Genomic DNA, 72,089 nt, shown 5'->3' on the forward strand with positions numbered 1-72,089 from the left:
GACTTTGTTCATCACTAAGTTTGGTACCTACTATTATAATGTAATGCCGTTCGGATTAAAAAATGCTGGTGCACATATTCGAAGAACAGATAGGGAAATCTATGAAAGTCTATATTGATGACATGCTAGTTAAGTAGCTGCGAGCAGATGACCATTTAAAGCATTTGCATGAGACTTTCGATATATTAAGGAAGTAGAATATGAAGCTCAACCCAGAAAAGTGTGCGGTCGGGGTTGGCTCGGGCAAGTTTCTTGGCTTCATGGTGTCCAATCGAGGGATCGAGATCAACCCCAACAAAATTAAAGCTATCGAGGATATCACGGTCGTAGATAATGAAAAGGCCATGTAGAGGATAACAGGGCGCATAGCCGCCCTAGGGAGATTCATTTTGAGATCCTCGGATAGGAGTCACCGATTCTTCTCACTGCTTAAGAAGAAGAGCAATTTTGCATGGACTCCGGAATGCCAGCATGCCTTGGAGGAAGTAAAGCGGTACTTATCGAGCCCGCCGCTGCTTCATACCCTGAAAGTGGACGGACGGCTTTTCTTGTACTTAACAGTCTCGGAGATACCGGTAAGTGGATTCCTGGTCCGAGAAGAACAATGTACGCAATTCCCTGTCTATTATGTTAGTCAGACCTTAGGTGAGGCCGAAACTAGATATTCGCACTTAGAAAAATTAGCGCTTGCTTTAATAAGCAAACTAAAACCATATTTCCAATGTCATCCAATATGTGTTATGACAACTTATCCTCTTCGAAATACACAAACCCGAGCTTTCGGGTCGATTGGCCAAATGGGCTGCAGAAATCAGTGGGTACGATATTGAGTATCGACCCTGAACCACCATCAAGTCTCAAATCATGGCAGACTTTGTGGCTGACTTCGCGCCGGCCCTCGTACCCGAGATTAAAAAAGAACTGCTGGTAAAATCGGGTACATCTTCGGGAGTCTGGACCCTCTTTACGGACGGTGCTTCAAATGTGAAGGGGTCCGGACTAGGCATCATACTAAAATCACCCACGGGTAATATAGTTAGATAGTCTATCAGAACTGCAAAATTGACTAACAATGAGGTCGAGTATGAGGCCATGATTGCAGGTCCCGAACTAGCTAAAAGTTTGGGAGAGGAGGTCATAGAAGCCAAGTGTGATTCCCTCCTCGTGGTAAACCAAGTTTACTGGACTTTCGAAGTCAGAGAAGACCGAATGCAGAGGTACTTGGATAAACTACAGATGACTCTACATCGATTTAAGGAATGGACCTTGCAACATATACCTCGAGAACAGAACAGCGAGGCCGACGCTCTTGCCGATCTAGGTTAATCGTTTGAAGACGACGAACTCAACTTGGGGACTATTGTACGACTCATGAGATTGGTGATCGAAGAAGGCCACGCCGAAATAAACTGTCACGCCCCAACCTCGGGAGGCGCGACCGGCGCTCAATCGAGTGAACCCAACTGAGCAAGCCTTTTTAACACTTCCTACCCAACTCCATACGATTAAGAAAACCATGCTTTCATTTATTTAGACAATAGCAAAAATCGTACATTCAACATTGTTAATTCATTTTCATATCACAAACCTTAAACCATGGTTATGCTTTCTAGATTTCATACAGTTGCAGTTTAGAATTACTATGCAGTACATTGACCCATCCGACATCCGAACATAACCCACACAAACGTCTACGGAGCCTCTAAGGATACAAAAGACAAACTATGACAACGCCAGCAACAAGGCCCCGGCTATACCTCAAAAGTGGAAGTCTACAACAAAAGATGTATAACATATCCCATTGAAGGAGAAAGGGGCTCATCAAGACTTTGAGAGGAGGATACTCCGCTATGCGCGATCGGCACTGTCCTTATGGAGCCACCTACATTCATTCAAAAAGGTAGCGCCCCCGGCAAAAGGGGCGTTAGTACCATGGAATAGTACTAGTATGTATAACTAAACACCATCCTGTTAGAAAGAACAACCATATAAGAGTAAAAAGAAATCATAAGGACTACAAAGCTTCAAGCAATCACCACGTTAGCAATATAAAAGGTTCACATAGTTTCCACATAGTTTCCGTAATTTTGGGTTGGGGCATTCCATATGGTGGCATCAGCATTCACAATACCACCGCTTTTTTGAGCGGAGTCCGATCACGGCCCGATCGGCTAAGCCGTCTTACCAACACGTTACCCTTATTTCATTCTCACTTTCCAGTTTCAATTATCAATACAATACCACCATGTGTATGTGAGATGGCGTCTGATCACGGCCCGATCGGCTTTGTCATCTCACCAAGACGTTACCCTTTTCCGTTAATCATCTCACTTCAATTTTTGGTTTCACATATATTAGTTCATTGGCACATGGGGCCACAATTACCACATCATACTTGGCACTAGGACACATTCCATAACTCACGTTTCACATTATTCCCATTTTCAACATTTAACCTTGCCATTTAAGATCATAGGCACATACAAAGCAATTCAAGTCATAAGCATAGAGAGGACTTCATCTAGTTTGGCATATTAATCACAATGTAACCTCGATTTGAAATTTAGGCACTTAGCACATAGCTCATGCTCTCTACACATCCTCAATTTTACAAAGAATGGCACATTAAACACATGGAGAAGCATCTTCCACTTACATTTTTCACAACATCAATTCATTTGACATAACAAGTACTACATCAATCAAATTTCGGACTTACAACATTTGTACGGACACCATGGAAGCTCAATTTCTAAGAGGAGGGGCTTGTAGCCATACATACCTCAATAGAGCTTTCCTTAAATCCTTACAAAAAGTTCCGGAATTTCCTAGCAACTTCGATCTATTTTATGAAAATTGCAAGTTGAACCAAGAATTAGAGACATGATTAAGGTTCTAGCTTATTTGAGCATATTAGCAAGCACTAAGTGTGCATTGTGATTTTTGGACCCTTTTGTGAAGGATTTTCATCATCTTGCACCCCAATTGCTATCTTTTTAGTTCACAACCTCCCCATACCCCATTATCTTTTATGCATGTAAGAAAATCCATTTTTTTATACCCATGAACCCACAAGCTAATTCCTCATTCTAGTGTGAATTTCGAAACCAAAGGTTAGGGCTCAAGTTCTTACCTCTTTGGGGTGAAGGCCTAGTGATTTCACTTGACAATCTTCAAGGATTTGGGGCAAGAATTGAGTGGGGACTTGATGAAGATTACTCCCTTTCTCTCTCTAGACTTCCTCTCTCACTCTATATGCAGTAAAATATTAGAAAATGGGTCTAACGGAGTGTTTATAATGGGATGGGGTCGGGTTTTAAAAGTTAGAAAATAGGAGCCCTGATCGCATATGCGATCGCATAATGGCCATGCGGCCCGCAAAAGGGACCGCAGAAATGGCTTCAAAAACCTGAACAAACTGCCCGGGTATGCGACAAGAATGCGGTCCGCATACCTGTTCTGCGGTCGCATATTGCACCACAGAACTGCCCCTCGCAAAACTCCAAGGGGATTATACGATGACTATGGGTCCCACATATTGATTATGCGATCGCATAATGGGTCGCATAGTTGACCTCAAAATTAACCATCAAATTGTCTGACTCTGCAGTGACTATGCGGTCCGCGTAGCTGTTATGCGACCGCATAATAGATCGCATAAACGCACCTTTCTGGAAAACATTATTCCTTAACTTTTTAATGCACAGATCAGTCCAAAGGGTCCGAACCGCGGCTCGCAAGCTTGCCGCGAAGAATTTTACAAATTTCTAACACATATACCTAACTTAGCACTACGAGCTTTCGGGTTTTGAGTAGAAATTTTCACGGGGCCTTACATCCTCCCCCACTTAGGATCATTCGTCCTCGAATGAGGATCAAGGTTCACACATTAGCAGTCTTTATGCAACCTCAGCTTTTCATAACATGAAACATATCAACAGCCCCAAATTTGGCTAACTCCTTAAATTTCCAAAAAAAAATTGCCAGAGTTTCCTTTGTAACTAGGCCTATCCACCTGTCAGAGAGCCCCAGAAACATATTCTAACAGCATATACATAATCCATAGACATAAAATGACCTGTACAATACAAACCATGGCCGTATGGGCAACATATAACCAAAACGAAACAGAACAGTTTTACATAGATCAAATCCAAGGATACAGAGTTCATAGGAACCAAATGCATAAAAGCTATTACATGGCTATACAAACAAATGTGGGTACTTCCTTCTCATTTCTTCCTCGGCTTCCCAAGTGGCTTCCTCAACCTGCTGGTTCCGCCATAACATTTTTACGGAGGCAATTTTCTTATTTCTCAATTTCCGGACTTGCCTGTCAAGAATGGCAACTGGAACTTCTTCATATGACAGTTCTTCATTAACCTCAATAGCTTCAACTAGCACAATAGTGGACGGATCTCCCACTAGCTTCTTCAACATTGACACATGGAAGACTGGGTATACCAATGACATCTTGGGTAGCAGCTCGAGCTTGTATGCCACCTGACCAATCCTCTGAATGATTCTGTACGGTCCGACATACCTTGGACTCAATTTTTCTTTCTTTCCAAACCGCATGATACCCTTCATGGGTGAAACCTTCAAGAATACCCAATCGTCTTCTTTGAACTCCAAATCTCTGCGACGAACGTCCGAATAAGACTTTTGGCGACTCTGAGCAGTTTTCAACCTTTCCTTAATAGTTTTAACTTTCTCCATGGCCTGGTGCACAGGGTCCAGCCCTATCAATTCAGCTTCTCCAACCTCGAACCACCCAATGGGAGACCTATATCTCCTACCATACAATGCTTCAAATGGCGCCATCTGGATACTAGCATGGAAGCTGTTGTTATAAGAAAACTCTATGAGTGGCAAATTATCATCCCAGCTACCCTTGAAATCAAGAACACAAGCACGCAACATGTCCTCAAGTGTCTAAATAGTCCGCTCTGCTTGCCCGTCCGTCTGACGGTGGAAAGCTGTGCTAAGATTTACCTGCGTGCCCAAACCTTGCTGAAATTTCTTCCAAAAGTTGCCGTGAACTGAGCCCCTCGATCTGAAATGATTGAGGCTGGAGTACCATGCAACCTGACTATTTCCTTGATATACAACTGAGCATACTGTTCCGCCGTGTCGGTAGATTTGACTGGCAGGGAGTGCGCTAATTTCGTGAGTTGATCCACGATTACCCAAATTGAGTCGAACTTGCACGGAGTGCGCGGTAACCCTACCACAAAATCCATGTTGATCATCTCCCATTTCCACATTGGAATCTCTATGCTTTGAGCCAATCCACCGGGCCTTTGATGTTCGGCCTTCACTTGTTGACAGTTCGGACATCTTGCCACAAAGTCCGCCACATCCTTTTTCATGTTGTTCCACCAATAACTTCTTTGAGATCATGATACATTTTCGTAGAACCTGGGTGCACAGAATACCTGGAAGTGTGAGCTTCTTCCATGATCCTTTCCCGAAGACCGTCAATATTCGGAACACATAAGCGGCCTTGGTACCGCAGGGTACCATAAAGTTGCGGTCTTGTATTTATGAATCCCCTCCTTCAGCTGTGCTAATAATGGGTCGTTGAATTGCTTCTCTTTCACCTCCGCCACAAGCAACGATTTAGCCCTATTCTGCACAACTATCCCTCCTTTATTAGAGTCCGCAAGGCGAACTCCCAAACTAGCCATTGATGAACCTCCCGGGCCAACGGCCTTTGATACGCCTTCAAATAAGCCAAACTTCCCATAGATTTTCGACTAAGAGCATCTGCCACAACATTAGCCCTTCCCGGGTGATAGGGAATATCAATGTCATAGTCCTTGAGTAACTCTAGCCATCTTCTTTGTCTCAGATTCAACTCCTTCTGTTTGAAAATATATTGAAGGCTCTTGTGGTCCGAAAACACATCCACATGGACCCCATACAAATAATGTCGCCAAATCTTTAGTGCGAACACCACTGCCGCAAGCTCTAAGTCGTGGGTTGGATAGTTCTTTTCATGATTCTTGAGTTGCCTAGAAGCATAGGCTATGACCTTGCCGTGTTGCATTAACACACACCCAAGCCCGATCCTTGAAACATCGCAATATACCACAAATCCCTTTGTACCCTCTGGCAGGGTAAATACAGGTGTTGTAGTCAATCTTGTTTTCAATTATTGGAAGCTCCTTTCACAAGCATTGGACCACTGGAACATAACTGCTTTCTGCGTAAATTTAGTCAAGGGAGAGGCAAGAGTAGAAAATCCCTCCACAAACCTTCTGTAGTACCCAACCAAACCTAAGAAACTGTGAATCTCCGTTGGGGTGGTAGGTCTAGGCCAATTCTTCACTGCTGCAATCTTTTGAGGATCAACCATAATTCCTACCTTGGAGACGACATGACCCAAGAACGCGACAGATTCAAGCCAAAATTCACATTTCGAAAATTTTGCATACAATTGGTGCCGCTGAAGAGTCTGCAAAACTGCCCGAAGATGGTTAGCATGGTCCTCCCGACTTCGGGAATACACAAGAATATCATCAATGAACACTATCACAAAGGAATCTAGAAAAGGCTTGAAGATTCGATTCATAAGATCCATGAAAGCTGCCATGGCATTTGTTAGCCCGAAAGACATCACCAGAAATTCAAAGTGCCCATACCGATTCCTGAAAGCTAATTTTGGAATATCCTCCTCCCTTATCTTCAATTGGTGATACCCGGACAGCAAGTCAATTTTTGAGAAACACGTAGCACCTTGCAATTGATCAAACAAGTCATCTATCCTTGGTAGAGGGTATTTATTTTTGATTGTGACTTTGTTAAGTTGCCGGTAGTCAATACACATCCGTAGCGACCCATCTTTCTTCCTTACGAACAAAACCGGTGCGCCCCACGGCGACACACTTGGCCGGATAAAACCCTTTTCTAGAAAATCCTTCAATTGTTCCTTTAGCTCTTTCAACTCTGCTGGTGCCATTCTGTAAGGTGGAATTGATATAGGGTGCGTGCCTGGCATCACATCGACTACAAAATCAATCTCTCTATCTGGTGGGATCTCAGGGAGTTCATCTGGAAAGACATCCGGAAATTCATTCACAACTGGCACGGACTCAAGGCTAGGTGCCTCGGCATCGGTGTCCGTGACCCGAACTAAATGGTAGATACACCCCTTCTTGATCATCTTTGCGGCCTTAAGGTACGAAATAAACCGACCTTTAGGCACTATGTTATCTCCCTTCCATTCAACAACGGGCTCATTAGGAAACTCAAGCCTCATAGTTCTAGTCCAAAAATCAAGCTTGGCAAAACACGAATAAAGCCAATCCATTCCCATTATTACATCAAAATCGACCATCCCCAATTCAATGAGATCGGCCATGGTATCCCTACCACGTACCGTGACAACACAACCTCAATAAACTCGTGCAGCCATAATAGGCTCACCCACCGGAGTAGATACCGAGAATGGTTCATGAAGCTATTCTGGTTCTATCCCAAATTCCATAGCAACAAAAGGGGTAACATAGGACAAGGTGGAACTGGGGTCCATAAGTGCATACACATCATGAGATTGGACAGTCAGAATACCTGTAACAACATCTGGAGAAGCCTCTGCAGTCTGGCGACCACTCATAGCATAGAACCGGTTGGGTCCTCCCGAACTCTGCGCACCACCCCTACATGCACCACGCCCCGCAGGTGCTGGGGTACCTCGAGCTGGAGAGGGGGCTGAAGATGTAGCAACTGCTAGAGTGGATGATTGTGCTGTGCCCCTACCCGCACCCTGGCGGGATGCATGGCAATGCCTCTGAATGTGGCCCCTCATCCCGCATCCATAGCATACGTGTAACTCCAAGTAGCAAATCCCCGAGTGCATCTTCCCGCACCTGGGGCACGGGGACCTCTGCTGCTGGCATCTCTCTCCTGACCGACCCCGCTAGTAGAATCCCCTGTTGCCCTGACTGGGCCTGAAACGACTCCACTCCTGCTGCTGGCTGGGCCCTGATGGCGGTGCACTGGCTGAAGACTGTGCAACATACTGGGACGGCCCTGATGATCCTCCCCGAAAAGCTGATCTTCCCCCACCTAGTGACTCACCCATGTTGCCCGTAGACCGGGTCTTTCTGTTACCCTCTCTCTCCATCCTGTTCTTCAATTTACGGTTCTCTGTGGCCTAAGCAAATGCCACCATCTTCCCATAATTCATATCAGAATTCAATGCAGCTGTAGAAGCCTCATTAATAGTCAAAGGATTAAGGCCCTGAACAAACTGCCGTACTCTAGCCTCCATCATGGGCAACATGTGAATTGCATACTTGGACAGGCGGGCAAAATCCATATGGTACTCCCACACACTTCTGCTACCTTGCCTCAGGTTCTCAAACTCTGCTGCATGGGTTGCCCTTGTCTCAGCAGGCAGGAAATGATCTATAAATGCATCGGCGAACTCGCTCCAACTCGTAGGAGCGCTCCCCTCCTCACGGGAATCTTCCCACAACTCAAACCACGCGTAGGCCACCCCTTTCAGACGGTAGGCAGCCAACTCTACTCCCTCTGTCTCAGTTGCACGCATAACCCTGAGGGTCTTGTGCATCTCATCAATAAAATCCTGGGGGTCCTCTTCCGGATTTGCACCCGAAAACACTGGAGGGTCTAACTGAAGAAATCTGTTTACCCTTGAACTGGTTGAATCCCCTTGCTGACTGGATGAACTGGGCGCAATATTTGACCTCTGGGCCTGTAAGGCCACTAGTTAAGTCAACATCTGAATAGCTCCCCTAAGATCCCCATCAGAATTACTAGAACCGTAAGCTGGGGCTGGCGATGGAACAGGAGTATCAATAGGATGGATAATAGCACCCTCAGCAGGTGTAGGAACTGGTGTAGCAGTCGGGGGAATGTCGTCACCCCTCAGGTTATCACCCGCATCATCAATTACAAAGTCGACTGCCGCTCCTGGGGTAGCATTGACTCCTTGGCCAGTCCTGGCTTTCTTCTTAGGTGCCATGTACTGAAAATTGAACGAATGAACTAGTTAGAGGAGGAATAGTTTCACTATTTCCGCATGATCCAGAATATCAAAGAAGGGTGTTATTCCTATATGCCCAAGTAGCCTCCAACTTATAGATGTGGTCGACTAATCGATAAGAAGGACTCTACTAGACACGGCTCTGAGACATCCTAGGACACTTTAAAACCTTAGGCACCAAGTTTATCACGCCCCAACCTCTGGAGGCGCGATCGGCGCTTAATCGAGTGAACCCAACTGAGCAAGCCTTTTTTACACTTCCTACCCAACTCCATACGATTAAGAAAACCATGCTTTCATTTATTTGGACAATAGCAAAAATCGTACATTCAACATTGTTAATTCATTTTCATATCACAAACCTTAAACCATGGTTATGCTTTCAAGATTTCATACAGTTGCAGTTTAGACGAACTAGAGTTTAGAATTACTATACAGTACATTGACCCATCCGACATCCGAACATAACCCACACAAACGTCTATAGAGCCTCTAAGGATACAAAAGACAAATTATGACAACGCCGGCAACAAGGCCCCGGCTATACCTCAAAAGTGGAAGTTTACAACAAAAGATGTACAACATAACCCCTTGAAGGAGAAAGGGGCTCACCAAGACTTTGAGAGGAGGATACTCCGCTACGTGCAATCGGCACTGTTCGCTATGGAGCCACCTATTCATTCAAAAAGGTAGCGCCCCCGGCAAAAGGGGCGTTAGTACCATGGAATAGTACTAGTATGTATAACTAAACACCATCCTGTTAGAAAGAACAATCATACAAGAGTAAAAAGAAATCATAAGGACTACAAAGCTTCAAACAATCACCACGTTAGCAATATAAAAGGTTCACATAGTTTCCACATAGTTTCCGTAATTTTGGGTTGAGGCATTCCGTATTGTTGCATCATCATTCACAATACCACCGCTTTCTTGAGCGGAGTCCGATCACGGCCCGATCGGCTAAGCCGTCTTACCAAGATGTTACCCTTATTTCATTCTCACTTTCCAGTTTCAATTATCAATACAATACCACCATGTGTGTGTGACATGGCGTCCGATCACGGCCCGATCGGCTAAGCCGTCTCATCAAGACGTTACCCTTTTTCCGTTAATCATCTCACTTCAATTTTTGGTTTCACATGTATTAGTTCATCGGCACTTGGGGCCACAATTACCACATCATACTTGGAACTAGGCCACATTCCATAACTCACGTTTCACATTATTCCCATTTTCAACATTTAACCTTGCCATTTAAGATCATAGGAACATACAAAGGAATTCAAGTCATAAGCATAGAGAGGACTTCATCAAGTTTGGCATATTAATCACAATGTAACCTCGAATTGAAATTTAGGCATTTAGCACATAGCTCATGTTCTCTACACATCCTCAATTTTTCAATGAATGGCATATTAAACACATGGAGAAGCATCTTCCACATACATTTTTCACAACATCAATTCATTTGACCTAACAAGTACTACATCAATCAAATTTCGGACTTACAACATTTGCACGGACACCATGAAAGATCAATTTCTAAGAGGAGGGGGTTTTAGCCATACATACCTCAATAGAGCTTTCCTTAAATCCTTACAAAATTCGAAATTTCCTAGCAACATCGATCTATTTTATGAAAATTGCAAGTTGAACCAAGAATTAAAGACATGATCAAGGTTCTAGCTTATTTGAGCATATTAGCAAGCACTAAGTGTGCATTGTGATTTTTGGACCCTTTTGTGAAGGATTTTCATCATCTTGCACCCCAATTGCTATCTTTTTAGTTCACAACCTCCCCATACCCCATTATCTTTTATGCATGTAAGAAAATCCATTTTTTTATACCCATGAACCCACAAGCTAATTCCTCATTCTAGTGTGATTTTCATCATCTTGCACTCCCTCTCTCTCTAGACTTCCTCTCTCACTCTATATGCAGTAAAATATCAGAAAATGGGTCTAACGGGGTATTTTTAATGGGATGGGGTCGGGTTTTAAAAGTTAGAAAATAGGAGCCCCGACAGAATCTGCGATCGTATATGTGATCGCATAATGGACATGCAGCCCGCAAAAGGGACCGCAGAAATGGCTTCAAAAACCTGAACAAACTGCACGGGTATGCGATAAGAATGCGGTCCGCATACCTATTCTGCGATTGCATATTGCACCGCAGAACTGCCACTCATAAAACTACAAGGGGATTATGCGATGACTATGCTGCCCGGATATTGATTATGCGATCGCATAATGGCCGCATAGTTGACCTCAAAATTAACCATCAAACTGTCTGACTCTGCGGTGACTATGAGGTCCACATAGCTGTTATGCGACCGCATAAACGCACCTTTTTGGAAAACATTATTCCTTAACTTTTTAATGCATAGATCAGTCCAAAGGGTCCGCACTGCGGCTCGCAAGCTTGACGAAAGAATTTTACAAATTTCTAACACATATACCTAACTTGGCACTACGAGCTTTCGGGTTTTTAGTAGAAATTTTCACGGGGCCTTACATAAACTCCACTAGTTTGACCTAGGATTGGAGAAACAAGTACATAGATTACTTAAAGAACGGGAAGCTTCCATCAGATCCAAAGGATTCGAGAGCTATGCGCATGAAGGCATTACGGTTCACTTTGTCCGAAGGCGGAATGCTGTGTAGAAGGACGTTCGATGGACCGTTGGCAATATGCTTGGGACCGGGAGATACCAACTACGTCCTACGGGAAGTTCACGAAGGCACTTGTGGAAATCATTCCAGTGCTGAATTGCTGGTCCACAAAGTAATCAGAGATGGGTACTACTGGACGGATATTGAGAAGGATGCAAAGGAGTTGGTTCGAAAATATGACAAATGCCTAAGGTATACGCCAATGATTCACCAGCTCGGAGAGCAGCTCCATTCGGTCTTATCCCATGGCCGTTCATGAAATGGGGAATGGACATCGTCGGCCCTCTTCCATCGGCCCCAAGTAAAGCTCAGTTTATTTTGTTTATGACTGATTATTTTTCTAAGTGGTTTGAAGCACAGGCTTTCGAGAAAGTCAGAGAAAAAGAAGTCACAGACTTCTTTTGGGTCCATATTATATGTCGATTCGGGATGCCCTCCGAGATCGTATGTGATAATGGAAAGCCATTCATCGGCAGCAAAGTGACAAAATTTCTCGAGAGAGATACTGCCTGAGGTTCTATGGGCATACCACAAAACATCAAAATCCAGTACTAGAGCAACACCGTTCTCGTTAGTTTATGGCGCAGAAGCTCTAATCCTGGTCGAAGTCGGAGAACCTAACATCAGATTTCGACATGCAATAGAGGAGTCAAATAACGAGGCCATGAATATGAGCCTAGAATTATTAGATAAAAGACGCGAAGCCGCCCTCGTCCGGTTGGCCACCCAAAAATAGCAGATCGAAATGTACTACAATCGAAGAGCCAATCTTCGACATTTTAACATCGGGGACTTGGTGCTAAGAAAAGTCACCCTCAACACCCGAAATCCAAATGAAGGGAATTGGGTCCGAACTGGGAAGGACCGTACCAGGTTCTCGAAATCATCGGAAAAGGATCCTACAAGCTCGGCACGATGAACGGCGAACAACTACCAAGCAATTGGAATGTATCGCACCTAAAATGATACTACTGCTAAGGTACGGCCCCTTCCATTTTCATTTATATTTTAAACTAACTCTTGTAGGTGCTCGATTAGAAACAACAATGGACTCCTCGACATGAAGTCTTTAGGTCTGAAAGCATGCGTTGCACTCTTTTTCCCTTAGACCAGTTTGTCCCAAATGGGTTTTACGGCAAGGTTTTTAATGAGGCAACCATTAATCGTGCTAACTTAGAACAATTCAACAGTATCCGAGGCTTCTTTACAATCAACCTCGAATACTGGGGGGGCACAACCATTGAATGTAAACTTTCTTGCGAGAAAATTACTTCATGGAATCATGGTCTCGATAGGAAAAATTTGTAAGGGCCAAACGGTCAAACGAACCGTGCCCGCGTAGTTTGCTCGAGTCCTGGCACAGAGCATGTACACATGTATAATCAATTATAAAAGAGAATTATTTTGCCTTGCCGATATCTCATGCCTTAGAATTGTTTTTCCTACTTTAAAATTTCTTACTCTCGATCTATTATATGAACAGGATTAAGGGTCGGTCATAACCAGAGTTCGAATAATTACCCCCACGCTCGGGGACTGCCGTCCGAAAAATAAATGAGATCGAATTATTAGAACTTCGAGATCATAAGACCTTTTACGCAACCCTCGATTTTTATAGGCCACGACCACCCCACTCGGGGACTGACACTTCGAGAAAGCTCGAAGTAAAACGGGAAAATAAGCCCATGGGGTAAATCTCGAACTAAAGAGGCTGTAGCCAAATTAACACATTTCGGAGACGTCCGAAATCCGTAACAAAAAAGGCCTTTGAAAAAGAAAAAATTCTTTCACAACCGGTTCTAAAGGCTACCCTCGGCAGAATCTTAAACTTAAGATATTTTCGGGAAAACACTTTGGTAACATCGAATCCCGATTACGCCATAACCTAGAAAGGCAATAAAGGCAAAGTTTTGTTAGAACCTTCAAACACAACCTCATTATCTCATGCTAAGGCATTACAACCTTTGTAAATGCGAATGATAAAACAAAGGAAAATTTTGAAAGCCAAGGGTAGAAAGCATAATATATATGTTTAAACGATCGTTTTACAAAGGCCATATTGGCCAAATACAAAATTTACAAAGGCCTAAGGGCTACTTTCACTTCGAGTTCGAGAAATCATTCTCACTCAACTAAGAAAGCCTAAGGGCTACCTTATTTCAAGTTCAATCAGCTCCTCACTCGACCATTAAGCTTAAGGGCTACATAAACTCAAGTTTGAATAATCATTCAGGGTCCATCGATTAGAAATGGTCGAGGACAATACTTATTATCGATCCTTATTATCTCAATCTTGGACCTTCGGATGCAACATCATTTTATAACAACATTATAAATTTATGCTAAGGCATTCTAACCTTTGAATAGATCAAAAGGACAATAGATTCAAAAGACATGGAAGGGAAAAAGTTTTATATTCATCAAAATCTTTTTACAAGGGCAACACGGCCCGGTGGAAATTCTTTACAAAGGCCGAAGCAGCCTCAACAAAAATTCAAAAAACTATCTAAAAGCCTAAGTGGCCTGGTCATCTCCGGGAGAGGCATCTCCGCCATCGGGGTCTTCTCTACATACGGATTCGCTCAAGCTTCTAGACTCGTCATCATCGTCAGCATAAGCTAATATTTAGGCTTCATCTTCAAGCTCCTTAGCTCTCTCGATCTCGGTTGTGAGATCAAAGTGGATTTCCTCGAGGGTCTCCCTTCGAGATTGACATTTGACGTGCTCGGCGACCTTCTCTGCACGAACTTGAGCGGCCTCGTCAACCTCATTAGCTCAAATTTGAGTGGCTTCAGCACTGGCCCGGTAAATAGCCACCACTGTGTCAACATCAACCTTGGCCGCCCTGACTTCAGATTTAACCACTTTGAGCTCCGCGACCAGATTCTCCCGAGCAAAAACTGCTGAACCCATTTGGGACTGGAGCTCCTCGGCTTTCTTGGCCCGCGCCAAGATTTCCTCTTTCATACCTCGGAGCTAGTTTTCACACGAGGCCAGTTGGACCCGAGCAGCCTCCTTTGAGCCAGACGATCCATTTTCTCCCTCCAGCCTTCTGCCTCAGTTTTTAGTGCGCAGCCTCTTCATAGAGTTGCCTGATCATGTCAAGCTTTTGTTGGACCTGCGGATTCGAACCATTTGATACCACGCTGTCACAACCCAAAAACGGACCCGGTCGTGATGGCGCCTATTATGAAACTAGGCCAGCCGACACAAACCCCAAAACCAATCCAACAATTATAATAAGTCATTTAAAAGTCATTAATAAGCTAAAATCCCAAAATGTAAGGTAGAATAGAACAGTGCGGAAACAAACACAGCCCGACACCGGGGTATTACCAGTCATGAGCAACTACAACTCGTCTAGTAATATGAAAGACAACATAGTCTGAAACAAACTAATAGAAGCGGAATAAAGATAAGAAGGAGAAGCACTAGGCTGCGAACGCCAAGCAGCTACCTAGTCAACACCGAAAGCCTGCTGGAAGACAAATCAGCCTTCGCTAGCATGACCCGAGACTCCTGGATCTGCACACAAGGTGAAGGGAGTAATGTGAGTACGCCAACTCAGTAAGTAATAAAAGTAAAAGCAGCTGAGAAGTAAGAAAACATGTAAACCACAGCATAATGCTACAGCAAAAGAGTATAAGTCCAGAACAATGCAGTAAAGCAGTAAAACTCGTAAAAATATCTCAGTACAGTAAAACCTTTTAAAACACTTTTCAATAGTTTCAAACGAGTGATGAAAGCGGTGAGTAAAAGCATAGAAATGTAAAATAGCCCCTCGGGCAAAACATGTACCATAACCGCCCCTCGGGAAAAATATCAATAGAACCAGCCCCTCGGGCTATCTCACAATCGCTCGTATCAGCCCCTCGGGAAATAACATGAAACAACAACATCCCCTCGGGAAATATCACATCTCACACTGGGTACCCGCGCTCACAGGGGGTGTATAGACTCCGGGAGGGGCTCCTTACAGCCCAAGCACTATAACAAGTCATCTCGTGGCATAATCAAACAGGCCCTCGGCCTCATAACAATCACAAGCCACCTCGTGGCATAATAAACTAGGCCCTCGGCCTCTCATATATCACAAATCAGTACCACATGATGCGGCGTGCAACCCGATCCCATAACATCCTCACAACACAGGCCCTCGGCCTCACTCAGTCAAAACTCACTCAAGCCCCTCGGGCTGACAGTAAAACAAGTACTTGACTCAAAATATCATTTATGAAATCAAAAGGGAATGAATAAAACCGAGTTATGAAAACAGTAAGAACATAGCATGACTGAGTGTAAACATCAAATCGAAAACAGTGAGGATATCAGTAATAAAAGCCCTTAAGGGTCCAAACAATCGGCACAACGCCCAGACACGGCATTTAGCCCAGAACACAATAACACTTTCCAAAATATAACAATATCAAGTAGTTTCCAAGTAAATACGCGACTTAATAGTCGTACGGGACGGACCAAGTCACAATCCCCAACGGTGCACGACCCCATGCTCGTCGCCTAGCGTGTGCGTCACCTCAAAATAGCACAAAGATGTGAAATCCGGGGTTTCATACCCTCAGGACAACATTTACAATAATTACTTACCTCAATCTGATCCAAACTCTAGCCCGCGATGCCTTTGCCTCTCGTATCGGCCTCAACTCGCGTCGAATCTAACCAAAAATCGGAATCATAACATTAGAATATGCTAAGGGGACGAACCCCATGCGAAAATAATCAAATTGCATCAAGAAACCCGAAATTGGCCAAACCCGACCCCCGGGCCCACTTCTCGGAATCTGACAAAATTAACATCAATGAAATCCTTATCCTCCCACGAGTTCATGCATACCAAATTTACCAAAATCCAACCTCAAATGACCCCTCAAATCCCTAATTTTAGGTCTCCAATTACAAGCCCTAGTTCTTCAATTTCAACCACTAATTTTCCATAAATTACAAGCCTAATCCGTGAAATAACACCATAGAAACGAGTTTTATGTTCAAAAATCTTACCTCAATGAAGTTCCCTTGAATTCCCTCCTCAAAATCTCCCAAAAAGCTCCAAAATCGATTTAAAAATTGGTGAAGAAGAGCTGAAAATCGCGAAGGGCCAAATATATATGTTCTGCCCCAGCTAAACCGCTTCTGCGGCACAAAACCTCGCACCTGCGGACCCAGGTGCGCACCTGCGAAAAAATCACTTATCCGCCCATCTCGCACCTGCGCTCAAACATCTGCACCTGCGCGATCGCAGGTGCGCCCAAAGCTCCGCATTTGCGGCTCCAGTACTTTTCCACTTGGTCGCATCTGCGGCCCTTGAAATGCATCTGCGGCGTCGCACCTGCGGTCCCCAATCCGCAGGTGCGGTAACAACAGAAGCAGAAAATTCTGCAGCTGCACCAAAACTCCAAACTCCCCGTCAACTATCTAAATCCATCCCGAGGCCCTGGGACCTCAACCAAACATGTCAACAAGTCACATAACACTATTCAAACATGTACCAATCTTCGAAACACCTAAAACAACATCGGAACATCAAATTAACCACGGATTCAAGCCTAAGAACTCCAAAAACTTCCGAATTCCGCTTTTGATCAAAAAGTCTATCAAACCTCATCCGAATGACCTGAAATTTTGCACACACGTCACAAATGACACCACCTCATCCGAATGACCTGAAATTTTGCACACACGTCACAAATGACACCACGGACCTACTCCAACTTCCAAAATTCCATCCCGACCCCTATATCATAATCTCCGCTACCAACCGCAAAACGCCAAAATTCTAATTTCGCCGATTCAAGCCTAAATCTACTCCGGACCTCCGAAACTCATTCCGATCACGCTCCTAAGTCCCAAATTACCTCCCGAAGCTATCCAAATCATAAAAATCAAATTCCGAGATCGATTGTTCACAAGTCAAATCCCGGTTGACTTTTCCAACTAAAAGACCAACTTAAGAGACTAAGTGTCTCAAACCCTTTCCAAAACCATTCCGGATTCAAACCGACTAACCCGATACCATATAACACAGATGAACAAAGCATAAAGAAGCAGAAATGGGGGAAGCGGAGTAGTAACTCATGAAATGACCGGCCGGGTCGTTACATACTCCCCCTCTTAAACAAACGTTCGTCCTCGAACGAGTCAAGAAACATACCTGAAGCCCCAGATAGGTGAGGATATCTGCTCCGCATCTCCCGCTCGGTCTCCCAGGTAGCCTCCTCCACGGGCCGACCTCTCTGCACTTTCACTGAAGCTATATCCTTTGATCTCAACTTTCGAACCTGATGCTCCAAAATAGCTATTGGCTCCACATTATAGGTCAAATCTCCCTCTAGTTGAACCGTGCAGAAATCCAGAACATGAGATGGATCTCCAATATACTTCCGAAGCATAGAAACATGAAATACCGAATGCACAGTCGACAAAATAGGTGGCAAGGCAATATCATAAGCCACCTCCCAATCCTCCGAACCACCTCAAATGGCCCAATGAACCGAGGACTCAATTTACCTTTCTTCCCAAATCTCATAACACCCTTCATGGGTGAAACCTTCAGTAGAACCTTCTCCCCAACCATATAGGACACATCACGAACCTTCCTATCAGCATAACTCTTTTGTCTCGACTGCGCTGTACGAAGCCTCTCCAGAATCACCTTCACCTTGTCCAAAGCATCCTGCACTAAGTACGTACCCAAAAGCCTGGCCTCACCCGGCTCGAACCATCCAACGAGAGATCTACACCGCCTCCCATATAGAGCCTCATCTGGAGCCATCTGAATACTCCACTGGTAGATGTTGTTATAAGCAAACTCCGCGAGCGGTAGAAACTGATCCCATAAACCACCAAAGTCAATCACACAAGCGCGCAACATGTCCTCCATTATCTGAATAGTGTGCTCGGGCTGCCTGTCCATCTGAAGGTGAAAAGTTGTGCTCAACTCGACCAAAGTACCCAGCTCTCTCTGCACGGCCCTCCAAAATTGCGAAGTAAACTAAGTGACTCTATCATAAATGATGGAAACTGGGACACCATGCAAACGAACAATCTCTCGGATATAGATCTCTACCAGCCGCTCTGAAGAATATGTAGTACAGATAGTAATGAAGTGGGCGGACTTGGTCAGCCGATCCACAATCACCCAAATAGCGTCGAACTTCTTCAAAGTCCGTGGGGGCCCAACTACAAAGTCCATGGTGATCCGCTCCCACTTCCACTCTGGAATATCCATCTGCTGAAGCAAGCCACCCGGTCTCTGATGCTCGTATTTCACTTGCAGACAATTGAGACACCGAGCTACAAATCCCACAATATCTTTCTTCATCCTCTTCCACCAATAATGTTGTCTCAGATCCTGATACATCTTTACGGCACCTGGATGAATGGAATACCACGAACTATGGGCCTGCTCCAGAATCAACTCCCGAAGCCCATCTACATTGGGCACACAAATTCGGCCCTGCATCCTCAACACCCCATCATCACCAATGGTCACATCTCTGGCATCATCGGGCTGAACTCTATCCTTAAGGACAAGCAAGTGAGGATCATCATACTGGCGCTCTCTGATGCGATCAAACAAGGAAGACCGAGAAATCACACAAGCCAATACCCGACTGGGCTCCGAAATATCCAACCTCACGAACCGATTGTCAAGGCCTAAACATCAACTGCAAGAGGTCTCTCCCTAACAGGAATAAATGCAAGACTGCCCATACTCACCGCCTTCCGGCTCAAAGCATCGGCCACTACATTGGCTTTCCCCAGATGGTACAACATAGTAATATCATAGTCCTTTAGCAGCTCCAACCATCTCCGCTGCCTCAAATTGAGATCCTTCTGTTTGAACAAGTGTTGGAGGCTACGATGATCGGTAAACACCTCACAAAAAACACCATACAAGTAATGTCTCCAAATCTTCAATGCGTGAATAATGGCAGCCAACTCAAGATCATGAACAGGGTAGTTCTTCTCATGGGGATTCAACTGACGAGAAGCATAAGCAATAACTCTACCCTCCTGCATCAACACACATCCAATACCCACTCTCGAAGCATCACAATACATTGTATATGAACCTGAAGCTGATGGCAAAACTAACACTAGAGCCTTGGTCAAGGCAGTCTTGAGCTTCTGAAAGCTCGCCTCACACTCATCCGACCACTGGAATGGAGCACCCTTCTGCGTCAACTTGGTCAAGGGTGATGCAATAGATGAAAATCCCTGAACGAACTGACGATAATAACCCGCCAAACCAAAAAAACTGCGAATCTCTGTGGCTGAGGACGGCCTGGGCCAACTCTGAACCGCCTCTATCTTCTTCGGATCAGCCTGAATACCCTTACTGGACACCACGTGCCCCAAGAAAGCCACTGAACTGAGCCAAAACTCACATTTGGAGAACTTTGCATAAAGCTTCTCCTCCCTCAACCGCTGCAATACCACTCTCAAATGCTCCGCGTGCTCCTCCTGACTACGCGAATACACCAGAATATCATCAATAAAAACAATAACGAACGAGTCGAGATAAGGCCGGAACACGCTGTTTATCAAATGCATGAACGCTGCTGGGGCATTGGTCAGCCCAAAAGACATCACAAGGAACTTATAGTGACCATATCGGGTCCTGAAAGCTGTCTTAAGAATATCCGAGTCCCTGATCTTCAGCTAGCGATACCCTGAACGGAGATCAATCTTGGAGAACACCCTCGCTCCTTGAAGTTGGTCGAACAAATCATCAATGCGAGGCACGGGATACTTGTTCTTAAATGTAACCTTGTTCAACTGCCTGTAATCAATGCACATCCTCATAGTGCCATCCTTCTTCTTCACGAATAGAACAGGCGCACACTAGGCCGAATGAACCCCTTATCAAGGAGTTATTGAAGCTACTCCTTCAACTCCGTTGGTGCCATACGATACGGTGGAATAGAAATGGGTTGAGTGCCCAGCACCAGGTCAATACCAAAATCAATATCCCTGTCCGGTGGCATGCCCGGCAGTTCTGCAGGAAACACATCGGGAAAATCCCTCACAACTGGAACAGAATCGATGCTGGGAGTCTCTACACTGACATCCCTCATAAACGCCAAGTATGAAAGACAACCTTTTCCAACCATCCGCTGGGCCTTTTGAAATATATCACCATACTGGGAACAAAATCAGTCGAACCTCGCCACTCAATCCGTGGCACACCCGGCATCGCCAACGTCACTGTCTTAGCATGACAGTCCAGAATAGTACGGCACGGGGATAACCAATCCATGCCCAAAATCACATCGAAACCCACCATACAGAGTAACAAAAGATCCACTCGGGTCTCCAGACCCCAAGTTGTCACCACACACGACCGGTACACACGGTCCACAACAATAGTATCGCCCACCGGAGTAAATACACGGACAAACGAAGCAAGAGACTCACAGGGCATATACAAATAGCGAGCAAAATATGATGACACATAAGAAAAAGTGGAACCAGGATCAAATAACACAGAGGCATCTCTGTGGCAGACTGAGACAATACCTATAATCACCGCATCTGAAACAATAGCATCAGGTCAAACTGGGAGTGCATAGAAACGGGCCTAACCACCACTTGATCGACCTCCCCCTCTTGGGCGACCCCTAGATGACTATCCTTCACCCCTAGCTGGTGGGACGGGTGGTAAAGTTACTGGTGCTGAAGTCGAGGGCTGACTCCTCTGTTGAGATGAACCCCCAAGACGACGAGGACACTGCCTCCACATGTGCCCCAACTCTCCACACTCATAACAACTCCCTGGTGCTGGAGACGGGGACTAAAGGGAAACCCTAGCACCAGAATGACTAGCAGATGCACCTGGCATAGAAGGGCCTTGAACTGATGGAGCACGGGACGAACTCTGGGCTAGAAGGGCATTGAGTGGGGAATGACCCTGCTGAGAACTGTGAGAACCATGGCCCGATGATGCCCCACGATAACCAGGGCGGGCTGACTGAGCATGCCTGAATGGGCGGCCTCTGTCGTGCTGAAACTGACCTCTCGAAGGAGAACCTCCAACACTACCAGATCCCCGAGGCCTCTTGGCCTCTCGCTCCAAGCGACGAACTGACTCAATCTTGCGAGCGATATAAACAACCTCCTCAAAAGTAGCACCTGACACCCTCTCCCTGGTCATGAGAATCCGAAGCTGGTAGGTGAGGCCATCAACGAACCTCCTGATCCTCTCTCTATCCGTAGAAACCAACCAAATAGCATGACGAGCTAACTCTGAGAACCTTATCTCGTACTGCGTCACAGTCGTATCTCCCTGTCACAACTGCTCGAACTGCCTACGTAGCTCCTCCCTACGGGACTGTGGCACATACTTCTCCAAAAAGAGAGCGGAGAACTGCTGCCAGGTAAGGGGCGCCGCACCAACAGGCCTACGCCTCTCATAAGCCTCCCACCAAGTGAAGGCAGCTCTAGTAAATTGAAAAGTAGTGAATGCAACGCCGCTGGTCTCCAGAATACCCGTGGTACGAAGAATCCTCTGACACTTATCCAAGAACCCCTGGGCATCCTCGCCCTCTGCACCACTGAAAGTCGGAGGCTGGAGTCTACCAAACCTCTCCAATCTGCGCTGCTCGTCCTCTGGCATAACCGGAGCTACAAAACCTTGAGCAGCTACCATCGGTTGGGCTGGTGGTGCCTCCGGTGTCTACAATCCCTGAACAACCTGCTCGGGTGTGCGGGCGGCGGGAGTCTGAGTGCCTCCCCCGGCCTGAGAAGTGGCTGCGGTAGTAGAAACTGCGACCGCCTGAGCAAGACAAGTGCACACGGTCGAGATCTGGGCCAGGGTCTCCTCAAGACCCGGAATGACAATAAGCACAGCCGGTGCCTGAGCTGGTGCTGCTGGAGCGTCCACAACTAGGACCTGATCCTTAACTGGGGCTGCTTGTGGATCTGCAGGTACTGCCCTAGCTGCTGTGCGGGCTACACCCTTGTCCCTACCACGGCCTCGACCGCGTCCTCAGCCTCTAGTGGCCCCAGCTGGTGGTACTAGTGGTCGTCCATCCTGACCGGTAGCGCGTGTCCTCACCATCTGTGAGAGAATAGAATGACAGAAGTTTAGTACCAGAATCAACATATTTGCACGACAGGAATTCAAGAATATGAAGTTTTCCTAAAGGTTCTACAGCCTCCCGAGGATAAATACAGACGTCTCCGTACCGATCCGCGAGACTCTACTAAACCTGCTCATGACTCGTGAGACTTATGTAATCTAGGCTCTGATACCAACTTGTCACGACCCTAAAACGGACCCAGTCGTGATGGCGCCTATCGTGAAACTAGGCCAGCCGGCACAAACCCCAAAACCAATCCAACAATTATAATAAGTCATTTAAAAGTCATTAATAAGCTAAAATCTCAAAATGTAAGGTAGAATAGAACAGTGCGGAAACAAACACAGCTCGACATCGGGGTGTCACCAGTCATGAGCAACTACAACTCGTCTAGTAATACGAAAAGACAACATAGTCTGAAAGAAACCAATACAAGCGGAATAAAGATAAGAAGGAGAAGCACTGGGCTATGAACGCCATGCAGCTACCTAGTCAACTCCGAAAGCCTACTGGAAGACAAATTAGCCCTCGCTAGCGTGACCCGAGACTCCGGGATCTGCACACAAGGTGAAGGGAGTAATGTGAGTACGCCAACTCGGTAAGTAATAAAAGTAAAGGCAGCTGAGGAGTAAGAAAACACGTAAACCACAGCATAATGCTACAACAAAAGAGTATAAGTCCAGAACAACGCAGTAAAGCACTAAAACTCGTAAAAACATCTCAGTTTAGTAAAACCTTTTAAAACACTTTTCAATAGTTTCAAACGAGTGATGAAAGCGGTGAATAAAAGTATAGAAATGTAAAGCAGCCCCTCGGGCAAAACATGTACCATAACCGCCCCTCGGGCAAAATATCAATAGAACTAGCCCCTCGGGCTATCTCACAATCACTCGTATCAGCCCCTCGAGCAATAACATGAAACAACAACATCCCCTCGGGCAATATCACATCTCACACTGGGTACCCGCGCTCACTGGGGGTGTACAGACTCCGGGAGGGACTCCTTACAGCCCAAGCGCTATAACAAGACATCTCGTGGCATAATCAAACAGGCCCTCGGCCTCATAACAATCACAAGCCACCTCGTGGCATAATAAACCAGGCCCTCAGCCTCTCATATATCACAAATCGGTACCACATGTTGCGGCGTGCAGCCCGATCCCATTACATCCTCACAACACAGGCCCTTGGCCTCACTCAGTCAAAACTCACTCAAGCCCCTTGGGCTGACAGTAAAATAAGTACTCGACTCAAAATTTTATTTATGAAATCAAAAGGGAATGAATTAAATCGAGTTATGAAAACAGTAAGAACATAGCATGACTGAGTGTAAACATCAAATCGAAAACAGTGAGGAAATTAGTAATAAAAGCCCCTAAGGGTCCAAACAATCGGCACAAGGCCTAGGCACGGCATTTAGCCCCAAACACAATAATACTTTCCAAAATATAACAATATCAAGTAGTTTCCAAGTAAATACGCGACTTAATAATCGTACGGGATGGACCAATCATAATCCCCAATGGTGCACGAACCCATGCTCGTCACCTAGCATGTGCGTCACCTTAAAGTAGCACAACGATGTGAAATTCGGGGTTTCATACCCTCAGGACAACATTTACGATAATTACTTACCTCAATCCGATCCAAACTCTAGCCGGCGATGCCTTCGCCTCTCGTATCGGCCTCAACTCGCGTCGAATCTACCCAAAAATCAGAATCATAACATTAGAATATGCTAAGGGTACGAAGCCCATGCGAAAATAATCAAATTGCATCAAGAAACCCGAAATTGGCCAAATCCGATCCCCGGTGCCTACGTCTCGGAATCCGACAAAATTAACATCAAAGGAATCCTTATCCTCCCGCGAGTTCATGCATTCCAAATTCACCAAAATCCAACTACAAATGACCCCTCAAATCCCTAATTTTAGGTCTCCAATTACAAGCCCTAGTTCTTCAATTTCAACCACTAATTTTCCATAAATTACAAGCCTAATCCGTGAAATAACACCATAGAAACGAGTTTTATGTTTACAAATCTTACCTCAACGAAGTTCCCTTGAATTCCCTCGTCAAAATCTCCAAAAAAACTCTAAAATCGATTTAATAATGGTGAAGAAGAGCTGAAAATCGCGAAGGGCCAAATATATATGTTCTGCCCCAGCTAAACCGCTTTTGCGGCACAAAATCTCGCACCTGCGGACTCGTACTTGCGGTCTCAGGTGCGCACCTACGAAAAAATCACTTATCCGCCCATCTCGCACCTGCGCTCAAACATCCGCACTTGCGCTATCGCAGGTGCGCCCAAGGCTCCGCATCTGCGGCTCCAGTACTTTTCCACTTGGTCGCATCTGCTCCCCTTGAAACGCATCTGCGGCGTTGCACCTATGGTCCCCAATCCGCAGGTGCGGTAACAACAGAAGCAGAAAATTCTGCAGCTGCAATAAAACTCCAAACTCCTCTTCAACCATCCAAATCCATCCCGAGGCCCTCGGGACCTCAACCAAACACGCCAACAAGTCACATAACACTATTCAAACTTGTAACAATCTTCGAAACACCTAAAATAACATTGGAACATCAAATTAACCACGGATTCAAGCCTAAGAACTCCAAAAACTTCCGAATTCCGCTTTTGATCAAAAAGTCTATCAAACCTCGTCCGAATGTCCTGAAATTTTGCACACACGTCACAAATGACACCACGGACCTACTCCAACTTTCGGAATTCCATCCCGGACCTTATATCAAAATCTCCGCTACCAACCGAAAAACGCCAAAATTCTAATTTCGCCAATTCAAGCCTAAATCTACTCCGGACCTCCGAAACTCATTCCGATCACGCTCCTAAGTCCAAAATCACCTCCCGAAGCTATCTGAATCATAAAAATCAAATTCCGAGATCGATTGCTCACAAGTCAACTCCCGGTTGACTTTTCCAACTAAAAGACCAACTTAAGAGACTAAGTGTCTCAAACCCTTTCCAAAACCATTCCGGATTCGAACCGACTAACCCGATACCATATAACACAGATAAACAAAGCATAAAGAAACAGAAATGGGGGAAACAGAGCGGTAACTCATGAAACGACCGGCCGGGTCGTTACACCAAATCTCCGTCACTAACTTCGAATATTCTTCTTACCTGCTCGACCAGTTCGGCGTGGTCTTTCTGAGCCGTTTCCAGCTCAGCGCGGAGGCTTTAGCTTCCCCTTCTCTTTGCTCACTGAGAAGCTTGAAGGCATCTTTTTCCTCAGTAAGCCCTCAGACCTCGGCCTTATACCGGCTCAACTCCCCTCAAAATCGAAGGAAAGCCTCATGATGAAACACCAAAGCCTACAAACATAGGAAAGGAATATATATAGGAAGAAAAGTCTAAGTACTAAATTGACATTAGTAGGGAAATTTAGGATTGCCCGGTTTAGAGCTTGTTGGGCCTCGTTGAAAAGACAAGGTGTTTCCACCTCATCCATCTTGGCTTGTCTTCTTCGGTGACCAACTATCGGAGGTGGCTAGCCACCCCTCCGGGGGCAGAGAGAACCTGAGCGTCCTCCAGGACCGAGATGATGATTGATCGTTTACGCTCAGGATCGACGTTGGGGGCCGAGAATTGGTCAGTCAGTTTAAAACTCGAGGAGGCTTCATTCGAGCCCTTCCTCGGTACTTCTAAGTCTCTCATACCGGTGACTTCTTCCACTCCAACAAAGTAACCACGGAAGGGTCTTAGGCCCCATGGACCCTTTCCCCGTGGCAAGTCTCCATCGCCTGAGCATCCTTGATCGCCGAATCAGAGAATGAAGGCATTGAAGGGGAATCTCCAATCTCTATCACCCCAAGTAAATCTTTTGAGGCGCCGCCTTCAACTTGGGGGGGGGGGGCTCAGACATGGTTTCTACATCAGCATCCGCCGCCTCCTCGATAGCCTTCTCACCTCGAGAGGAAGCGATTTTAGCTCTACTACCACAAAATAGGCTTTTAGCGGCAATTATATAATGGAAATAACATACTTGCCGCTAATATATTATGTAAAGGCCAATGTTACCGGCAATTGATTATTTGTCGAGAATAAATACATTTTTCCGGTAATTGACTTATAGTGGCCACCATACCTTAGGACTTTTACTAAACTCTTAATAAGTCCAAGAGAGGGACTTTTTTTACACTCCCTCCAAATTATTTTTTATTTCCCTCCTTATTATTCATAATTAATTAGTTACTCTTTTATTCCTTTTTTTTATCCAGGAGATAGATGAATGAACAATGAATCTCCAGTGAAACCCTTGCGCCCAAAATTCATCTCTCTATTTCTTGTTCGATCGATTGATCTGATTACTACTCGACAATGTCAATAGTGTTGTTGACAGATGCAAAAATAGGTATTGCGCTTCTTCTTCTTCGTCGACAATCGTCGGAGTATTTTTTCTGAAATTGATGAAGCCAATAGGCCTCTGAACTCAAGGTCTGTTATTATCTGTATTTGTTTTTTAATTGTTTAATCTCTTTATTTTATGTATTCTGAAAACAAATGTTCCCTTTGAAAAAAGTAAGGGGAAATACAATGAAATCTGCCACTACGTAAACTATTGTATGGGTCAGAATTCGACCCCACGATAATTAACGAGGCTAATCCCGTTTTAAGTTAATTCATGATTAATTAATGGCACGACCACTCAGAATTGACGATGTTCAACCCGCATCTGGTTCGATCGACAAGGCCATGGCCTATCCGCCACCATAAAGGCGAGATCCCAACGTGGTCACGGCCACTTATCGCCAGATCACGAAGCCCACAGCTATACATACCCAGAGAGGGAACCCTAGAAAGGGGGGGCTGCTTCTTCACCACTATTGACAAGAGAGAGAAGAGAAAAAATATACCCATCTTATGGGAAGAGAAAACACCGTTGTAAGGCTCTGAACCTCTTAATGGAGAGGCAGACCAAACAAATGTTATCAATAAAGGTTTCTAATGTTTCTCCCCCTAATCTTGAGTACTTATTTTCGTTTCTTTCATTTGGTCCAACGGATTATTACGATTTGCTAATATTTTCCCGTGACTCATTTGTATTGTTTTATACTCATAAGATATGTAATAACTTTTGAGCAAATAATTTGGCGCCGTCTGTGGGGATTTCCTAGAAAAATCGTGTAGTTCTTCCCTGGACCAAAAGGAAAGAAGCGCCAAACTCGAAGGGGAACTAGAACATCTCAAATCAAGATCTAAGTCCTCTCTCTCTCTCCAATCTCAGATAGTGCAAACAAGAAGAAGGGGCCCCCTCCCTTCCTAAGGGAAAGTCTCTGTAAGGTACACGAGCTCCGATCAGAAACCGGCACGGAGATATCCCGAGCCGAGAGTCGCCTCAGGACAGCCTATATACCCTGGTTGGGAAGACAACGGATAAGCCGCTCAAAGTCTCGAATCCAAAACGAGTTTCAGCACTCAATACCCAAAATATGGGACTCAGGTTACGCGCCTTCGCCATCAAAATCAACCAAATTCAACAACAGTTGAACTGGGACTCAGGCTACGCGCCTTCGCCATCAAAATCAACCAAATTCAACAAGAGTTGAACTGGGACTCAGGTTATGTACGTTCGCCATCAAAATCAACCAAATTCAACAACAGTTGAACTGGGACTCAGGTTATGTACCTTCGTCATCAAAATCGACAAAGTTCAACAACAGTTGAACTGGGACTCAGGCTATGCGCCTTCACCCAAAAATTCAACTACGGTTGAACCAAGATAGGCTATGCGCCTTCACCAAAAAGTTCAACTACGGTTGAACCAAGACAGGCTATGCGCCTTCACCAAAAAGTTCAACTACGGTTGAACCAAGACAGGCTATGCGCCTTCACCAAAAAGTTCAACTACGGTTGAACCAAGACAGGCTATGCGCCTTCACCAAAAAGTTCAACTACGGTTGAACCAAGACAGGCTATGCACCTTCACCAAAAAGTTCAACTACGGTTGAACCAAGACAGGCTATGCGCCTTCACCAAAAAGTTCAACTACGGTTGAACCAAGACAGGCTATGCGCCTTCACCAAAAAGTTCAACTACGGTTGAACCAAGACAGGCTATGCGCCTTCACCAAAAAGTTCAACTACGGTTGAACCGGGACTCAAGCAATGTGCCTTCGCCACCAAATTTAACAAAGTCCAACAACAGTCGAACTGGGACTCCGACTACGTGCCTTCGCCAATAAGTCCAACCACGGTTGAACCAAGACTCGGGCTATGTGCCTTCGTCATTAAAGCCAACGAGCTCGACCTACAAGGAGGGACGCCTTCGTCCTCAACTTTAGCAAGTTCAACCGCAGTTGAGCCGAGACTCAGGCCAAACGCCTTCATCTGTGAAAGCAAAGCCCGACCTCCAACAAATCGAAGCGAAGGATAGGCACCCTCGCCATTCAAGTAAGTTCTCCCAACTCGAATTAAGATTCGGGCCACGTAAAGTTCGGCCCCGGTCAAACTACGAGACCGCGTTTTTTACCATCACGACCAGTAGTTCGACCGCGTCCGAACTGGGACTAAGGCTAAGCGCCGCTATCGCCAAATAACGACTAAGACTCGCCCGCACCGAGTTGAAAAAGCAAGGCCATCAACTTTATTATGGCTAAGGCCATCGCCGCTAATGGTCGACCTAGATTCGACTGCGGTGGGTAAACGACCCGACGACAGTCGAAGTTGCCTTTATGGCTAAGGCCGTCGATTCTATCACGACTAAAGTCGTCGATCTAAATTCGACTAGGGCCGCCAACGCTGACGGTCAACAAAAAGCGCAGCAAAAACTCTAAAGAACGAAAGAAAAACAGTGACACAAAACAAGCACAAGGCAGGCAATGGAAAAGAAAATTTATATATTTACAGAGTCAATTGCGGGTTATCCCCGCTTACACCCGGCCAAGGCCGATCAATACAAGAAATAAAATAAAATAAAAAAAAGCAAGAAACACCTAAACACCAAACGGCGAACAAGACAAGAAAAAATGCATAAACATCTTTTACTCGGCGCCGTCTGCGCCACCGTCTGCACCAGCGTTAGCCTTTGGCGTCGCCGCGTCAAAACCACAGTCGGCATGTGCCTCACGAGCCTTCTGACGCGCCCCCTCGAAAGCAGCTTCGGTCACGACGCCAGCCTCCCACAAACTCTTATATACATCACGTTGGGCCTCGGCAAAGACCCAATTCTCGAGCCTGGCTGGAAGAAGCGGCTTGATCCCGTAGCCGCTGATTCTCTTCTTCTAAGGCTGTGATCCGGTCCGCCATGACCTGGGCGTCCTGCTCAAAGACACCAATCCGCTCCTCGAGACTCGCTTCTCTAAAGGCTGCAGCATCCCTTTCCAATGCCCGTTGGGATTCCTGCACGCGGATAGCTTCCTTCAACGCCTCGGCCCTCGACGAGGCATCTCTCACTTGAAGCTTCAATGCCGCGACTTCACCCTCCAACGCGGTCACTTTCCCACTCCATGCCGCAGCGGCCTCCGCCGCCTTGGCCTGGCCCCGGCGCTCGCACTCAGCTGCAGCCCTCTTTACCGCCTCGAGCTCCTCATCCTTTCGGCGAAGCTGCCCCTCGAGAGCACTCGTCCTGCCAAGTGTTTGCTGCATCTGAAGCTCCCGCCTCGCCAGCTCTTCGACCAAGGCCCGGCTACGAGGATCATTCCTCAAGCGCACGCGCAACTCTCGGCACTGATCTCGGTAGCGAAGATACTTCTCCAGAGCCCGCAAAAATATCCCCGAGCGGACCTTGGCTCGACGGATGCTCTCCACCTCCAACAGATAAGACTGCAAAGCAAAGGCAACGATTAGAATAAACTTAAGGCAAAGAAGAAGCGAACCGACGTAATAGTACATACCCTCAAGCCCATCACGGCTACTTCATTCATCAGTCCGACATCAGTAACGCCCCTCAACGATGCATTCTCGGCCTCCGAGCATAGCAGCTCGAACTGCGGCACCAAGCTTTCCCCTTGGAGCAATAAGTTCAATTCCGTGGGAACCTCGATGAAGCGAGATCGCCCCCTTGCACGCACCGCTGAATTGGTGGAGCCTTCCTGGAACATACGGACGTCGTCAGGATCCAAGTCGGATTCAGACTCATCCTCACCCCCTACAGCATCTCTTCCCCCTTCAGCCGCCGGCGAAGTGGAACCTCCCGCCGCAGCCGCCGAAGGAGCGCTTGCCTCACCCACATTAGCAGCCGCTGAGGAACTACCTCCTGTCTCAGCGACTGGAACCCCCGATTGAGTTGCCGAAGCGACGGTATCATTACGACCTGAGCCAACCAGGGCAACACCCAGTGTTTGTCCGCCCTCAAGGGCAGGCGCCGCAACTGCACTCCTCTCCGCGTCCGCCGGGGAGGGGGGGGTCCAAATTAATTACCACAGGAGGAGCCGGCGCGAACGCGACCCTACGCCTTATCAACGGCCTCTCCTCCTCCCCATCTGATGATGATTCCGCTCTAGGGCGCACGACCCCCGACGACCCCTCATCCCGAAGCGCGGCCCGTACCGGAGAAGGAACCGCTGAAGACTCAACTGATGCCGCCCTCGGTATTGAGCGCGACACAGGCGCCGCAGTAAGATGAGCGACTGCACCCGGCCGACGGAAGGCCAACTGAGGGGCCCTGACGCGGCGTGCCCTCCCTGATCACAGGAAAACAAAGTTGATGAATAAAGTTGAAACAAAGCGGAACAGAAGAAGAAATCAATTTCTTACCTGCCACGGGCCTACGACCATGCCTCTCCCAGAAAGACGCCCATGTGCGTATCCCCACCGTATGGGGGAGTACGGCCTCGACCCACTCACGTATCCAAGACAATGGGGCCGGCGGCGACCTGTCGGCTACAAAAAACGACACGAGATAACGCTCGTGATCACAAATCATAAAGAGGGGAAGAAAAGGGAATTCAACCACTAAAGAACTTACGTGCATGGTTCCAAGCCTCTGGGAACCCAGTAGCATCCGCCACCAGATGCTTGGTCCTGATATAAAAGAAGTGCTCGAAAGGGCGAAGGTCGACCTCGTCATCCAATCTCATGACCAGGCCCCTCGACCCACGAGGGCACGCCTGAATCATGGTGCCACGGACTCTCTGGGGAGCATAGAGACTCAGCACATGCTGCAGCGTGACCTCCCTACGGGCCAATTCCGCGTACTTGATGAACATTGCCAACAATTTTTAGAGGGAAGGAGTGAGCTGACCCGGGCACACCCCGTAATAACGGCAGAAATCCACCACCAACATTGGGAGCGGGATCTTGAACCCCAACCTGAAAGGATAGGCGTAAAAAACGCAGTATCCCCTACGGTCGGTGTGGACCCTCTCCTCGCTTCTAGCGAGAACGATGTCTGCATGGGTGGGAATGACCCCCTGTTCCCGTAATCGGGCCATCCCAATCTCCCCCATTAACGGGGCTTCATCCACCGGTTCCACTCCACCGTCGACAGTGAAATCAATCGCCGGACCTCCGGGCCGAGGAACTACCTCGTCAACCGACGGAACTTCTCCGGTCTCTATCTGTTCTGCACCTCCCATTGTCGGAGGTGGCCCTTCGACTACCGGAATGTCTATCGGAAGAGCATCGTGGGAAGAACTGCCTGTCATTGTTGATCTACTAAAGACAAAGGTTATCACAATCAAAGGAAAGAAAGGAGAAGATGAATTTGCGGAACGAAAAAGTTTCCTCAGAATCTCTCTCAGTTGAACAATGAAGATATGAGAAATGAATGCCTCAACCCACCTTTATAGGCAACATAAATGGCTTTCGCGAAACCCAATAGCCATCATTAACTGCACGACCAACCGTAAAACGGTTCAGTTCTGCCGAAGCAAGCTTCATTATGACAAGCTCCGCAAAGCGACTTCTCAGCCCTCCGCCAACGTACCGCCGTCAGAATAATCGCTACGGCCTGCGAACATTGAAAGAATGTGCCGTACGCCTTCAAAATTCTGGACATGACCAAATACGTACCCGGCGCATACTCATTCCCTACGGCCATCTCCAATATATGAAAGGCTACGGCCATCTCCAACGTTTAAACGGCTAAGGCCGCCGCCGAGCACGTATCAAGCGTGCCCTCATACTCCTCGGCCGCACAACATACGACCCGTCCGCCACGGCCAACGGGTATGCTTCCAAAACAAACGTAGGGATCAGAGCACAATGCAGCTCAACCTCACTCGAAGTAAGTTAAAAGGGTGCCTTCGCCCAGAAGGAGAGTTCGACCTCGATCGAACGACGACTTGATAGCCCAATAACAGGATACTAATACTCTACAAGGCTAAGGGCCATCGCCAAAAAGAATTCGGCTTCGACCGAAGCAACAGTCGACATCCCCATCCGTGTTTCTCGAAATACAGCCAATGGAATCCGCTCATCGAGCTCGGCCAAGGCCCGACCTCAATAAGCGGAGGGACTAACTGTATGGGTCAGAATTCGACCCCACGATAATTAACGAGGCTAATCCCGTTTTAAGTTAATTCATGATTAAATAATGGCACGACCACTCAGAATTGACGATGTTCAACCCGCATCTGGTTCGATCGACAAGGCCATGGCCTATCCGCCACCATAAAGGCGAGATCCCAACGTGGTCACGGCCACTTATCGCCAGATCACGAGGCCCACAGCTATAAATACCCAGAGAGGGATTCCTAGAAAGGGGGCTGCTTCTTCACCACTATTGACAAGAGAGAGAAGAGAAAAAATATACCCATCTTATGGAAAGAGAAAACACCGTTGTAAGGCTCTGAACCTCTTCGTGGAGAGGCAGACCAAACAAATGTTATCAATAAAGGTTTCTAATGTTTCTCCCCCTAATCCTGAGTACTTATTTTCGTTTCTTTCATTTGGTCCAACAGATTATTACGATTTGCTATGATTTTCCCGTGACTCATTTGTATTGTTTTATACTCATAATATATGTAATAACTTTTGAACAAACAACTATAAAAAGAAAAAAGAAACTAGATCCAGTTCTATAATTCAATTCAAACTGCTCCACTGAACAAAAGATGCTTCCTCCTCGCTCCATCTTGATCTTCACCATCGTCTTCCTCCTCCTCCTATCTCCATCGTCATTACCATCGATCGAGGCGGCGGAGCAGAAGTAACAGTTCGCCGTCGATGGGAAAGTATTGGAACTTGAAGAATCCAACTTGGACGCTGCAATTTCTACCTTCGATTATATGTTGGTCGATTTCTATGCTCCTTGGTGTGGTCACTATAAACGTCTATCTCCTGAGGTCTATCATTTTCTCTTTTCTATCTATTTGCTTGATTTTCTTTTCTTTCTTTTTTTTGTAAATTAAACAAAGCTAGCTTGAGAATTTTTTTTTACTCAATTGTTGTGTTATTGGAATAAAATAAATGAATAAAGGATAATTTACCACAAATTACGAAAAGTAATGACGGCATAACAGGAACAACTTTTTTGGTAAAAACATTATAAGAAATAAAGTAATATCATCTAAAAGTTTAGTCTTTTCTTGAGGTTTTATTTCAAAAAAAATTCATTATTAATTAATTGTGCATAGAAAATTTGATACTTACTAGTTTAAAAATGAAATTATGGTGCATGAATCAAGTGTGCCTCAGTGGCTAGTTTATGGGCACACTCTTGTGGTAGCTAATAAGGTGTTGATATTAAATTTGAGATCGAAAAATTCCTTAAAGAAATTACACTAGAGAAATAGATGCTTATGATTGGATTTAATTTGAAAGTATAGAGGGATGGAGGGCTTATTTATGGTCGTGTAATTAAACTTATGGGGAAAATGAACCTTTTTAATAGTCGTGGTATCAGGGCCAGCTTGCGCGCACCTCGACTCATTCCAGGGTACCTGCCACCTCCCACCAGCAACACGTACCAGGTAATCTTGCAAAGGAAGTTCAATGGTGTCATACAAGATCATGATATGTCTCATAAGTAAGAAGTGATCATGATGCTTCTGTTCTCTTTTTTTGGACATTTGTGATGATGTCAACTTCAAACTTATACATCTTCTATTTCTTCCAGTTTCCTGACAGATTCAGGATTTATAGCTACGTGACAAGATCTCTATTGTTTTTTTGGTACATAAGATGGATTTGTTGCATTATCTGAATTTTTAAAGCCTAGGTGCTGGTTTAAGTTGTTCCGTAGGATAAATGCCAAGGAGCATGTTGCTGGCTGGTATACCAAAACTTAGGGAAAATAACCTGAACATCCATGGGCTTTTTAATGAGTAAGGACATTACCTTTTTTTACGTTCGGAGATCCTATTTGACTTTTAGTTTTTTGAGAATATTTGATCTTTAGTTTGTCCACATGAGAATCTGCCGTGATCGATTATGCCTGGATGCTTTTTCAAGCTACAAGCATTACTTATCAAATGAATCTATTAGAGGGAACGGGAAGCTACAAAAAGAGAAATTGGGGACAGAACTGCTTACAACACAAATGAGACGTATACCTAAAAAGAAAACAAATTAATAAACTTGCAGGCAAAAAGCCAATGTCACAGGAAATGGTTGAAATGCACAAGTCAAACTAGTTTAGCTCCCTGTTGATCTTGTACCAGTCACTTGATTGAACAACTTTCCTTGTTGACTTCTCAACCCCCTTAAGGCAATGTAAATAGAATCTTCAAGGATATACTAAACTTTCAACTCAAAACTCCTTTTTTTGGGGATAAGATACTTTCAACTCTAAACAATTTTTTTTAAGTCGAGTTTCACGGAATTAAATTGCCTTGATGGTGCCAAACTCAAAACAACTTTATACATGATTATTTTCTAATAAATTGCAATACTAGATTTGTTAGATAACTTAGTATAGATTTTGATAGTAGTATAACATTGGCAAAAGACCTTTCTTGAAATACTTACTAAGTTTGACTTCTAATTGATTTGCTGCAGGTCATGCATCTTGATGCTGAAAAAGAGATGATGTCTCATTGTGTTGCACTGCTTGGGAAATTCATTGTTGTCTGTGAGCCAAATAATCTTTTTCTCGGTTTGGTTTGTTTTAGCCATATACGAATTACTCCCTCCGTCTATTTTTACTTGTCCACGATACTAAAAAAAGATGTCCATTTTTACTGATCCAGTTTGGAAAATTGATAATTCACCATTTCATGCCTATTTTACCTTATTATTAAGTACTACGAATCATTTTCAATTCGTTTCCCAATATTTTGGATTTATAATAGTCAAAGTTAGTTTTCCAGTTGCTGCAGTTGAAAGGAGACTAATGGAGGAGGTGCGAAACAATGACACTGATAATTGTTGGAGAAACTAGAAGTGGAAAGATAATTGTTGGAGAAACTTGTGTACACATGTTTGCGTATCGTTCTTCTTTGTCAGTGTATTTGTGCGTTGGGTTATGTGTGTTTTATCAGTCTTTACTAAGGTGTATAAGGTGTCTTTCTGTATGTTTGTGCAAGTCAAGCATTATAGAACTGGTGAATTCGTGAAGATCGATGACATATTTGATTCATTGATCTAAGAATTCTTTTTCCTAGCAAAGCTGCCAGAATGTTTTCTCGAACACAGGAAAAATGTGCTACCTGCGGCAAGACGGCCTATCCACTTGAGAAGGTACAAATATTGAACCCTCAAAATTTCACCTTATCATGATGTCTTTATTGAAAAATAAATTTTACCCTACACTATACTTGTCATCTGATTGGCTTTGGTCAACGTTGTTTACTTGGGAGGGGGGGTTGCTCATTCCTGTGATAATTTTTTATTTCTGGAGTTAGTCTTGTTTGTCTAAAAGTTTCCTGTGTCCTCTACAAGCAGTGCCTTCAAAATGAATTTTTATCTGTGATATTGTATGATATTGTGTACTGTGGAATACAGTTTTAACTTCAGTCATTTTCTAGTGTCACATGAAAGCAGGATTATCTTTTAAGTGGCTTCGCAATGTGGAAGTTACAAGCTAGATTTCTATATTGGGACTATCTCTCTTTCAATTGAAACATGCTATATTGCTGCAGGAAGATGGATAACAATATAATGAACCTAAAGGAGTGAATGGTAGCTAAAAGATATTTAGAATGGTCGAAGTTTGCATGGTTGCAAATTGTTGCAATGTGTCTGTGTGCTTTATTTAAATTAAATACGGAGTAGAAGAAAGTAAGGAATTCCAGTATCATGTTGTGGTTGTGACAGCAACTGTATATATCTTCTTAAGCATAGATGAACTGAATTCCCTGAAGTTCGGGGTTATTTGCTCACAAAATGATCATTAGTAGTTCTTTAAAGATAGTCCCCGAAACTAATTCTGCACAATTGCTGAGTTTGATCGAATTGTATACCCTACAATCCCCAATCTGGTGTAAAAATAGAAAAGAGAAGTAAAGTCTAGTGCTCGACAATCTGCTTTGGCATTACTCATACCACTAAATACTAACTCAGAAGTTACTGGGCACGTTGCGTGAGTTACCCCATCTGTTAAGAACATCAGTGAACTTCCAGTTTTAAGGTGTGAGTAATAAATAATTTTAACATTATTAAGGTATTGTATGGTATATATGTAGCAATTCACAAGTTAACAGCCCGCTGAACCTTCCATTTACTTATTTTATCCACCAGCAGGAAGCTAGTTTTATCTAAATATGTAGCCATCTATGATGTCGTGTCTTGCTATATATTGTTAGTGGTACTTGTTATGTCTGTATTGTTTTCTAGTGAAAGTTTGTAGTTTGGTCATAACTGACAATGGTAATGAACTTATATGTATTGGCCTTTGAGTTCTGAGATTATTCTTGGATACTCTAGTTTGTGAATTACAATGTAGGACTTTATAGGGTCTAATTATAGTTAAATTTGAGATGGATAGTGTTTGCTTAGTGCTTTTATATGAATAAAAGATATTGATTTTTCTTTAATTTTGGTTGTCCCTTGCAGTATGATGTAGTTGCTCCTGACACGGTCTTGGTCAGTTCACTATTATCACAGTTTCTCTTCCTAACATTGCATGAGCATTGTGTGTTCTCTTTTACTATATGGAAGAACTGACGTATCTAGTAATAATTTCATGCAAGCTCCAAGTAGCCCGGAATTGAGGATTATTGTATTTCATCTATTGATATAGTTATTTTATAATTTCAGGTCATAGAGTTTGGTGTTCGATAATTTAGCGGGTGGAAGATTTCAATATGACGAAGAGTTGTAGAAATTATTTGAAGATTGTTATTTGTTAAATTAGTTACATAATGATATTAGTTATTTAGTTCAAACAATATAAGTTTATTTTTTAAGTTATTGTGATATTAATATTTTGAAAGTGCTTCCTTTTGTTTGTTAAGATTTAACGAGATATATTGTGGTTTGATAAATTAATATTGATATGTTTTGTTATTTGCATTATTTGTTATCGAATGTAGTAGCTATCATTAATGGTGGCTAAACTTACCGTTATAGCTTGTGACTTTTAGTGCCAATTTAACTGGATATACCGGCTATAAAATGGATGATAAAATGGCAAATTAAGACGTTTATACAGGAATATTGTAGCCATTAAATTGCTATTAAAGATGACTTATAGTGGCAATTTAGTTGAATTTACTAGCCATTAAAATGGACGCTAAAAGGGCATAATAATATGTTTTTAGAAGAGATATTGTTGCTTATCTAATTGCCACAAAACAACTAACACTAAAGCTATGGACTTTTAGCGACAATTGTTTTAACTTTAGCAGCTATTAAAATGGACGTTAAAGGAGCATTATTAGCCATTTTTAGAGTGGATTTAGCAACTATAATAATTGCCGCAAATACTTGCCGTTAAAGCAAATGCGTTTTAGCGGCAATAAGTCATACCCTTTACCAGCGTTTGTGAGAAACGCCGCTAAAGGCCTTACCAACCCTGGCTTCAGCGGCTAAATACCAATTGCCGGTAAATGATATAGTGGCTATTGTTATTGCCGCGAATGTTGTTATTTATTGCCACCAAAGGCCTTTTTTGTAGTAGTAATTCTGGCTCGGGGACTTCGGCTGAGGCTTCCCCTTGGGCTCACCAAGTCGAGGCGGAGCAGTCTCAGCTCCCGCCGGCTCGTTTTTAGCATCAGCACCGGCCCGCGATCGGGCCACCAGCTGATTTCTTCTTCATCCTCTTCGGGCTCATCTAGTAGCCGACGGACTGAGTCTATTGTTAGAGGGGTGACATTTCCCTTACGGGTTTGCCTTTTTTTGGGCTTCTCCTCACCCAACTTTGTGGAACTCGGATCCCCTCTCCTCTTCCACTCTCTCTTCTGCTTCGTAGCAGATGGTTGGGGAAGGTTTTCTTTATCGCCAGATGGGGCCTCATCGGCACGTCCTTCCCCAGACCTGCAAAAGAAAGACGCGTAAGATCGAGAGAAAATTCGAACAATGGTCAAAATTGTCGACTCATAAAGGAAAACAAAAATTTACCATGGTTTCGGGCCTCCCGTCGACCCTTCCCCAAATCACGCCATGCGCGCTCAGCATTTGTCAACTTCGATACTAGGCTCCTGACCCAGTTCTCGATTAGGGGAATCGCACCCGGCATCCAGGCAACGACTGCACCAAGTAAAATGCCCATAAGAAAGGATGAAAAAATGAAGACAATAAGCAGAAATTAAAGAACGAAGTTGCACTTACGTCTCATATTCCATTTCTCCGGAAATGGCATACTCTCGGCCGGGATCAAGTCCGAGGTCTTCACTCGGACAAATCGGCCCATCTAGCCCCAGTTCTTGTCCTCATCTATGCTCGAGAAAGGTGCCTTGGAGGCCCGACGTTGAAGCTTTATTCGTCCCCCTCAATAAAGCCGGGGGTTTTATAGGCGTACGAGGTGATCGTGGGTAAAGGGAAGCTCATTGATTTGGCTCATGAAGAAGCCGAGCAATATCATTATCCTCCAGAAAGAGGGGTGAATCTGACTGTGGGTCACTTCGTACTTCTTGCAGAAGTCTATAATGACTGGATCCAAAGGACCCAATGTGAAAGGGTAAGTGTAAACACTTAGAAACCCTTCCACATCGGTAGTGATTGACTCCTCAGGCGAGGGCACCACCACGTGCTTGTCAACCCAGTTGCAGTCCCCTTTAACTTGGTCGAGGAGATCGCTGGTGATTGTGCATATGTACCTCGACATTGGCTCACATCGACCCGCAACCAAGGGGGTCTTCTCAACCTTGAAGTCGGAGTCAAGGACGCACCCTCCAGGAACGAACTTTTCAGGGCGTGGCTCCGCCGCTGGTTGCTCGTCGGCCGGCCGGGACGAGGAAGCAGCTTCCTTTTGTGGAACAGTTTTTGAAGTCTTAGCCATTTTTACTTTTGCGAGTGAAGAAGAATGGAAACTGAGAAGAAAAGCTTGGTATTTTGTGATGTAAGAGGCGAAGAAACACCAAAGGTCTTGGAGTTCAGAGCTTTTAGGGAGGCAGATGATTTTGGAGATTAGAGAAAAGAATATTTGAAAGTAAAGTTTGGGCAAAAGAAGAAAGATACATATATAGGTTGAAGAAAACGGTTAAGAACCGGTAGTGGCCGACCACTAGGTATTTAATGGCTCGATATCCGAACTGACGGGGCATTTCAGTACCCACTTGTCGCTGACGTCATGGTCGGGCTCGTCGCTTACGTCATGACCCATCGAGATGGGATTGGAAAAGATCAAGTCATTTATTGTCATTACTCTCCAAAAAATGAGGAGAGTATCTATATACGGTCAAAATTGGGCTTGCCCTTTCTGTGAGACTGATCGAGGCTGGAGCATGATAAGTCAGGGATCGGCATCGATTTATATCGGACCATGGCATGGAGATGGATTGCTAAGCTCATGAATCAATGACCGATCAAGATCGAGACCAGTCGTGATCGAGACCGAAGCGGGATGGAGATCGAGCGAGATCGAAGGAAGCTTGCTAAGTCGAATAACAGAAAGTCGAGATATCCGTGATCGAGCAAGGATCGTGGCAGAAATCTCGGCTCGTATCAAGTCAAGACCGGTTACTTAGCCAGTCAAGGGATTTCCTTCCTTATTTAGAATTGTACCATAAGTAGAATTTCTCTACTATATAAAGGGGGTTCTAATCATTTTGTAAGGCATATATTCACGCATAACAAAGCAATACATTACATTTTCTCTCTTAAGCTCTGTTGTCCAGTTCATACTTTTCACTAGCATACTCAGTTGGTTCGAGGGCGATCTAGCTCGAGGGCCAAGCTGCGCTTTATATTAGTTTGCTTTATTTTACAGTTAATTTCTAACATTAATTCTAATATCTCTCAGTTTGTGCCAAGTGAATGTCACGACCCAAAACTAAATCCTGTCGTGATGGCTTTGCCTCTCGAACCGGCCTCCAAACGTCCTGAACCTAGCCAAAAGTAATACAACACAATCAATATGTGCCAAGGAACCAACCCACAAAACAAACTACTAAATTGGACTCAAATCCCGAAATCGACTCAAACCCAGCCCCCGGGCCTATGTCTCGAAATCCGACAAAAGTCACAAAACTAGAAAGCACATTCACTCACGAGTCTACCCATACCAACTTCATCAAAATCCAACATCATTTGGTCCCTCGAATTCCCAAATTATCTTCTCCAAAATCCCAAGCACTAACCCCTTATTTCACTTCAAAAATCCTACTAATTAGGTGGGAAAACAACTGGAAAATACCATAGCTAATGATAATAAAGCTCAATCAACTTACCTCACTGAATATCCTTGAATCCCCTTCAAAAATCCACCCAAAAGCTCCAAAGTCCGTGTTCCATATGGTGGAAATGAGCAAAAATTTGCGAAGTCTTCTATTAATAGGTTCTGCCCAGGCTTTCCGCACTTGCGGCTCAATATGCGTACCTACGGTGCCGCTTCTGCGCAAAAATTTGCGCATCTGCAGAAAATCACTTAAAATCCCTAGACCGCTTCTGTGCCTCTAGACCGCATCTGCGATAACCGCAGGTGCGGATTGACATCGCACCTGCGGACCAACACACGCATATGCACCCTCTCTTCCGCTTCTGCGACCATCGCATGTGCGGGAACTTCATTGCACCTGCTCCTTCTGCCCAGCTCCTCCAATCTCGCATCTGCGATCCCCCACTCACTTATGCGGGCTCGCATCTGCGGCTCCCACTTCACAGACTGGGGTTATGACAGCTGAGTTCCAACTTCAGCAATTCTCCAAACTTCAAACTTGATCCGTTAACCACCTGAAACACATCTGAGGCGCTCGGGACCTCAACCAAACATGCCAACAAGTCATATACCAACATATGAACTTAGTCAAGCCTTTTAATCACTCAAAATAACATCAAAACACCAAATTACCCTCGGATTCAAACCTAAGAACTTCTAAACTTCCAAATTCCGCAAACGACGCCAAAACCTACCAAACCACATCCGAATGACCTAAAATTTTACGCACACGTCACAAATGACACCACGAACCTATTCCAACTTCCAAAAATCCATTCCAACCCCGATATCAAATTTTCCACTGCCGACCGAAATTGCCAAATTTCAACTTTCGCCAATTCAAGCCTAATTCTACTACGGACCTCCAAAACACATTCCGAACACGCTCCCAAGTCCAAAATCACCTAACTGAGCTAACGGAACCATAAAAATTCAAATGCGAGATTGTTTACACATAAGTCAACATCCGGTCAACTTTTCGAACTTAAACTTTCTCCTAAGAGACTAATTGTCTCAATTAACTCCAAAACTACTTCGGACCCGAACCAACTGACCCGGTAAGACATAATACAGCTGAAGAACACAAATGAAGAAAAATGGGGAACGGGGTTGCAACTCTCGAAACGACCGGCCGGGTCGTTACATCCTCCCCCTCTTAAATAAATGTTCGCCCTCGAACGGATATAGAAACATACCTGGAGCCTCAAGTAGGTGTGGATATTTGCTCCCAATCTCCCGCTCGGTCTCCCAAGTAGCCTCCTCCATGAGCTGACCTCTCCACTGCACTTTCATTGAAGCTATATCCTTTGATCTCAACTTTCGGACCTTTCGCTCCAAAATAGCCACTGACTCCACATCATAAGTCAAATAGCCATGCAACTGAACCGTGCTGAAATCCAAGACATGAGACGAATCACCGATATACTTCCGGAGCATAGAAACATGAAATACTGGATGCATACTCGATAAGCTAGGTGGCAAAGCAAGATCATAGTCCACCTCCCTAATCCTCCGAAGCACCTCAAACGGCCTAATAAACTGAGGGCTCAACTTGCCCTTCTTTCCAAATCTCATAACACCCTTCATGGGTGAAACCTTAAGCAAGACCTTCTCCCCAACCATGTAAGATACATCACGGACCTTTCTGTCAGCATAACTCTTTTGTCTTTTCTGCGCCGTGCGAAGGCGCTCCTGAATCACTTTCACCTTGTCCAAAGCATCCTGTACCAAATCTGTACCCAAAAGTCTAGCCTCACCCGGCTCAAATCAACCCACTGGAGATCTACACCGCCTCTCATATAAAGCCTCATACGGAGCCATCTGAATGCTCGACTGGTAACTGTTGTTTTAGGCAAACTCCGCGAGTGGTAGAAACTGGTCCCATGAACGACCAAAATCAATGACACACGCACGTAACATGTCCTCCAATATCTGAATAGTGCGCTCGGACTTCCCGTCTGTCTGAGGATGAAATGCTGTACTCAACTCAACCTGAGTGCCCAACTCTTGCTGTACGGCTCTCCAAAACTGCGGTGTAAACTGCGTGCCCTTGTCTGAAATGATGGAAACTGGCACACCGTGAAGGTGAACAATCTCTCTGATATAAAATCTCCGCCAACTGGTTTGAAGAATAGGTAGTACACATTGGAATGAAGTGCGCGGACTTGGTCAGCCGATCCACAATCGCCCAAATAGCATCGAACTTCCTCGAAGTCCGTGGGAGCCCAACTACGAAATCCATGGTGATCCGCTCCCACTTCCACTCTAGAATCTCTATCTGCTGAAGCAAGCCACCCGGTCTCTGATGCTCATATTTCACTTGCTGATAGTTGAGACACCGAGCTACAAACCCAACTATATCTTTCTTCATTCTCCTCCACCAATAGTGCTGTCTCAAATCCTGATACATCTTCGCGGCACCCGGGTGGATGGAATATCGCAAACTATGGGTCTCTTCTAGAATCAACTCCCGTAGCCCATCCACGTTGGGCATACATATCCGGCCTTGTATCCTCAATACCCCGTCATCACCAATAGTCACATCTCTGGCATCATTATGCAAAACCTTTTCCTTGGGGACAAGCAAATGAGGATCATCATACTGGCGCTCTCTGATACAATCAAACAAGGAAGACTGAGAAACCACACAAGCTAGGACCCGACTAGGCTCTGAAATATACAATCTCACAAACCGATTGGCCAAAGCCTGAACATCAACTGCAAGATGTCTCTCCCTAACAGGATTAAATACAAGACAGCCCGTACTCACTGCCTTCCTATCAAGGCATCGGCCATCACATTGGCCTTCCCAGATGGTACAAAATAGTAATATCATAGTCTTTTAGCAGCTCCAACCATCTCCGCTGCCTCAAATTGAGATCCTTCTATTTGAACAAGTGTTGGAGGCTACGATGATTAGTAAACACCTCACAAGACACACCATAGAGATAATGCCTCCAAATCTTCAACGCGTGAACAACGGCAGCCAACTCCAAATCATGGACAGGGTAGTTATTCTCATAGGGCTTCAACTGACGAGAAGCGTAAGCAATCACTCTACCCTCCTGCATCAAAATACACCCAATGCCAATCCGAGAAGCATCACAATATACGGTATAAGAGCCTGAAGCAGATGACAAAACTAACACTGGAGTTGTGGTTAAGGCAGTCTTGTGCTTCTGAAAGCTCGCCTCATACTCATCCGACCACCTGAAAGGGGCACCCTTTTGGGTCAATTTGGTCAAGGCGATGCAATAGAAGAGAAACCCTGCACGAACCGATTGTAATAACCTGCCAAACCAAGAAAGCTACGAATCTCTGTGGCTGAGGATGGTCAGGGCCAACTCTGGACCGCCTCTGTCTTCTTTGAATCAACCTGAATACCCTCACTGGACACCACGTGCCCCAATAACACCACTGAACTGGGCCAAAACTCACACTTGGAGAACTTAGCATAAAGCTTCTCATCCCTCAATCGCTGCAATACAACTCTTAAATGCTCAGCGTGCTCCTCCTGGCTACGAGAGTACACCAGGATATCATCAATGATACAATAACGAACGAGATAAGGCCGAAACACGCTATTCATCAAATGCATGAACGCTGCTGGGGCGTTGGTCAGCCCAAAAGACATCACAAGGAACTCATAATGACCATATCGAGTCCTAAAAGCTGTCTTAAGAATGTCCGAGTCCCTAATCTTCAACTGGTGATACCCTGACCTCAATTCAATCTTGGAGAATACCCTCGCTCCCTGAAGCTGGTAAAATAAATCATCAATACGAGGCAAAGGATACTTGTTCTTGTTGGTAACTTTGTTCAACTTCCTGTAGTCAATGCACATTCTCATGGTACCATCCTTCTTCTTCACAGATAGAACTAGTGCACCCCAAGGTGATACACTAGGCCGAATAAACCCCTTATCGAGGAGTTTCTGAAGTTGCTCCTTCAATTCCTTTAACTCCGTCGGTTCCATACGATACGGTGGAATAGAAATTAGCTGAGTGCCTGGCACCAAATCAATACCGAAGTCAATATCCATATCCGACGGCATGCCCAGCAGATTTGCAGGAAACACATTCGGAAAAATATCCCTCACCACCGGAACTGAATCAATAGTAGGAGTCTCTGCACTATCATCCCTAACAAAGGCCAAATAAGAGAGACAACCTTTCCCAACCATCCGTTGGGCTTTGAAGAAAGAAATCACTATAATGGGAACATAATCCGACGAACCTCACCACTCAATCCGTGGCAACCCCGGCATAGCCATTCTCACCGTCTTAGCATGATAGTCCAAAATAGCATGACACGGAGACAACCAATTCGTGCCCAATATCACATCAAAGTCAACCATACTAAGCAGCAACAGATCCACTCTAGTCTCTAGTCCCCCAATAGTCACCACACACGTTCGATATATACGATCCACAATAATGGTATCGCCCACCGGCGTAGATAGATGAACATAGATATAAGAGACTCGTGGGGCGTATCCAAATAATGAGCAAAATACAACGACACATATGAAAAAGTGGAACCAGGATCAAATAATAGAGAGGCATCTCTGTGGCAAACTGAAATAATACCTGTGATCACAGCATCTGAAGCAATAGCATCGGGTTTGGAAGGGAGTGCATAGAAACGGGCTTACCGCCACATGATCGGCCTCCCTCTCTAGGGCGACCCCTAGCTGACTGACCTCCACCCCGAGCTGGCTGAGCGGGTGGTGAAGTAACTGGTGCTGAAGTCGAAGGCTGAACCCTCTTCTGCTGAGCTGGACCTCCCACTAAACGGGGATAAAGCCTCCTGATATGACCAAACTCTCCACACTCGTAGCAGTTTCTCGGTGCTGGTGGTGGGGACTGAAGGGAGCCCCGAGCACCGGGATAACTGGTAGAAGAACCTTGCATGGATGAACCCTGAGCTGATGGTGCATGAATCGAACTCTGAGCTGGGAGGGCACTGAGAGATGAGTGGCCTTGATGTGAACTGTGAGAACCATGGCCAGATGATGCACCACGGTGAACTGGGTGAGCTGTATGAGCATGCCTGAAGGGACGACCCCTGCCGTGGTGGATTTGACCTCTAGAAGGAACACCACCAAAACTGCCCGATCCCCAAGGCCTCTTGGCCTCCCTCTCAACTCGCTCCTGGCGACGAGCAGACTCTATCTCCCGGGCAATGTCAACAACATCCTCAAATGTAGCACCGGTCACCCTCTCTCTAGTCATAAGAATCTGTAGCTGATATGCGAGGTCATCCACAAACCTCCTGATCCTCTCCCTATCTGTGGGAACCAACCCAACAGCATGAAGATCTAACTCAGGAAATCCCTTCTCGTACTGCGTCAAAGTCATATCATCCTGACGCAACTGCTCAAACTATCTGCGCAGCTCCTCTCTGCGGGACTGTGGCACATACTTCTCTAGGAAGAGAATGGAGAACTGCTTCCAGGTAAGGGGCGCTGCACCAACAGGCCTACGCCTCTTTAATCCTCCCACCAAGTGAAGGCAACTCCAGAGAACTGAAAGGTAGTGAACGAGACCCCACTGGTATCCAGAATACATGATGTACGGAGAATCCTCTGACACTTATCCAAGAAACACTGGGCATCCTCGCCCTCTGCACCACTGAAAGTCGGAGGCTGAAGTTCACCAAACCTCTCCAATCTACACTACTTATCATCAGGCATGACTGGAACCACATTGTCCTGAGCAGGTGCAACGGGCTGGGCTGGTGGTGCCCCCGGTGTCTGAAGTCCCTGAACAACCTGCTCGGGTGTGCGGGCGGAGAGAGTCTGAGTGCCTCCCCCGGCTAGGGAAGTGGCTGCTGTAGGAGAAACAGATACCGCCTGAGCAAGACCGGCGCACACGGTCACAATCTGAGCTAAGGTCTCCTGAAGACCTGGAATCACGAAAGGCACAGCTGGTGCCTGAGTTGGTCCCGCTGGTGCATCCACAACTAGGACCTGATCTTGTACTAGGGGCAACTGGTGGATCTGCAGGTGCTGCCCTAGCTGTTCTGCGGGCTATACCCCTGCCCCTACCACAGCCTCTACCGCAACCTCGACCTTTTGCAGCCCCAGCTGGTGGTACTGGTAGTTGTCCGTCCTGACCGGTAGCACGTCTCCTCAGCATCTGTGAGAGAATAGAATAACAGAAGTTTAGTTACCAGAATCAACAGATTCGCACGATAAGAATTTAAGAATGTGAAGTTTTCCTAAGGGTTCTGCAGCCTCTCGAAGATATGCACAGACGTCTCCATACTGATTTGCAAGACTCTACTAAACCTGCTCATGACTCGTGAGACCTATGTAACCTAGGCTCTGATGCCAACTTGTCATGACCCAAAAATAAATCCTGTCGTGATGGCTTTGCCTCTCGAACCAGCCTCCAAACGTCCTGAATCTAGCCAAAAGTAATACAACACAATCAATATGTGCCAAGGAAACAATTCCACAAAACAAACTACTAAATTGGACTCAAATTCCGAATTCGACTCAAACCCGGCCCCGGGCCCACGTCTCGAAATCCAATAAAAGTCACAAAACTAGAAATTCCATTCACTCACGAGTCTACCCATACCAATTTTATCAAAATCTGACATCATTTGGTCCCTCAAATCCCCAAATTACTATCTCCAAAATTTCAAGCCCTAACGCCTTTTTTTACTTCAAAAATCCTACTAATTAGGTGGGAAAACAACGGAAAAACACCATAGCTAATGATAATAAAGCTCAATCAATTTACCTCACTAAATATCCTTGAATCCCCTTCAAAAATCCTCCCAAAAGCTCCAAAGTTCGTGTTCAAAATGGTGGAAATGAGCAAAAATTCGTGAAGTCTTCTATTTATAAGTTCTACCCAGGCTTTCCGCACCTGCGGCTCAATATGCGCACCTGCGGCTCAATACGCGCACCCGCGGTGCCGCTTCTACGCAAAAATTTCCGCATATGTGGAAAATCACTTAAAATCCCTGGATCGCTTCTGCGCCTCTAGACCGCATCTGCTATAACCGCAGGTGCGAAATTGACATCCCACCTGCGGATCAACACACGCACCTGCACCGTCTCTTCCGCTTCTGCGACCATCTCAGGTGCGAGAACTTCATCGCACTTGCGCCTTCTGCCTAGCTCCTCCAATCTCGCATCTGCGGTCCCCCACTTGCTTATGCGGGCTCGCACCTGCGGCTCCCACTCCGCAATTGCGGTTATGACAGCTGAGTTCCAACTTCAGCAATTCTCCAAACTTCAAACTTGAACCATTAACCACCCGAAACACATCCGAGGCCATCGGGACCTCAACCAAACATACCAACAAGTCATATACCATTATACGAACTTAGTCGAGCCTTTGAATCACTGAAAACAACATCAAAACACAAAATTACCCTCGGATTCAAGCCAAAGAACTAAACTTCCAAATTCCGCAAACGACGCCGAAATCTACCAAACCACGTCCGAATGACCTCAAATTTTACACACACGTCACAAATGACACCATGAACCTATTCCAACTTCCGTAAATCCATTCTGACTCCAATATCAAATTTTCCACTGTAGACCGAAATCGCCAAATTTTCAACTTTCGTTAATTCAAGCCTAATTCTACTACGGACCTCCAGAACACATTTCGAACGCGCTCACAAGTCCAAAATCACCTAACGGAACCATCAAAATTGAAATCCGAGATCGTTTACACATAAGTCAATATCCGATCAACTTTTCCAATTTAAACTTTCTCCTATGAGACTAAATGTCTCAATTTACTCCAAAACTACTCCGGACCTGAACCAACTGACCCGGTAAGACATAATACAGCTGAAGAATACAAACGAAGCAGAAAAATGGGGAACGGGGCTGCAACTCTCAAAACGACCGGCCGGGTCATTACAGTAAAACGCATATCCTTAAAACCACTTACAAATTTAATTGTTATCCAATTTTAAGGGTAAACAACACACGCACTGTATTTTCATAGTTTATTAACATTATACATTGAGTATGCACTGTATGTTTGATGTATAATCATAGTAAATCTATGTATAATTAACATATATACATTACACCCCGACTATATACTGAGTTATAAAATAATTATACATCGAACACCTCCATATCTTTCCTTTCTCCTTCCTTTAAAATCAGCAAGACGCACACCATTTTCATTCTCCTGAATCATAATTCTCACTTAGCCCGTCCAACCATAACAGTGCGCCGTACCTTTTCCTGATCTTGTTAATATCATAACCAATTTATAAAAATAGAAATCTTCACTTCAATGAGAACATAAGCCTTCACTTTATGGGTGAGATTGAGCGAGAACAGAGGGAATTAAGGGAGAGAGAAACCAAAATTATTTACATTGTATATTGTTAAGAGGGGTATTGTATCCCTTATAATTCCTAAAATTAAGTGATTTCAAATCACAATCCCTACATTTAGGATTAGCTTAACTGGCTAAAAACAGTAATAAAAAAAAAGGTTATGTATACTGTTTAAAATGAGTTATAACTTATAAATATAAAATAGTGTTATAAATAAGATTCTATTTAAGGTGAATGTCTATATTTAGAGAGATTCTAGGGTTTATTACTTGGTGGCTAAGTCACCCTCTCCCTATAAATAAAGGGGTCTATTCCATTGTAATTCATCTCAAATCAATAAGAATTCTCTCTCCCTACTTTTCTCTGCAATACTCTTCTTCTTCTTTTATTGTTTTATAACACGTTATCAGCACGACACTCTAACCAATTGAGTAGAAGTTTTGGGATTGAGCATAATGATTGTCAATTATTCCATGAACTTCCTTCATGATTAAATTCTGGATAAGGTAAGTATTTTACCGTATTTTTCTCTTTTATTCTATACTTTGATTTTAAATACAAGCAAAGACAACAAAGTTTGATTATAACTCTAATGGAGTTTGTAAGAAATTATAACCACCTGAAGTGGTAAAAGTTTCTATGTCTTGCCATGATCAAATTCATGTATGATTATGGGCACAAAAAGTGGAAACCCGTCCCATTGAATTTGCTTCATTCTCATTCCCTTAAGAGAATGTGATAGCAGTATGTGATACGTCTGAAAGAAGACAAAATTATCACTATGAATGTATCAATGGATGTGGACGTGGCAATAGACGAAATTATAATCGTCATCATTGTGATAATGAGAATAATAAGGATTCTCAAAATAATCCCCCACTTGTGAAAATACTTGTCATCGATTTGACATGAGATTTTATAAAGCACATATAGATGATTATGGTCTATTCATGATGTGAATGTGACAACATCTGATTTAAGAATACATATTCATTTTTGGAAGAATATGAGCGTGCTAGTGGTATATACCACACTCACCTCTAGGAGGTTTGAGATGATATAAGAAAATAATATCATTATTATGGCATGAATGGTCATTGGTCACGTACCTATTGTACGCCAAAATATTTTGGCATTGGATTATTAAAAGTCAACAGTAATGCAAGAAACAGATCTTGCATATAATTTTGACCATAACCATAATGGTATAACTTTCTCTTTAAAAGAGATATTCACCATATAGGTGTTGATGAATATGTGGTACTACAAAATTAATTGAGAACTCTGCAAGAGCCAATAAACTATTTTGGAGAAACACAATTAATTACCAATAAGGTATTGTGTTGTAGTAAGTCTCAAAGAAACTTATTCAGTTTCCAAAGTATACGCGAAAGCGGTTGATTATATTGAGACTATAAATAAAGGAAAGATTTAATATCTTCTATTACTACAACTTGTAGCGGGTAATATGTATGTGAAAAGCTACCCGCTTTATTCTCCAATTTGTACTACATAAACAAAAGAATACCACAATGAAGTGGATATTTATTGATATAAAAACCCATATAAAAATAAACTTGGAGTTTATTCATAATTCCACACATCATGGTGTGAACCTGAAGTTTATCAATATTGATAATTTATCCAGTTGGCATAATTTGTTTAGCCATGTTAATTTAAGTATGATGTGCAAAAATAAAAGAGAATTCACATGGGTAAATATTAAAGAACTAGAAAGTTCTTTACGAATTTTCTTACCTTGCTTGTTCTCATTAATTAATAGATCAACTAAAATTCGGATCGAATCCCATGAATGCTGGAAATATCAAAGGTGAATATGGGCCTATTCACCTGCCATGTAAACCACATAAGATGCATCTATGAGATGGTTACATGTGCGAATATTATTAACCCGCAACATGGTGTTTGCGAGGTAACTTGCTCAATAATTTAATTTAGAGCATAATTTCCAGATTTTTTATTCAAGATAGTTCATCTTGACAAGTTGGTCTACATCACAACTGGTTTAGCAAAATGATTTATTGAGTGCCTCCACTTAATAGCTAAACAATTGCTTATGAGAACAAAGTTTTGTATATCAGTTTGATATACGTTATATGCGAAAGTATATTATTTTCTCCCCTCACAAGTGGTTCATGGTCAGGAACCAAATAATTCCATCTTATTATTATTGATGTGCGGTATATATTTTGACTAACACCATAACGCACAAAGATGGATTTTCAAAATTGAGGAAGCAAGTTAGTTTTTCTAACATGAGGGGGAGACAAGATAAACAATTGAGAAAAAGTTACGTGTAATGAATTATCATGTGTTCATATAGATCCTCGAATAAGATAATATGAACTTGAAGTTCATAAAAAGATAATTCATATGCAATATATTGCAAAGTATGCTAGACGCATTTGCTGACCCAAAGAAAGTAATTATATTCTCATTGCAAATGTTCATATTAAGTCCTAGAAGGACAAAGTCTATGGTAAGCTTAAAGCGTATAGACAATCGGTTTCAAATAAACTTCTTGATAAAGAAGATGAGCAAATGATCAAAATGATCATAATAAAGGAGGCAAGTGATCTAGAAGATCACATGACATAACACTTCATAAAATCTCATGAAAGATTCAGGTACCTGAATATATGAATGAAGAGATCTCTATGTTATGTCTTTATGAAAAATAAGGAGGTTGGAACCGATATAAAATGTTTGTCGACGATATTGATTATAGCGCTAAATATATATGAGGATCTTAAGTCTGGTGAAACAATTCAAGTGGAATTTGGTTTCATATGAATGACAAGTAATTTTGGACCTGTAGTTCAAACACTTAAAAGTATAAAGACAATGGTGTGTGCTATCACCTTTATGTATCTTATATGTCTGGCATGACATGAAAATTTGATACAAATCTAAAGTCTATTTATATGGCTTATATGACTTAACTTATATGACAATCCATGAAGGATTTAAGTTGCTTGAAGCATATACATATCTTGATCTTGAAGTACCACTTCATTAGTGCAATTTGTGCACAAATGTATCTTGCTATAACTATATGCATGATAATATGATAGCAGAGTTTTCACCTCTATGTGAAGATATTGAACTGACGATTCCAACAAGATCATATGAAGACAATCCATCTCTATCAAGAATGATGATTTCAAGGTGCAATATATTCATTCAAGTTAATATGGCTGATTTGTTTATCAAATATCTACTAAAGATCTTTTGAAGATGGTGCACAAGATTGGAATGCAAATGCTCAAGGATGTGAATTGATGTTCTCATCTGGGGGAGTTAATACGCGTTGTACTCTTTTTCCCTTACAAGGTTTTGTCCCACTGGATTTTCCTTGCAAGATTTTTAACGAGGCAACCAAAAGGCGTATTGTTAGATATGTGTACTCTTTTTCCTTTCTAGAATTTTTTTCCCATTGGGTTTTATTTTAGTTAAGGTTTTAACGAGGCACATTATCCGTTGAATAGACATTCAAGGGGGAGTGTTATAAATAAGATTCTATTTAAGGTGAATGTCTATATTTAGAGAGATTCTAGGGTTTATTACTTGGTGGCTAATTCACCCTCTCCCTATAAATAAAGGGTTCTATTCCATTGTAATTCATCCCAAATCAATAAGAATTCTCCCTCCCTACTTTTCTCTGCAATACTCTTCTTCTTCTTTTATTGTTTTATAACAAATAGGTTTATTTAAAGTTTATAACTAATAGGCTGCTAGTCCAGTTAATTGTTCATACATAAACGGATTGGAAGTCCAACTTCCACAAGGCCCATAAATGATTTGACTTTCTCTAGTGTTATTGGTCTTTATCAATGGGCCCAAGCCCAAGGAATTTAAGGGGAGGATTTGGCATTGCATAACAACTTAGTCCAATAATTGGCAGAAAATGGCCTATCTTTTAGCATTTGGCACACGTAGCCTAAATTTAAAATTTAATGACCTTCTCTCTCTTCTAATGGCCCAACCATCACCCCAAAAATAGGCTTTTATTTCTTTTTCGTTAGAATTAAAAAATCTTTCAAGATTTTCTCCCAAATCACTACAATCTTTTTTCTAGGTTTTTAAATTATTTCTCACAAGCATTAAAAATGTTGAAAATTATAAATATAGTTTGTATATCATAGTGTATATCCAAGTGTATAACACAAATAAATTTTATTTTTTGTATATCATGTTGTATAACACGTATACCAATATATATATCACAACTTTATTTTTCTTCTTTGTGTATATCAAAAATTTATTTTCCTTCGATAGTTGTCTATAATTTATTATTATCTTTATATCCAAGTGTATAACACAACTAATTATATTATTTGTATATCACATTGTATAATACATAATAAAACGTGTATTGCAAAATATATATCACAAATTTATTATCCTTCTTATTCTCCATCTCGGCCTTCGATTTCCTCGATGAAAAAATCCTTTATTTCACTCCACACCACAGACGACGGACTATTCATATACATTCTGGTTTTCTAGCAAACTATATCTCTCTATAAATTTCGAGAGCATTAATGAGTAGTGGAAGAGTAGAAGTGGCAGTACTATTAATCACAATATCGTACCGTTCGTAACCAGATCCCGGAGTCAGTGTGTATACCGTTGTGGTCAACAAATATGCCGGAGACAACGGTCCATAAAAGAGGTTATCATTAATATAATCCACCATTTTAATCTCATTTGGAATAGGGAGGGAGGGAAGGGGGAAGGCAGAGAACAAGAAAGGGGAGGGGACCAGCGAACAATAGAGGGAGGGCAGCAAACGGTTAGGAGAATAAATAATAAAATAGGGTAGTTTTTAGAATTGGCTATATTATGCCAATTATTTGGGCTACCTTTGCCAAAACCTAATATAAGGCTAAAAATTTGCCAATTCCCCTTATGTGTTATCATCGGGTGTCATTTTTTCGACGTAGAACCTAATTATTGTGTGTACACGTGTTCAATTAATTTTTGAGATTTTTACATGGTAGGAATTTTATTAAAAAATATTTATACAAGTAATAGTTTTTGCTTTATTCCAAAACCAGCATATTCATTTACAATTATAGTATTTTAAAGATTTTTTGCCTTATTTAATGGCCTCCAATTAAGCTAACCCACAATTTAAGGAATTAGTTTTGATTCATATTAAGCTATCCACAATTCTCTCTCATCACTAATCTAAACTTTATGCACTTACCGTTTATATGAAATTTTCCTTTTGAATTGATAGTTGCTCGTAAATTCATAAAATCACATTTTCCCTTCTTCTCTCAAAGACAAATGCATAATACATGCATATCTTTTTTATGTATATAGCATATATTTGGCGTATAATTATTTTAAAAACGTACAATTTTCCACATATTCGGTGTATGTATTATGTATTTGATGTATTTATGTATATTTAATGAAATCTGAATATATTTTATGTATATATATTTTATATATGTGAGGAATATATTATTTATTACTCAATATACATTATAGGTACAAACAGTAATAAAATTTAATTTTATATGCTTATATATACCATCTTTATTCCTTATGTATAAATATACGATAGGCTTCAACTACCGAGTGGGCCAAAAAATGAAAAATAATTATAGGTGTAATAATTAATGGTTTATACTTGGTATAATATCTAGTTGGTACTGTTTTCTATTTTTTTTAATAATTTGGTAATACTTATATATTATTTTATTAATGTAAATTTGGTATAATATGTATATAGAAAGAACATATGTCACGTTATATATATATATATATATATATATATATATATATATATATATATATATATATATATATATATATATATGTTATTTTTCACGAGATATATGTCTTTTATTCTTTGAACATACACAATATATATGGTAAACAAATAAATATATAAATGATTGAAGTCCATATACAAGACATATGTCATATATCTATCGGTTTGGTGTAAACACCCGATGCGGGTAAGTATTTTCCGCCTTGCTACCATCTTTTGTTTTCCCTTCCATCTTATTCTCGGGATATNGTTCCATTCGAGCCCTGGACTCTACTCAAATTCACTTTGGATCCATATAATAAGTTTGAATCCTTTGTGTATGAACTCTTCTGATTAGCATGACAACCCTTTTATATGTGTTGACAAATAAATATATAAATGATTGAAGTCCATATACAAGACATATGTCATATATCTATCGGTTTGGTGTAAACACCCGATGCGGGTAAGTATTTTCCCTATAATATATCCTACATAAAGATATAAAAACAGAAGATTTTATACATAATAAATACTTATAATTTTGCTAGGATTACGTTTTATAAAAGATTCCATGTATGGAAATTGGAAAGACAAAAAATCTGTTATAAAATGGATTGGTTTTCGACGACAAAATAGGGAAAATATACTACCATTTAAGTATGTTATGGAAGAATGGTTTACATCGAAAAATTAAGAAATATGTTAAATAGGTTAACACCGTTTCTCTTTACAAGAGCTTGATTGAAGATGGGTATAGATGTTATACCATATTTGAATCGAAAGGAAATTGCTATATGTATAAATATCTTACTGCTACTACTTGTTAATCATTAGCTATGTTCGAGCAAATAAATGCTAAACCAATTAATGATAAGTTAGAAGGGTGAATCTTAGTTAAACTTAATAAATTCTAGATCTACTGAAATGGCGTTTCAGTGTGATGCGTGGGGCATTGGAGCATTAAGTAGTAGACTTAATTTTCTATGATTGATGATGGTATAAATGAGCAATAAATGTATGCAATGACAATGATTGTAATGGAATAAGAACTTTCACTCAATGATTGTATGATTAGGATATTCCTTTACCCTGATGGTCACGTGGTGATACGAGAGATCCAAAATGTATATGGGATCTCGAGATTTATGGATAAAGGTTGAACAACATGTGCTTAAATGTATGAATAAGACAACTTTTCGTATATTCCTCCTTCAACTTTTACAATGTGTTCTCTTTTGTTTAGAAAGGCAGATCCCCTTTTTCTTCTCTTTCTTTTCCTATTTATAAGGGACATTCCCCCAAAAACCCTAAAAAGTACAACATAAAGAATATCCAAGGGAATATTCTTCCTGCCTATTTCTTAATTTAAGCTACCGTTACTATCCTATCTCAGCTGCCCGCTTCTAGCATCGGCCTTCATGAGGACGACCGTCAGTCGTTGTGTCGTGGTCGACCCCGTCTTATGTATTGCTTATCCGTTACCGTAGTTACCAAATTCGGACCCATACAGTTAGTCCCTCCGTTTGTTGAGGTCGTGGCCCCACACGTCCTCGATAAGCGGACATCATTCGTTCCCGTCGTGGGAGAATTTGGCTGTTAGATTGCGCTGGGTTGACTAAGATCGAGAGAATGACACAACCTGCGGAATCCTGATTGGTATGGTTGTCAAGATGTGATGTCACTGCCACGTGCGTCATCATTACGCATCTTCCCGAGATAGCATTTGTGTGCTTGTCGCTTCGGTTTTAGCGCCATTGGCAATCCTTTGCTTCAATTCTCGCGCCACCCAGCCCTATAAATAGGTGAGGATTTTGTTTTTTCAGAAATTTTCGCCATTTCCTTCCTTGTATGTACATTATTCTCCTTTGATCATCTTTATCAGTTATTAGCTCCGTTTCTGCGATTCTGCTTCTCATCATCATGTTTAGTCATCGTCTCTCCCTTTATGTTTACTAGCACACTTTCTGTTATCGAGATGTCTCGAACCCTTCGCGCACATGACGAAGTTTCCGATGCCACTCCGTTGTCAATGGCTCCTCCTTCCGGTGGCGAGGATATCGCGGCTAAGGAGGGTAACAGTTTTCCTACCGTAGAAGAGATACTCCTCGGAAATCCTTTATCCAGGAACAATTTCCATAAGGAGCCTGCTCCTTCTCCTGTTCCGGTGATCTCTGAAATCGGGCCATCTCATATAGATGAACTCCGGTCTATATACCGTATTCCTTCTCACATCGAGATGGTTCCAGCTGGGGGGACATCGTAGAGGTCCACAGACCCGGATATTGCTTTTTACGTGTATCCTTTTGTAATTGGTCATACTCTCCCTTTTCTCCCGCTAGCGGAGGAGTTTTGTCGGTTTTACGAAGTCTGCTCGGCACAGATGTCTCCGTATTTGTACAGAAAAAATTTTGATGCTGACGAAGTACGCGGAGTTAGCTGGGTGTGAGGCTGACATCCACCACCTTTTACATTTGTTTTCCCCAAGCTTTCATAGAGGTACCATGATACATCTACGACATCGCGGGACCAGGGGGCTAGTGGTTGGAACGGATGACAGGGCAAGCTGGATGTTTTGGCACTAGTATTTTTTTATCATAACGGAGCACTTGGTGTCGGACCCTGCTGGATTTCCTGAGCAGTGGAATCATAACCGTAGGTGTCAATTACGTACGCTTGTTATCTACTTTCGTTCTTTCTGATTATTATTCATATGTGATTTCTCCGTGCAGCCGAGAGGCGTGCACCTTTTCCCGTCGTCGGCATTGAGGATTGGGTAGCTCGCGTGCTACCTTACACGGTGGGGATCCGAGATTGGGCCATTTTTCTTCTAACGCTTTGGACCGAAGGTTCCTTCTGGTAAGTTACTTTTGCTCCGACCTTCGGCTGTTTGCTATCGCTTATTTATACAACCTCTACGGACTTCCAAAAAGAAAGCTCCAATCCCGACATTTGATGCAATTTACTTTGTCTGAGTCTGCCCATGGAGGTCGTACTCAGACTTTGTCAACAAGGGACCCTCCTCGGGATGTCGCTGTTCGGGACGAGATCTCTTCTCGTCCTACCTACCACCTAGTAGATGAGTCTTCCAACGGAGAGGAGTCGTCGTTGATAAAGAGGAGGAGGGTGGAGCTTGGGAAGGTCGTCGCCACCAGCGTTGAAAAGACGAAGGTCGTTGCTTTGTGAGTGACGTCCTCGCCTAGGTCAGGCACGGGGGCCATTTTTATGGCGGATGCTATTTTGGCGGGGAGGTCCCCTAGGGTCGAAGTGGCTTGCCAAGGCGGGGGACCTGTGCAAGTTGCTGAAGGTGGCGCCGTCTGCGGCCGGAGGGGATGGAGCGGTGCTTGTGGAGGATGATGGTTCAGGCTCGGACATCGATCCTGAAGACGTGCGGGCCTTTTTGGAGAGAAATACCCGCGTGGAAGTGAGTATGGAGGGTCCTAACCGACACGTAGTCATTCCCATAGGCTACGATCTTTTGGCGAACTCCGAGCAGGCAGTGTCGGCATTTGCCCCTTTGTGCGCCATTTCTGAGAACACGGCACTTCAGGAGATGAGTGGCGCGGAGCTATCGTAGAGTATTTCCGGCATGGCTTTGCGAGTAAGTGTTTTCTTTCCCTTTTTTTGATGGGATTTGTTTCATATGTGTAATCTTGGTAAGCTGACTCTTTCCTCTGCATGTCAGACTCTCATTAGGGAGATCGTGCGCGATTGGAGGGATGAACACAGGACGGCCGTTTTTGGGAAGGTTGCCTCTAAGTACAAAGAGTACCGCACCAAGCATCGTGCATTCGCCGATGTCTTCACTCAAGATAGCAATTTTCATCTGTTTTGCGACGGGCTTAAGCAGAAAGAGGAGGAGTTGGCGCAGAAAGTTGAGCTGAAAGAGCGGGACGACGAGCTGATGAGGGCCATTGGTCGGTGTAGTGAACTTGAGGCGGCCCTCAAGGCCAAGGATGATGAGCTTGAGGTGAGAAAGGGGGTGATGGCCGAGAACGCCGACCTTTAGGCGCGGGTAACTGCCTTGACTGCTGAGCTTGGGCAAAGAGAGGCGGAGGCTATCAATTTGAGGGGTGAATTGAGCATTAAAGCTGATGACTTGGCTCGTGCTGAAAAAGGGCAGGGTGACTGCCGTATCTGAAATAGCGGCTCTGGAAGACATCCTCCGTGTTTGTAGGTCTGAGCGGGATATAAGGTGGAGACGTCGGCGCTCAAAGTAGCGAGATTAGAAGAACGGATCCAAGATCTGGAGGCGGAGTTGTCTGTATTGAACGATTAGGTTGTTGCTTTGACGGCAGAGGAAGTGCGACGGCAGTCGCAACCCTCCACGTCTCATACCTCAGTTGATCCCGTTGTGCCGCGGGAGTTGTATGAGATGTGAGTCCATGCCGAGGCTCAGCTTGATGTGTACAAGTCCCTGCATACTAACGGGAAGTTTCTGAGGCAGAACTCGAGGGTGTACATGTTAAAGCACGTGCAACCCGTGAGGCCTGGGGTTATGATCCCGGTACGCCTGGCGAGGACGATGTTGACGATGATGATGAGGACAGGCTCGCCTCCGATTCTTGGTATAACGAGGAGTATGTCGTGGGAGATGATGCGGCGCAGGGCTATTGTATTTATTTTGTTTTGCTTTGCTATTTTTGAGGGCGTCTTCGAGCCCTTTGTAAAAACTTTTGTAATATAACAGTTGTAATGGAATGATTACCTTTTTGCTGTATACCTCCGAATGGTTATTTTTGTTTGCTGTGAGGGGGACTCTAGCTTTTCGGCCTCATGTAATGTTTTGGCATAGTCGATAGTAGATCTTAGTAGCTCGAGCAAGGCTGAGTAAAGTAATTTGGGCGACATCGAATGTTTGATGATTCGAGCGAGGTCGAATTCGAGCGAGGTCGAACGTTAAGTAGTTCAAGCGAGGTCGAATGTTGAGTAATTCGAGCGAGGTCGAATGTTGAGTAATTCGAGCGACGTCGAATGTTGAGTAATTCGAGCGCCGTCGAATGTTAAGTAATTCGAGCAAGGTCGAATGTTGAGTAATTCGAGCAAGGTCGGATGTTGAGTAATTCGAGCGAGGTCGAATGTTAAGTAGTTCGAGCATCGTCGAATGTTAAGTAATTCGAGCGACGTCGAATGTTTAAAAAATGATGGAGAATAAAGTGTTGCTTTATTTCACTCATTGGAGAATATCTTGGTGGAGAGTACAAAATGTTGCTTTATTTCATTCACTAGAGAATATCTTGGTAGAGAGTACAAAATATTGCTTTATTTCATTCACTAGAGAATACTATACATGTCCATTTCATACATATATTGGAGAAGTTTTCCTGTCTAGTCCCTTCATCGTTCGGCCTAGAGAGACAATCGGCAGGTGGGGCGATGAATTATACTTTAAACTTCGAGACGTCCCCTTCGTCACCTCGTTAAAAACCTCCCCGAGAAAACCCAATTGGGACAAAACCCGGGTGAGGAAAAAGAGTACGATTTGGGGGGCGTCCTTTTTCAGAAGTTGAAGTATTTGAGGTGAGCGACGTTCCAATTGTTTTGTAGTAGTTTTATTTCCATTATTTCTAGTTGGAATGCTCTTTTTCTTGCTGCCGCGGTGATTTTGTATGGCCCGTCTCAATTGGTCCCTAATTTGCCTTCTTTCGGATCTTTGCTTGCCAGTGTTTTGGCTTTGAGGACATAGTCTCCGACTTTGAGTGGTCGTATTTTGGCCTTTTTGTTGTAGTACCCTTCTGCCTGTTGTTTTTGGGCTACCATTCTTATGTAAGCCATGTCTCTTCGTTCTTCTTCCTCGTCGAGGTCTTGTTTTTTGTTCTTGTCGTTGTTCTGTCCACTTTCATTGGAGTACTTTAGGCTGGGCTCTCCGACCTCAATAGGTATCATGGCGTCAGTACCGTAGACTAGTGAATATGGCGTTTCGCCTGTGCTTGTTTTTGGCGTGGTGCGGTAGGCCCATTGTACCTCTGGTAGCAATTCTGGCCATAACCCTTTAGCGTCCTCGAGCTTTTTCTTTAAGATGTTCTGTATTGTCTTGTTGGAGGATTCGGCCTGACCGTTGCCCACGGGATAGTATGGCGTGGAGAGTATTCTCTTGATGTGCCATTTTTCGAAGAACTTGGTGGTCTTTTTCCCGGTGAATTGGGGACCATTGTCACAGCAGGTTTCTTTAGGGATGCCGAAACGGCATATGATATTCTTCCGTATAAATGCGATGACTTCCTGTTCGCGTATTTGGGCGAACGCACCTGCTTCCACCCATTTGGAAAAGTAGTTAGTTAAAACTAAAAGGAAACGTATCTTACCTCGCCCTTCTGGGAGGGGTTCGACGATGTCCATTCCCCATTTGAGAACGGCCACGGCGAAGTAATAGAGTGGGGGTGTTCGCCCGCTTGATGTATCATGGGTGCGTATTTTTGGCACTGTTTGCATCTTTTGACATAATTTGCGGCTTCTTTTTTCATGGTGGGCCAATACTATCTCGCCCGGATACGAGGGCTCTATTGCCTGTATGGGCAACGCAAAGGCCTTTGTGTACTTCTTCGAGCACGCGCCTTGTCTGATTCGGCCCTAGGCATTTCGCGAAGGGGCCTCCGAACGTTCTCTTATATAGGTCGTGATTTAAGATGTTGTACCTGGCCGCTTGCATTCAAAGCTTTTTGGCTTCCTTTTTGTATTGAGGGAGTACTCCCTCCTGTAAATATGTCATGATGCGGTTGCGCCAGTCCCAAGTCAAATTTATGGAATGTACCTCAAGTTGGTCTACTGACGAGTGGAGGAGGGTGACCATATTCTCCTTGGTGATATTTTTGGTTGCTGCTGCCAGTTTGGAGAGGCCATCTGCTACAATGTTTTGCGCTCGAGGTATCTGTTCGAGTCGACATTCATCGAATTCTGGCAGTAGTTTATGAATTTCTTCTTGATATTTCTGTAGCCTTTGTTCCTTGATTTGGAAAGTCCCTGTAACTTGGTTGACGACGAGCTGTGAGTCGCAAATGAGGACGACTCGTCGTGCTCCGTATTTGAGGGCTAGCTTTAATCCTGCAATCACAGCCTCATACTCGACCTCATTGTTAGTCATTTCGGGGCACCGTATGGACTGGCGAATAACTTCGCCTGTTGGGACTTTAAGTACGAGTCCCAGTCCAGATCCCGACGCATTAGATGCATCGTCGGTGTAAAGGACCCAGAGGTCGGGTTGCCCAGGAGAGGTACAAGTGTTTCCTGCTCGACCTCAGATAGTATTTTAGCACTGAAGTCGGCGATGAAGTCGTCGAGTACCTGCGATTTTATCACTATTCGCGGCTGATATGCTATATCGTGCTCGCTCAATTCTATGGCCCACTTGGACAATCTTCCCGATAATTCGAGTTTATGCAGGATGCGCCGAAGGGGGAAGGTCGTCACTACCGATATGGGGTGGCATTGAAAATATGGTCTAAGCTTTCGTAAAGCCACGACCAGTGCCAGAGCCAGTTTCTCGAGGTGGGGATACCTCGTTTCGGCGTTGACCAGGGTTTTGCTGATATAATAAATCGGAGACTGCGTACCTTTGTTTTCGCGGACCAACACTGCGCTTACTGCGACTTCTGAAACGTCTAGGTAGATTAGGAGGCGTTCGCCAGGTTCTGCTTTGGCGAGTAGTGGGGGCGAGGACAAGTATGTCTTTAGATCTTTCAGGGCCTCGATGCATTCTGAATTCCACTGGAGCCTGTTGTCTTTTTTCAGCACATTGAAAAATTTGTGGCATCTGTCGGATCACTGTGAGATGAATCTCGACAGGGCGGCTATTCGGCCAATCAGCTTTAGCATAACACTTCAGGTATTCCTTCGATGGCTTTGATCTGATCTGGATTGACTTCGATGCCCCTTCGTGATACCAAGAAATCGAGAAATTTGCCCGAGGTTACGCCGAAGGCGCATTTTTCGGGATTTAGTTTTATACCATACCGTCTCAATATATTGAAGGCCTCTGTTAGATGGTCGATGTGGTCTTTCTTTTATTTGACCAACATGTCGTCGATGTAAACTTCCATTGTTTTGCCGAGTTGGTCTTTAAACATCTTGGTGACCAACCTTTGGTACGTGGCTCCCGCGTTCTTCAGCCTGAATGGCATGACCTTGTAACAGTACGTTCCCTGATGGGTGATGAAAGTAGTTTTCTCCTGGTTCTCCTCCTCCATGAGGATTTGGTTGTAACCTGAGTAAGCGTCCAAGAAGCTTAGCAATTCGTGCCCTGTTGTTGCATCGATGAGTTGGTCGATGTGAGGCAAGGGAAAGGAGTCTTTTGGGCATGCTTTGTTTAGATCTGTGAAATCTACACATATCCGCCATTTCCCGTTTTTCTTTTTTACCGTGACCACATTGGCGACCCATTGGGGATATTTTGATTCTCAGATAGAACCGTTGGCCAGCAGCTTATCTACTTCGTCGCTGACGGCCTCGTTGATTGGGGCATTGAATTTTCTCCTTATTTGCCATACTGATAGATAGAGCGGGTCGACATTTAACTTGTGCGTAGCGATGTCTTTCAGGATGCCCGGCATATTTGAGTGGGAGAAGGCAAACAAGTCGGCATTGTTAATTAAGAATTTATGAAATTTACCTTTTTCGTGTTGTCACTATTGTTTAGTTGGACGGGATCGAGATCTTCTATCCTTGAGTCAGCGGCTTCCACGATGTCGGGATCCTTGATGATATCTCTTTGTACGCCGGATTTGGTTCCCGACATTGTTAATTGTTACGCTTCCGTGTTTGTTCCCTTTTGTTGTTGGGTGTACATGTAATCCTGGGCGATACGGTCGCATTCTTGGGCGGTGCGTTGTTCGACTCGGCTGCTGAATATTCCCCATGGAGTAGGGAACTTGATTACTTGATATAGGCTTGACGGGATGGCCCTCATGGCGTGTGTCCATGACCGTCGTATGATGGCGTTGTAGGTTGTATCTTGGTCCATGATATGAAACGTTGTTTCTAGGGTGACTCCCTCGGCTAGAACGGGTAGCATTATTTCTCCGGAAGTTTGCTCAACTGCATTATTAGAACCCGTTAGTGTTATGCAATGCGATACTATCTTGTTCTCGAGTCTCATCTGTACGAGGACTCGAGGGTGGATAATACACGCGCCGTTTCCGTCGCCTACCATTATCCTTTTCACATTAGTATCTGAAATACCTAAAGTAATAACAAGAGCATCGAAATGAGGGAAAGTCAAACCGTCGGTATCTGACTTATCGAAGATGATACTTTCTTCGAGGTCATCGTACCGTTCGTGAGTGATCGACCGCTTGAGTTTGTGTGTAGTGGTGAATTTCACATGGTCCATAGCCGCCTCGTCGCCTCCGCTGACGATCATTTGGATTGTACGAGCGGGGGAGGGTGGCTTTGGAGGTCCTTGGTGCTGTTCACGTCCGCGACCGAAGTTGGCTCATCCGCGGTCGCTCATTAGTTCCCTCAGGTGCCCTTGGTTCAGCATTTTTACTACCTCTTGTCGTAGAGCTATGCAATCCTCAATTTTGTGACCCCGCTCCTGGTGAAACTCACAGAGGACGTTCGACTTTCTCGTGCTGGGGTCAGGCTTCATCTTCTATGGCCATTTCACTTTTGTGCCGAGCTTCTCTAGTGCGTACACTATTTCTGAAGGAGAAACACAAAAAATGTGAGCGGATAAGAGTGGAGGCATACCTCTTTCGTTCGGTTGAGTCTCTGTGTGTGGCCTGGGCGACCCTTCTGCATGTCGGGGAGACGGTGGGACGACTGTTCTGACGTAGGGATGATGTCTTTCTCGATTGATACGGGGACCAGATTGATCTCTTCGACCGTCGTTACGATGATCTTTCCTTGGCTCCATCTGAACTGATGTCAGTCGTTGGGTCGGACTATTAAGGTCGTCCTCGTCGGCTCTTACCTCGGCGAAATAGGCATTGTGAATTTCTTCCCAAGTGGTGGTAGGGTATTTCATGATCCTGCTTAATAGTTTTCTGGTTGCCGTCGACCCGTTTCTGCTCAACCCGTTCTGGAAAGTCGCTACAGCCATCCCTTCTGATACATTTGGTAGGCTCATTCTCACCTTGTTAAACTGGGCGAGGAAGTCCTTGAGTCCCTCGCCGGGCGATTGCCTAATGGCGGATATGTCGTTCACCCTGGCTTTTGCCTTTTTAGCCCCTGCATAGGTGGTGACAAACTTATCGGCCCTTTCCTCGAACGTCGCTATTGACCGCGCCGGCAGTTGTGAATACCAGGTTAGGGCTCCCCCCATTAAGGTTTCACCAAACTACTTTAATAACACTAATGGTACTTGCTCCTTCGAAAGATCGTTGCCCTTCACCGCTGTGACATAATGGACGATGTGATCTTCGGGGTCTGTAGTGCGATCGTATATCTTTAGGTACGGTGGCATCTTGAAGGTTTTGGGAATGGCATGTGGAGCCGCTTCCTCGCTGTACGGCTGTCCGATGAATCGACCAACATGTCATTTTGTCAGTAACGTTGGGGCGCCTGGTATTTTATCGACCCTTCCTGATGTTCCCTCATCTGGTCGCGAAGCGCCTTGTTTTCGTTTTTCATTTATTCCATTTTCTTTAGGATGGCTACAAGTGCATCGTTACCTGCATCAATAGTGGTGTTAGTGTTACCTGTTTGAGGGGCGGGCTGCTCGCCAGGGGTTGTTGCGGTATCCGCTTGCGCGGTGTTTCTGTTCTCCCTTTGAACGGGTTTGTCAAGTATATTGTTTAGAGTGCTTGTCAGCTACTCTTCCAGTAATTTTTTCATTGCTGGTGGTGCTTCTTCAACTGCGGACGCGGAGGCTCCCATCTCGCGCGAAACTGTTATGCTTTCGTGAGGGGGAGGTGAAGCGCTCCGTCTAGGCGTGGCGTTTGGGGTTGCGTTCTCGTTGTCTCCTCTACCATCTTCGTTGATGGTATTCAGAAGGTTGGTAGTGATGCCTGCTATTGCTTTCAGTCTTGCATCTCCTTTTCCTACCATTGTTAGTATGTGCAAACGAAGGAAAGATGGCTGTCTTTCGTTTTTCTTTTTGACCTATAAAGAACTATAATTTCAACTAAAAAACTCTCCACAGACGGCGCCAAATTATTTGAGCAAATAAATACTAAGAAATGTATATGGGATCTCGAGATTTATGGATAAAGGTTGAACAACATGTGCTTAAATGTATGAATAAGACAACTTTTCGTATATTCCTCCTTCAACTTTTACAATGTGTTCTCTTTTGTTTAGAAAGGCATATCCCCTTTTTGTTCTCTTTTTCTTCCTATTTATAAAGGACATTCCCCCAAAAACCCTAAAAACTACAACATAAAGAATATCCAAGGGAATGTTCTTCCTGCCTATTTCTTAATTTAAGCTACCGTTACTATCCTATCTCAGTTGCCCGCTTCTAGCATCGGCCTTCATGAGGACGACCGTCAGTCGCTGTGTCGTGGTCGACCCCGTCCTATGTATTGCTTATCCGTTACCGTGGTTACCAAATTTGGACCCATACAAGCTCATGCTAATCATCGGTGATATCTCTTTAAAATCCTGCTATTAATGAAAATTTGGGAGAAATTCAAAAATAGCCAGATTTACAAGTGGTCGTTCAAAAATAGTCCAGTTTCAAAAGTAATTTAAATCTAGCCACTTTTCATGTAAAGATACATCTGAGCGAAAACACTGTTCAAAACCCGAAAAATACGCCAATATATTATGCTGGAGTTCCAACATAAGTAACTTGAACTCCAGCATATTATACTGGAGTTCCAGGATAAGTATGGTGGAACTCCAGCATAATATGATGGAGTTCCAGCATAAGTACACTATAACTCCAGCATAATATACTGGAGTTCCAGCAAAGTATATCGGTCCAGTATAATATGCTGGAAGTTCATACACAAGTGCTCGAATCTCCGGTATATTATGCTGGAACTTTCCGTGTGTTAGTTCCAGCATAATATGCTGGAAGTTCATACACAGGTGCACCGAACTCCAGTATATTATGCTGGACCGGTCTCTGTTGCAGCAAAATAGTGGCTATTTTTTATTGACTTGGTAAACGCTGGCTATTTTTGAATGACCAGTCCGAAAACTGGCTAGACCGTGCTATTTTTACTGAAAATCTCCCTTAATTTTTTGCCTTTCATGTTTTGATTTTTTTAAAGTCCGAAACGAAGAGGCTTAGTAGGAGTACACCTGTAATTGAATGGGCTAAATTGAGAGAGATAGAAAACTACATAATAGCTCCATGGGCTGAGTAGAGAAAAGCCCAGAGCATGGAACATGATAAGATAAAGTGATTGTGCAAATGAATTCACATTGGCTTTGATACTACTATATACTTAAAAACAATTTGAGCATTTCACCCAAATAAAGTAATGTCCTTGTGAAATGGCCTGGGATCGAGATCATTTAAACATCTTTGAAAATCCTTACACAACTCATGAAGGTTGTATGTAGCATTCTCTAACAGTATTAAAGTGTTGAGATCTTCACGAAAAGGAAATTCACTTATTTACTCATATTTGAAAATATGATCAAGCTTTTTATTTTGTATATTCGGTATACGTCATTTTAAATGAGCATTAGTATTATATTTTCTCTTCAATAGTTATATTAGGACAGTAGCTAAGCAACCCAATTTCATGTTTGAGACCCCCCATACCCCCCCCCCCCCCCCAAAAAAAAAAAAAGGACTCATGGACTCATTTCAAGTTTGATATTTTCGCGATGGAACATTTTATCCATTAAACTATTCTCTATTCAAAAAATATCAAATGAAAAAAATAAATGTAAAATCTCAAACCACAAAGGAGTTGACTCTACCGAGGCAAACCAAGGCGAAAGAGGTCCATAAAAAAGTAGTGTTAGATAAGCATCTAATCGCATCATATTGAAGTAAAGTTTTTTCCTAGTTTCACAAACTCTTTTATCACATGAAATTTACTTTTATTTAAAGAAAACAAAATGGGTAAACTTTTCTGCATAAATTATACTTGTAGATTGCTGGGGCAAAAAAGATAGCCAAGTTTATGATTGGAAAAATAAGAATAAGGGTCTTGAGTGAGACAGAAGGGATATAGTTATTCCCTCCCAAGTTGCTTTCTTCTTCAACAAGTTCGTAGGAACTTAAGTATCACGTAGCTTAGATTTTTCCTAAGATTGTAAAAGCAAGTACTTTATATAAAGAGGAACAAATGGAAGGACTTGTTAATTTCGGCTGAGATAAAAATAGAGTAAGAGCCTGACATCTGTCTATCTATTTTTGCAACTACTTTTTGCTTATTTATATAACAATCTTTTGCTTTTGAAATGCCTCAAAATACTTAACACAATTTCTTGTCATTACTGTATGTAATTTTCAACAGTTTATAGTTATTTAATTGTTTTACTTTCAGGTTAGTTTTAATTATTATTTAAATAATAATATAAAATTCAAATTAATATTTTATATTTCCTGCTCTGAAATGAAACAAGAGAGATGGCGAGTTTTTTCCTTTTCTTTTTCCTGTCTTGTTTTTGCCTTTTAGCTCTTCCATCGTACTATTGTGCTTTATTTTTCTTTTCCAACCTTTAACGTTAAGCTTATTTAGTTGCGGATTGCTCGAGCAAAGAAAAAGATAAGTTCGCGAGGAAGGAAAGAAATATATTATTCATCTGTGAGTAGCATGTTTTAAAAAAACATTGCTTGTCAGTTTTGCGATTCATTACAGTAAGTACATTAAATTTTAAATTCCTGATTTATTAATTTGAGCAATACCTCTACGGGCTGTAGTCAGATGGTAAAACTTACTTTAATCATGCAACACTAAAAAGAACCTCCTTATCTCGTAAAAAAGTTATAATTTAATGTAAGTTATATATATCTATAGTATAATTTTTTTAAAGATTATTCATGTAATTGTAACATATTGTAGCAGTTTAATTACTATTTTTATCACTTGATCAACTAATGCTTTCATAAAAAATAAACATATATTTATCTTATAAGTGATTTAATTGTGTAAATACTTTTTACATTTTCAATACATATAACTTAAATGAAAGCAAAGGTTGGATGTGGTCAGAGACGGATTTAAAATTTAAAACTTAATTTGTTCGACCTTTCATGTTCTTGGTACCTAATTCATAGTACCTCTGAAATTATGAATTCAAATATGATTTTTGTCAAAATATTATTGAATTTTTATGTACATATATATGCTTTGAATTTAAAATACTAGGTTAAAATTAACTCGAAGCTTATGAGCTGTATTCGTCCGTGAGTTGGGGGACCTTCTACTCTGAGTCTATCAATTTAATTATCTTCCCTATAACGGCTAGAAAAACAAGAATATGGGGCTCTGTCTGATTGAATCTAAAAACACAGTATAGCCTTTATCATACAAAACGCCATGCTTTATTCTTCTTTTTTCCTTTTTCCTATGTAAAAAGATTAAACAGAGTTGGACAATCGTCACTATCCTTCTGCCAATCTTACAAATGGATCTAAGTAAATGAAGGACACAACTGTGGTTCTTACAGCAACCATAGGATTCACGCGTATGCCATTTGGAGTTTCTTTCTTGGAACCCCATAATGTCAATCATCATTTATACACACCTACTAATTCCATTCTATAAATAAATATATTCCTCATATGTCTCTTTTTCCCACTTTTATATCCATTTCTTTTACTATTGGGTGAGTTGTCTATTTATTTCCTTCTTTCGTCTTTAGCTATCTTTTGCTCAATTCCAAAGTAATCAATTCAAAGCATTTAGCCAGGCCAACTGTAAAATTAATTTTTTTGTTGTGCAGTAGTATATGCCAAGCCAAAAAGGGAACAAACGAATTGTCATGGACCCATAACCAGCAATCTGAAATACTAGGGCGAAGTATACAAATAGCCCTCAAAGTGGATGATTTTGAATTTTTATCCGTACTTGCTTCAATGTTAGAATTTTGTTTACCCTCAAATTCGAGTAACAATTAAATTTATATTGTGGTTTTAAGAATATGTTATTCAATCCAATACCAATTGATAAATAAGGAATTAAATAAACAAAATAAGAGAATAAAATAAATCAAACAAGTATACTAGCCAAATTTCGACCTCGACTTGCAGTAGTCCCGGGGTGTGATAATAGGAATAGCAAATGATAAAGCAATCCTGATGAACACTAAGTGAAATAGCAAATGATAAAGCAATTCTGATGAACACTAAGTGAAATAGCAAATGAGTTTATATATTCTTCTCAGTAAACAAACAAATGAATGGGATCCCTCTTTATATAATAGAGGAGTTCTAAATAAGGTACACTTCTAATTATAGTAGGAAATCATATTTAACAACTGATTAACCGCCGAAGATCAATCCATTCCAAAATTCACGTCACGATCTTTGATCCGTTGCGCATATCTCGCCCTTTCCTTTACTGAACTATACCGACATCATTTCGAAATATGCCCTCTTCTGACCTCGATTAGTGGTGTCGACCTCGATCTTGGAAAGAAACTTCAATCCCGGACTCGACGTCCTAGCCTTTCGACGTGGTATCTATTTTTTGATCAAAGGATGAAATCAGATAGCCCCGATTTTCACCGTATACAAACTTCAAGTTTAATAAATATAGCGACTCGTTTGTCTAATACATATTTAACTTTTGACCTTGAAGTTCTGCCGATAGAAGAAATGAGATTCAAAAATTAAAATCACTCTAAAAAAATATCATATTTTTGCAATTTTTTGGAAATACTACCGTTACCCCATCATGACGTCGAGAATACGGACACTCCTGGTTAAGTACGTATATTTTCTTAAGCGGCTTGGATGATAAAATGATTTTCTATCCCCCACTTACAATTTGAATTGAAAATAATGATCCTACAAAATATCTCAACCAAAACTTTTCGATAAATTTTTTTTGTGAAGGTTTGTAGATAAAATTTTAACAAAAACTATGACTAATCGCTAACTACAAAAATATTGTTTCGTTTTCAAAAAGATTTTGTAAAAGAATATTACTCCCAAGACTATTAAATAACCAGGAAAAAAAAGAAATTACTATAGTAGTATATAGCAAAGGTTGCTCCACCGCAAGGGTCGTACCTCGTCGGTGGAATGAGAGTCCAGCTAAAGTAATCCTCCTCCACAATCATCGCCTCAAAGCCAACGCGGACGGACTTGATTTGCTTGTGATTGAAATGGTCCCACAGCTAACCATGTTCCAGCTGTGTGCTTTGCCCTCCATCGAAGACACCAAATCAAAAGTTCCAGCTACAATAATCACCTACACTCCGCGTAACCCAAAACACCTGACGTGGTGAGGCCCATTACCTAATCACATGGCCAATTGGGCCCTAATCCAGCCTGTTTAATTGCCACACAATAGTAACCTTATTTTGTTTGTTTTTGCATGGCCCCACCCAGATGTCCACTCTTCTCTAGCCGTTATGCCTTGTTCTACATCGTAACTTGCCTACTTATATGCACTTAACTTCACTCTCTTTACCCACAAATCACACTCTCTCCCCTCTTCCATTTACCAT

The 72,089-nt window shown here is 43.2% G+C and overlaps 2 protein-coding genes across 18 annotated transcripts in view; both read left to right on the top strand.

Annotated features, from left to right (window-relative positions):
• The first annotated feature begins 33,750 nt into the window (after positions 1-33,750).
• On the top strand, positions 33,751-38,124 carry LOC109209490. Of its 17 annotated transcripts, none has more exons than XR_002065371.1 (6): positions 33,751-34,040; positions 34,589-34,723; positions 34,814-35,021; positions 35,695-36,375; positions 37,690-37,719; positions 37,894-38,124. XR_002065371.1 is itself a non-coding variant. In XM_019372761.1 (5 exons), the coding sequence occupies exons 1-4, from the start codon at positions 33,922-33,924 to the stop codon at positions 36,074-36,076; spliced, it is 342 nt and encodes a 113-aa protein (XP_019228306.1). In that variant the 5' UTR covers positions 33,751-33,921; the 3' UTR covers positions 36,077-36,375; positions 37,894-38,124. The 17 variants fall into 17 exon arrangements, 1 of the variants encoding a protein (XP_019228306.1); XR_002065373.1 differs by lacking the exon at positions 37,690-37,719 and having other exon boundaries at positions 35,695-35,767; positions 35,998-36,375; XR_002065374.1 differs by lacking the exon at positions 37,690-37,719 and having other exon boundaries at positions 35,695-35,767; positions 36,006-36,375.
• Positions 38,125-72,053: 33,929 nt separating this feature from the next.
• Positions 72,054-72,089, top strand: part of LOC109209492 (lysine-rich arabinogalactan protein 18-like) — a 2,414-nt gene continuing 2,378 nt past the window's right edge. The window contains exon 1 of the mRNA XM_019372762.1: positions 72,054-72,089. This exon is cut by the window's right edge and continues 636 nt beyond it. The gene's annotated coding sequence lies outside the window, so the exon portion shown is untranslated.

This window comes from Nicotiana attenuata, unplaced genomic scaffold (assembly GCF_001879085.1).
Source record: "Nicotiana attenuata strain UT unplaced genomic scaffold, NIATTr2, whole genome shotgun sequence".
NCBI lineage: Eukaryota > Viridiplantae > Streptophyta > Magnoliopsida > Solanales > Solanaceae > Nicotiana > Nicotiana attenuata.

Bases quoted from the DNA above. Each gene is read 5' to 3' on its own strand.
- LOC109209490 (XM_019372761.1), top strand. From the start codon at position 33,922: ATGGGAAAGTATTGGAACTTGAAGAATCCAACTTGGACGCTGCAATTT. The intron at 34,668-35,694 runs GTAATCTTGCAA...GATTTGCTGCAG, and splicing joins CCACCAGCAACACGTACCAG to GTCATGCATCTTGATGCTGA. The intron at 35,768-36,005 runs GTGAGCCAAATA...TTAGTTTTCCAG, and splicing joins TGGGAAATTCATTGTTGTCT to TTGCTGCAGTTGAAAGGAGA.